Genomic DNA, 72,089 nt, shown 5'->3' on the forward strand with positions numbered 1-72,089 from the left:
AAGCTGTATTCTCAGCAGGTGATAGTCAAGGTACCTCTTCTACAACAAGGGAAGGGGTATTATTCCACTCTTTTTGTGGTACCGAAGCCGGATGGCTCGGTAAGGCCTATTCTAAATCTGAAGTCCTTGAACCTGTACATAAAGAAGTTCAAGTTCAAGATGGAGTCACTCAGAGCAGTGATAGCGAACCTGGAAGAAGGGGACTTTATGGTATCCTTGGACATCAAGGATGCGTATCTCCACGTTCAAATTACCCCTCACACCAGGGGTACCTCAGGTTCGTTGTACAAAACTGTCACTATCAGTTTCAGACGCTGCCGTTTGGTTTGTCCACGGCACCTCGGGTCTTTACAAAGGTAATGGCCGAGATAATATTTCTTCTTCGAAGAAAAGGCGTATTAATTATCCCATACTTGGACGATCTCCTAATAAGGGCAAGGTCCAGAGAACAGCTAGAGATGGGTTTAGCACTATCTCAAGAGGTGCTAAAGCAGCACGGATGGATTCTGAATATTCCAAAATCCCAATTAATGCCGACAACTCGTCTGCTGTTCCTGGGGATGATTCTGGACACAGTTCAGAAAAAGGTTTTTCTTCCCGAAGAAAAAGCCAAGGAGTTATCTGACCTGGTCAGGAACCTCCTAAAACCAGGAAAGGTGTCTGTACATCAATGCACAAGAGTCCTGGGAAAAAATGGTAGCTTCTTACGAAGCAATCCCTTTCGGCAGATTCCATGCAAAGGGATCTGTTGGACAAATGGTCAGGGTCGCATCTTCAGATGCACCTGCGGATAACCCTGTCGCCAAGGACAAGGGTATCCCTTCTGTGGTGGTTGCAGGAGGCTCATCTATTGGAGGGCCGCAGATTCGGCATGCAGGATTGGATCCTGGTGACCACGGATGCCAGCCTGAGAGGCTGGGGAGCAGTCACACAGGGAAGAAATTTCCAGGGAGTGTGGTCGAGCCTGAAAAAGTCTCTTCACATAAGCATTCTGGAACTAAGAGCAATCTACAATGCTCTAAGCCAGGCGGAACCTCTGCTTCAAGGAAGACCGGTGTTGATCCAGTCGGACAACATCACGGCAGTCGCCCATGTAAACAGACAGGGCGGCACAAGAAGCAGGAGGGCAATGGCAGAAGCTGCCAGGATCCTTCGCTGGGCGGAGAATCACGTGATAGCACTGTCAGCAGTATTCATCCCGGGCGTGGACAACTGGAAAGCAGACTTCCTCAGCAGACACGACCTTCACCCGGGAGAGTGGGTACTTCATCCAGAAGTTTTCCACATGCTATTAAACCGTTGGGTAAAACCAATGGTGGACATGATGGCGTCTCGCCTCAACAAAACACTGGACAGGTATTGCGCCAGGTCAAGAGATCCGCAGGCAATAGCTGTGGACGCGCTGGTAACACCTTGGGTGTACCAGTCGGTATATGTGTTTCCTCCTCTGCCTCTCATACCAAAGGTATTGAGGATTATACGGCAAAGAGGAGTAAGACTAGTGGCTCCGGATTGGCCAAGAAGGACTTGGTACCCGGAACTTCAAGAGATGGTCACGGACGATCCGTGGCCTCTACTTCTGAGAAGGGACCTGCTTCAGCAGGGTCCTTGTCTTTTTCAAGACTTGCCGCGGCTGCGTTTGACGGCATGGCGTTTGAATGCCAGATCCTAAAAGGAAAAGGCATTCCAGAAGAAGTCATTCCTACCTTGATAAAGGCAAGGAAGGAAGTCACCGCGAAGCATTATCGCCGTATTTGGCGAAAATATGTTGCGTGGTGCGAGCAGCGGAGTGCTCCGATGGAGGAATTTCAACTGGGTCGTTTTCCTACATTTCCTGCAATCAGGATTGTCTATGGGTCTCAAATTGGGATCTATTAAGGTTCAAATTTCGGCCCTATCAATATTCTTCCAAAAAGAATTGGCCTCAGTCCCTGAGGTCCAGATTTTTATCAAAGGAGTACTGCATATACAGCCTCCTGTGGTGCCTAAGGTGGCACCGTGGGATCTAAATGTAGTTTTAGATTTCCTCAAATCCAATTGGTTTGAACCACTAAAGAATGTGGATTTGAAATATCTCACATGGAAAGTGACTATGTTACTGGCCCTGGCTTCGGCCGGGAGAGTATCTGAACTGGCGGCTTTGTTTTATAAAAGCCCTTATTTAATTTTCCATTCGACATAGGGCAGAGCTGCGGACGCGTCCGCATTTTCTCCCTAAGGTGGTATCAGCGTTTCACCTGAACCAGCCTATTGTAGTGCCTGCGGCTACAGACGACTTGAAGGACTCCAAGTTGTTGGACGTTGTCAGAGCCTTAAAAATATACATTTAAAGGACGGCTGGAGTCAGAAAATCTGACTCGCTGTTTATACTGTATGCACCCAACAAGTTGGGTGCACCTGCTTCTAAGCAGTCGATTGCTCGTTGGATTTGTAACAAAATTCAACTTGTACATTCTGTGGCAGGCCTGCCACAGCCTAAATCTGTTAAGGCCCATTCCGCAAGGAAGGTGGGCTCATCTTGGGCGGCTGCCCGAGGGGTCTCGGCATTACAACTCTGCCGAGCAGCTACGTGGTCAGGGGAGAACACGTTTGTAAATTTTTACAAATTTGATACCCTGGCATAGGAGGACCTGGAGTTCTCTCATTCGGTGCTGCAGAGTCATCCGCACTCTCCCGCCCGTTTGGGAGCTTTGGTATAATCCCCATGGTCCTTTCAGGAACCCCAGCATCCACTTAGGACGATAGAGAAAATAAGAATTTACTTACCGATAATTCTATTTCTCGGAGTCCGTAGTGGATGCTGGGCGCCCATCCCAAGTGCGGATTATCTGCAATACTTGTACATAGTTATTGTTAACTAATTCGGGTTATTGTTTAGGAAGCCATCTTTCAGAGGCTCCTCTGTTATCATACTGTTAACTGGGTTTAGATCACAAGTTGTACGGTGTGATTGGTGTGGCTGGTATGAGTCTTACCCGGGATTCAAAATCCTCCCTTATTGTGTACGCTCGTCCGGGCACAGTACCTAACTGGAGTCTGGAGGAGGGTCATGGGGGGAGGAGCCAGTACACACCACCTGACCTGTAAAAGCTTTACTTTTGTGCCCTGTCTCCTGCGGAGCCGCTATTCCCCATGGTCCTTTCAGGAACCCCAGCATCCACTACGGACTCCGAGAAATAGAATTATCGGTAAGTAAATTCTTATTTTAAATAGCTTTTTTTTCTGTTTACCTTACGAGTTCTACCAGCATCCCTACAAACCATAGAGCAGACGTCATCTAATCAGCAAATAAGTAGGGTTTCTCAGTGCATCCACCGACCAAGAAAAGGATACGTAGGATACCTGTCCACCCTTTTGCTGATAGGTTAAGTCTGCTGTGACCTGTTAGGCTGTGGATATGTGGAAAACCGGACGATGCCCCCAATTGATAATGTCGATTATATACAGGAATGAAAAGCTATACCTTCTATACACTCTAAACACACTTTAAACCTTTAGCTGCTGCGGCCGCTATACTTGGTACACACGCTACGTACTTTTTACGCTATTAGCGTACAGAGGGGGTCATTCCGAGTTGTTCGCTCGCAAGCTGCTTTTAGCAGCTTTGCACACGCTAAGCCGCCGCCTACTGGGAGTGAATCTTAGCTTATCAAAATTGCGAACGAAAGATTAGCAGAATTGCGAATAGACACTTCTTAGCAGTTTCTGAGTAGCTCCACACTTACTCGGCATCTGCGATCAGTTCAGTCAGTGTCGTTCCTGGTTTGACGTCACAAACACACCCAGCGTTCGCCCAGACACTCCTCCATTTCTCCAGCCACTCCCGCGTTTTTCCCAGAAACGGTAGCGTTTTTTCGCACACACCCATAAAACGGCCAGTTTCCGCCCAGAAACACCCACTTCCTGTCAATCACATTACGATCACCAGAACGAAGAAAAAACCTCGTAATGCCGCTGAACAACCCTATAGCATGGGAACGATACAATTATCAGCCAATGGTCACTTACTCACAGATACAACCATCACTCCTTATATTACAGCCTGTCCAGGATAGACTAGTGCTAGTGCCCACCAGGGGTTATATTTACTAAAGGTCGATTTTGTTTGTTTTTGTCTGATGTTAGATCGATTTTAATCAATGTTGGGCTTCCAGGGTTAAAACACATTTACTAGATGATGACTTTTTTATATTCATTTTTAAATGACAGTAAATGTGTGTTTTAATCCTGGGACCCCAACATCGATTAAAATCGATATACCATCGAACAAAACTATTATTATTTTTTTTAAATCGACTTTTAATAAATATACCCCCGGTCATGTTTGCTCTTTCAGTCTGAATATTCTCTGCCCCATATCTGTCAGATTTCCTGAGACCTGATAAAAGGGGGTCATAGTTATCCCACCCACAGCAGTTTGGTTCCGGTATGAATGGTCGACCATGTTATGGTCGACAGTCATTAGGTCGACATTGGCAAATGGTCGACACATGAAAGGTCGACACATGAAAAGGTCGACATGAGGTTTTTTTGTATCGTTTTCTGCGTAAAGTGACGGGGAACCCCAATTAGTGCACCGCGGCTCGGCACAGATTACCGTTCCCAATCGTAGTCCACGTGGATCGTAAAGTATGGAAAAGTTCCCCAAAAGAATTTTTTTAGAAAAACTCATGTCGACCTTTCATGTGTCCATGTCGACCAATAGTGGTCGACCTAATGACTGTCGACCATAACATGGTCCACCATCCAAACGGATACAGGGTACATGGAGTTTAGGTACAGACACCTCTGGATCTCCTCTCTGGCTATACAGGTAGCCGCACTGGAAAGCGGTCACACCCAATAAATGGCACCCAGCGTTCTGATTGGTGCATAGTGCCAACTATACACTACCTGGGTCTACACTGTAAGGCCACCAGATATTGGAGGGGGTGGGGTCAGCAGCAATGACCACCACCAAAGATTTGGGACCTGAAACAGTTTAAAAGAATATTGTTTGCTTTCTATACAAGCCATATATCAGACTCCTTCTGAATATTTCTATAGGTTAAACAGTGTTCCCAAATGATAAATCAGCTAATATTATATACTGTTCTTGACAGCATCTTTTAGTGATACAACTATGTGTATCTTAGGCGTTAACGTACCGTGTTATTATACTGATTTTAAATACATATATTCATTAAGATTTTTTATTTGCATTCAAACTATCTTTGAGCGCTTTAAATATTTTTGTGTTGCATATGATACTTCCAGGTGGTACAATTACCTGAAAAAGCAGCTGCAGGCCAAATACAAGATAAAAATCAATCTGCGAAGGGTTAATTTTTATTTAATTCTGTGGGTGACAAAGTTATTACAACCAATAATCACACTTTCTGTGTTACGGATAAATGAAATAAAAGTTAGTTCTAGGAAATCCATTATTAGTTTAGAGGATATTTATTACTTTTAATCGATACACGTTTTATAGAGAAGTTTATGAGCGACTCAGCGCAGTTTTTTGCTTGGTAAGGTTAATCAGTAGCGTACAGTTTGGGCCAAGCACTAGCTCATGTCAATAAATGCAAATGACATTTTATATAACTTTACAGAAATAGTAATATTTTATGATTGGGAGAAAGCGTTATTGGAATTCCTCTACCCTAGTGGTTCACATACTGTGTGCCGTGGCTCCGGCGGTGCCTCAGGACACTTGCAGGCGTGCCCTGGGTTGGTGGTCCAGGACCAATTCAAATTATTTATGGTCAATGTAATAGGCAAAACCAGAGCTGGTGGCTGCCAGTCATAAAATATGTGGCCAAACAGAAGCAAATCCTGTCCCTCACCGCACAGCTGACCCTAAGGATGACATATAAACGCAATTTACTACTTCTTTCTCAATTTTTCATTAAGAAACTTTTAGCCATAGGGATGCCGTGAAAAGAATTCGGATTCTCTATGGCGCCGTGATTCAAAAAAAGTTTGGAAACCCCTGCTCTACCTCATAAAACAAAACATTGCCTAAAATATTCCGTGTATTCTGAAATATTACAGATACACATTTGTTCTTACATAAAGTAACTAATATTTTATTTGTGGCTAAAACACAAAGCATAAAAGATATGTAATAAGCAAAACCCAGAGTGATGAGAAGCTGGACTACAGCCTAGGGGAAATACCAGACACAAGGAGCGCAACCATATTGCCATAAGAAGGGTACAATTTACTCTTTATTTTATAGGCAGGTAGTAGAGACATACTGGGAAGCTTTATCGTAACATTGCGTCTCCAGACTGTACGCCTGTCTGTGTACATAGGGCAGCATGGCTTTGCCAAGAATTGCACCTCCCAACTAGATCTGTCAAGTCTACATGAGGCCCTGTACCAAAACATAAACCAGGGAAGACAGACAGGGTCTAGAAGCAGAAATTAAAGTGTACAACAAATCACTTTATTATTGGACGTGACTGACTTATTTCAGCAATAAAGAATGTCTAAAAATCTGGAATGCAATATATTAGTATATACAAAAATTATTATTTTTACATTTAACGGTCAATAAATAAATTGCGCTTTTAACAGCAAAGCAAGAGACAGTGTTCATCCTAGAGGTTTGGAAGTCGGGTAGAGTTAGCTATTAATAGATGTCCTTTAGAAAGTAGGAGACGTTCTAGTTTGTCTTTTTATTGGTGATTTCGCCATGTCCCTCAGCGACGCTTCCACTTATGGTTCCGTTACTCTGCGGCTGCAAACAGAAAAAGACATGAATCAGACAGAGTCATCCTGGTACACAAATAAGCAGAAACTAGCTGATGTGCCCGATTTCAACAAGGCAAAGGTTTTCTGGGCGCAACATTTTACCCCTTTTCACCTTCTTAGGAATTGTATTTAGAAAAATCCCTGCTTAGCAAGTGGCTGCAAACAACTGTCACAGTTTCCAGACCACCCGGCCGGTCACATGTTCCAGGTTACCCAACAGGTGCACAGAGAGAGTTCACCAACTGTCACATTTTCCGGAGCACAATGGTGATGTATTGTAAATGGCAGGAGGACCTTTTACCACATAACTTCGAAACGAATTGACCAATAAAAACGTTAATATTTTTCAGCAAATCTACAGACCAACAGCTTTAATTTGGTGAGCCCTGCTCAGACAAGAGGTGTATGTGGCGGACAATGTATAGATATCACGCTCTGATATAATATCAGGGTGGGAAATCCTGTGATGTCACTAGGACACGGCCTCAGTGACTGGGCGCCTCGGTGAGAGCAGAAGACCTGCATCAGGATCCCTTTTCCAGTCTGCGCTAAAAGATGCAGGCACTGATATCAGATGCCATCAGATACACTTAGCATTGGAAAAAATAAGAATTTACTTACCGATAATTCTATTTCTCATAGTCCGTAGTGGATGCTGGGACTTCCGTAAGGACCATGGGGGAATAGCGGCTCCGCAGGAGACTGGGCACAAAAAGTAAAAGCTTTAGACTAGCTGGTGTGCACTGGCTCCTCCCCCTATGACCCTCCTCCAAGCCTCAGTTAGGATACTATGCCCGGACGAGCGTACATAATAAGGAAGGATTTTGAATCCCGGGTAAGACTCATACTAGCCACACCAATCACACTGTACAACCTGTGATCTGAACCCAGTTAACAGTATGATAAACGTAGGAGCCTCTGAAAAGATGGCTCACAACAATAAACAACCCGATTTTTTTGTAACAATAACTATATACAAGTATTGCAGACAATCCGCACTTGGGATGGGCGCCCAGCATCCACTACGGACTATGAGAAATAGAATTATCGGTAAGTAAATTCTTATTTTCTCTGACGTCCTAGTGGATGCTGGGACTTCCGTAAGGACCATGGGGATTATACCAAAGCTCCCAAACGGGCGGGAGAGTGCGGATGACTCTGCAGCACCGAATGAGAGAACTCCAGGTCCTCCTCAGCCAGGGTATCGAATTTGTAAAATTTTGCAAACGTGTTTGCCCCTGACCAAGTAGCTGCTCGGCAAAGTTGTAAAGCCGAGACCCCTCGGGCAGCCGCCCAAGATGAGCCCACTTTTCTTGTGGAATGGGCTTTAACAGATTTTGGCTGTGGCAGTCCTGCCACAGAATGTGCAAGCTGAATTGTACTACAAATCCAACGAGCAATCGTCTGCTTAGAAGCAGGAGCACCCAGCTTGTTGGGTGCATACAGGATAAACAGCGAGTCAGATTTTCTGACTCCAGCCGTCCTGGAAACATATATTTTCAGGGCCCTGACTACGTCCAACAACTTGGAGTCCTCCAAGTCCCTAGTAGCCGTAGGCACCACAATAGGTTGGTTCATGTGAAACGCTGAAACCACCTTAGGGAGAAATTGAGGACGAGTCCTCAATTCTGCCCTGTCTGAATGAAAAATTAGGTAAGGGCTTTTATATGACAAAGCCGCCATTTCTGAGACACGCCTGGCTGACGCCAGAGCTAACAGCATGACCACCTTCCATGTGAGATATTTTAATTCCACAGTGGTGAGTGGTTCAAACCAATGTGATTTTAGGAACCCTAAAACTCCATTGAGATCCCAAGGTGCCACTGGTGGCACAAAAGGAGGTTGTATATGCAGTACCCCCTTGACAAACGTCTGAACTTCAGGCAATGAAGCCAGTTCTTTCTGGAAGAAGATCGACAGGGCCGAAATTTGAACCTTAATGGATCCTAATTTTAGGCCCATAGACAGTCCTGCTTGCAGGAAATGCAGGAAACGACCCAGTTGAAATTCCTCTGTGGGGGCCTTCTTAGCCTCACACCAGGAAACATATTTTCGCCAAATGCGGTGATAATGTTTCGCAGTTACATCCTTCCTGGCTTTGATCAGGGTAGGGATGACTTCATCTGGAATGCCTTTTTCCATCAGGATCCGGCGTTCAACCGCCATGCCGTCAAACGCAGCCGCGGTAAGTCTTGGAACAGACAAGGTCCCTGCTGGAGCAGGTCCTTTCTTAGAGGTAGAGGCCACGGGTCCTCCGTGAGCATCTCTTGCAGTTCCGGGTACCAAGTTCTTCTTGGCCAATCCGGAGCCACGAGTATAGTCTTCACTCCTCTCCTTCTTATGATTCTCAGTACTTTTGGAATGAGAGGCAGAGGAGGGAACACATACACCGACTGGTACACCCACGGTGTTACCAGAGCGTCCACCGCTATTGCCTGAGGGTCCCTTGACCTGGCGCAATATCTGTCCAGTTTTTTGTTGAGACGGGACGCCATCATGTCCACCTTTGGTTTTTCCCAACGGTTTACAATCACTTGAAAGACTTCTGGGTGAAGTCCCCACTCCCCCGGGTGGAGGTCGTGTCTGCTGAGGAAGTCTGCTTCCCAGTTGTCCACTCCCGGAATGAACACTGCTGACAGTGCCACCACATGATTTTCCGCCCAGCGAAGAATCCTTGCAGCTTCTGCCATTGCCCTCCTGCTTCTTGTGCCGCCCTGTCTGTTGACGTGGGCGACTGCCGTGATGTTGTCCGATTGGATCAATACCGACTGACCCTGAAGCAGAGGCCTTGCTTGACTTAGGGCATTGTAAATGGCCCTTAGTTCCAGGATATTTATGTGAAGAGACGTTTCCATGCTTGACCACAAGCCCTGGAAATTTCTTCCCTGTGTGACTGCTCCCCAGCCTCTCAGGCTGGCATCGGTGGTCACCAGCATCCAATCCTGAATGCCGAATCTGCGGCCCTCTAGAAGATGAGCACTCTGTAACCACCACAGGAGAGACAACCTTGTCCTTGGAGATAGGGTTATCCGCTGATGCATCTGAAGATGCGATCCGGACCATTTGTCCAGCAGATCCCACTGAAAAGTTCTTGCATGGAATCTTCCGAATGGAATCGCTTCGTAAGAAGCCACCATTTTTCCCAGGACTCTCGTGCATTGATGCACTGACACTTGGCCTGGTTTTAGGAGTTTCCTGACTAGCTCGGATAACTCCCTGGCCTTCTCCTCCGGGAGAAACACCTTTTTCTGGACTGTGTCCAGAATCATCCCCAGGAACAGTAGACGTGTTGTTGGAATCAGCTGTGATTTTGGGATATTTAGGATCCACCCGTGCTGACGTAGCACTACCTGAGATAGTGCTACTCCGACCTCTAACTGTTCCCTGGACCTTGCCCTTTATCAGGAGATCGTCCAAGTAAGGGATAATTAAGACGCCTTTTCTTCGAAGAAGAATCATCATTTCGGCCATTACCTTGGTAAAGACCCGTGGTGCCGTGGACAATCCAAACGGCAGCGTCTGAAACTGATAATGACAGTTTTGTACCACAAACCTGAGGTACCCTTGGTGAGAAGGGTAGATTGGGACATGGAGATAAGCATCTTTGATGTCCAGAGACACCATATAGTCCCCTTCTTCCAGGTTCGCTATCACTGCTCTGAGTGACTCCATCTTGAATTTGAACCTTTTTATGTAAGTGTTCAAGGATTTTAGATTTAAAATTGGTCTCACCGAGCCGTCCGGCTTCGGTACCACAAACAGCGTGGAATAATACCCCTTTCCCTGTTGTAGGAGGGGTACCTTGATTATCACCTGCTGGGAATACAGCTTGTGAATAGCTTCCACTACCGCCTCCCTGTCGGAGGGAGACGTTGGTAGAGCAGACTTCAGGAACCGGCGAGGGGGAGACGTCTCGAATTCCAATTTGTACCCCTGTGATACTACCTGCAGGATCCAGGGGTCCACTTGCGAGTGAGCCCACTGCGCGCTGAAATTCTTGAGACGGCCCCCCACCGTGCCTGAGTCCGCTTGTAAGGCCCCAGCGTCATGCTGAAGACTTGGCAGAAGCGGGGGAGGGCTTCTGCTCCTGGGAAGAGGCTGCCTGGTGCAGTCTTTTTCCCCTTCCTCTGCCCCGGGGCAGAAATGAGTGGCCTTTTGCCCGCTTGCCCTTATGGGAACGAAAGGACTGAGTTTGAAAAGACGGTGTCTTTTTCTGCTGAGAGGTGACCTGGGGTAAAAAGGTGGATTTTCCAGCCGTTGCTGTGGCCACCAGGTCCGATAGACCGACCCCAAATAACTCCTCCCCTTTATACGGCAATACTTCCATATGTCGTTTGGAATCCGCATCACCTGACCACTGTCGCGTCCATAACGCTCTTCTGGCAGAAATGGACATCGCACTCACTCTAGATGCCAGGGTGCAAATATCCCTCTGTGCATCTCGCATATATAGTAATGCATCCTTTAAATGCTCTATAGTTAATAATATACTGTCCCTATCCAGGGTATCAATATTTTCAGTCAGGGAATCCGACCAAGCCACCCCAGCACTGCACATCCAGGCTGATGCGATTGCTGGTCGCAGTATAACACCAGTATGTGTGTATATACCTTTTAGGATATTTTCCAACCTTCTATCAGCTGGTTCCTTAAGGGCGGCCGTATCGGGAGACGGTAACGCCACTTGTTTTGATAAGCGTGTGAGCGCCTTATCTACCCTAGGGGGTGTTTCCCAATGCGCCCTAACCTCTGGCGGGAAAGGGTATAGTGCCAATAATTTATTAGAAATCAGCAGTTTTTTATCGGGGGAAAACCACGCTTTATCACACACCTCATTTAATTCATCTGATTCAGGAAAAACTACTGGTAGTTTTTTCACACCCCACATAATACCCTTTTTTGTGGTACTTGTAGTGTCAGAAAATAAGAATTTACTTACCGATAATTCTATTTCTCGGAGTCCGTAGTGGATGCTGGGGTTCCTGAAAGGACCATGGGGAATAGCGGCTCCGCAGGAGACAGGGCACAAAAAGTAAAGCTTTAGGATCAGGTGGTGTGCACTGGCTCCTCCCCCTATGACCCTCCTCCAAGCCTCAGTTAGGATACTGTGCCCGGACGAGCGTACACAATAAGGAAGGATTTATGAATCCCGGGTAAGACTCATACCAGCCACACCAATCACACTGTACAACCTGTGATCTGAACCCAGTTAACAGTATGATAACAGCGGAGCCTCTGAAAGATGGCTCACAACAATAATAACCCGATTTTTGTAACTATGTACAAGTATTGCAGATAATCCGCACTTGGGATGGGCGCCCAGCATCCACTACGGACTCCGAGAAATAGAATTATCGGTAAGTAAATTCTTATTTTCTCTATCGTCCTAGTGGATGCTGGGGTTCCTGAAAGGACCATGGGGATTATACCAAAGCTCCCAAACGGGCGGGAGAGTGCGGATGACTCTGCAGCACCGAATGAGAGAACTCCAGGTCCTCCTTAGCCAGGTTATCAAATTTGTAGGATTTTACAAACGTGTTTGCCCCTGACTAAATAGCCGCTCGGCAAAGTTGTAAAGCCGAGACCCCTCGGGCAGCCGCCCAAGATGAGCCCACCTTCCTTGTGGAATGGGCATTTACATATTTTGGCTGTGGCAGGCCTGCCACAGAATGTGCAAGCTGAATTGTATTACACATCCAACTAGCAAAAGTCTGCTTAGAAGCAAGAGCACCCAGTTTGTTGGGTGCATACAGGATAACAGCAAGTCAGTTTTCCTGACTCCAGCCGTCCTGGAACCTATATTTTCAGGGCCCTGACCACATCTAGCAACTTGGAGTCCTCCAAGTCCCTAGTAGGCGCAAGACACCACAATAAGCTGGTTCAGGTGAAACACTGACACCACCTTAGGGAGAGAACTGGGGACGAGTCCGCAGCTCTGCCCTGTCCGAATGGACAAACAGATATGGGCTTTTTTGAGAAAAAAACCACCAATTTGACACTCGCCTGGTCCAGGCCAGGTCCAAGAGCATGTTCACTTTTCATGTGAGATGCTTCAAATCCACAGATTTGACTGGTTTTAAACCAATGTGTTTTGAGGAATCCCAGAACTACGTTGAGATCCCACAGTGCCACTGGAGGCACAAAAGGGGGTTGTATATGCAATACTCCCTTGACAAACTTCTGGACTTCAGGAACTGAAGCCAATTCTTTCTGGAAGAAAAATCGACAGGGCCGAAATTTGAACCTTAATGGACCCCAATTTGAGGCCCATAGACACTCCTGTTTGCAGGAAATGCAGGAATCGACCGAGTTGAAATTTCTTCGTGGGGCCTTCCTGGCCTCACACCACGCAACATATTTTCGCCACATGTGGTGATAATGTTGTGCGGTCACCTCCTTTCTGGCTTTGACCAGGGTAGGAATGACCTCTTCCTGAATGCCTTTTCCCTTAGGATCCGGCGTTCCACCGCCATGCCGTCAAACGCAGCTGCGGTAAGTCTTGGAACAGACATGGTACTTGCTGAAACAAGTCCCTTCTTAGCGGCAGAGGCCATAAGTCCTCTGTGAGCATCTCTTGAAGTTCCGGGTACCAAGTCCTTCTTGGCCAATCCGGAGCCATGAGTATAGTTCTTACTCCTCTACGTCTTATAATTCTCAGTACCTTAGGTATGAAAAGCAGAGGATGGGACACATACACCGACTGGTACACCCACGGTGTTACCAGAACGTCCACAGCTATTGCCTGAGGGTCTCTTAACCTGGCGCAATACCTGTCCCGTTTTTTGTTCAGACGGGACGCCATCATGTCCACCTTTGGTAATTCCCAACGGTTTACAATCATGTGGAAAACTTCCCCATGAAGTTCCCACTCTGCCGGGTGGAGGTCGTGCCTACTGAGGAAGTCTGCTTCCCAGTTTCCATTCCCGGAATGAAACACTGCTGACAGTGCTATCACATGATTTTCCGCCCAGCGAAAAGTCCTTGCAGTTTTTGCCACTGCCCTCCTGCTTCTTGTGCCGCCCTGTCTATTTACGTGGGCGACTGCCGTGATGTTTTATCCCACTGGATCAATACCGGCTGACCTTGAAGCAGAGGTCTTGCTAAGCTTAGAGCATTATAAATTTACCCTTAGCTATATTTATGTGGAGAAAAGTCTCCAGACTTGATCACACTCCCTGGAAATTTTTTCCTTGTGTGACTGCTCCCCAGCCTCTCGGGCTGGCCTCCGTGGTCACCAACATCCAAAACTGAATGCCGAATCTGCTGCCCTCTAGAAGATGAGCACTCTGTAACCACCACAGGAGAGACACCCTTGTCCTTGGATATAGGGTTATCCGCTGATGCATCTGAAGATGCGATCCGGACCATTTGTCCAGCAGATCCCACTGAAAAGTTCTTGCATGAAATCTGCCGACTGGAATTGCTTCGAAGGAAGTCACCATTTTTTTTACCATGGCCCTTGTGCAATGATGCACTGATTTTAGGAGGTTCCTGACTAGCTCGGATAACTCCCTGGCTTTCTCTTCCGGGAGAAACACCTTTTTCTGGACTGTGTCCAGAATCATCCCTAAGCACAGGAGACTTGTTGTCGGGATCAGCTGCGATTTTGGAATATTTAGAATCCACCCCTGCTGTTGTAACAGTATCCGAGATAGTGCTACTCCGACCTCCAACTGTTCCCTGGACTTTGCCCTTATCAGGAGATCGTCCAAGTAAGGGATAATTAAGACGCCTTTTCTTCGAAGAAGAACCATCATTTCGGCCATTACCTTGGTAAAGACCCGGGGTGCCGTGGACAATCCAAACGGCAGCGTCTGAAACTGATAGTGACAGTTCTGTACCACGAACCTGAGGTACCCTTAGTGATAAGGGCAAATTTGGGACATGGAGGTAAGCATCCCTGATGTCTCGGGACACCATATAGTCCCTTTCTTCCCGGTTCGTTATCACTGCTCTGAGTGACTCCATCTTGATTTGAACCTTTGTAAGTGTTCAAATTTTTTTAGATTTAGAATAGGTCTCACCTAGCCTTCTGGCTTCAGTACCACAATATCGTGTGGAATAATACCCCTTTTCTTGTTGTAGGAGGGGTAATTTAATTATCACCTGCTGGGAATACAGCTCGTGAATTGTTTCCCATACTGCCTCCTTGTCGGAGGGAGACCTTGGTAAAGCAGACTTCAGGAGCCTGCGCAGGGGAAACGTCTCGACATTTCAATCTGTACCCCTGGGATACTACTTGTAGGATCCAGGGGTCCTGTACGGTCTCAGCGTCATGCTGAGAGCTTGTCAGAAGCGGTGGAACGCTTCTGTTCCTGGGAATGGGCTGCCTGCTGCAGTCTTCTTCCCTTTCCTCTATCCCTGGGCAGATATGACTCTTATAGGGACGAAAGGACTGAAGCTGAAAAGACGGTGTCTTTTTCTGCAGAGATGTGACTTAGGGTAAAAACGGTGGATTTTCCAGCAGTTGCCGTGGCCACCAGGTCCGATGGACCGACCCCAAATAACTCCTCTTCCTTTATACGGCAATACACCTTTGTGCCGTTTGGAATCTGCATCACCTGACCACTGTCGTGTCCATAAACATCTTCTGGCAGATATGGACATCGCACTTACTCTTGATGCCAGAGTGCAAATATCCCTCTGTGCATCTCGCATATATAGAAATGCATCCTTTAAATGCTCTATAGTCAATAAAATACTGTCCCTGTCAAGGGTATCAATATTTTTAGTCAGGGAATCCGACCAAGCCACCCCAGCTCTGCACATCCAGGCTGAGGCGATCGCTGGTCGCAGTATAACACCAGTATGTGTGTATATACTTTTTATGATATTTTCCAGCCTCCTGTCAGCTGGCTCCTTGAGGACGGCCCTATCTATAGACGGTACCGCCACTTGTTCTGATAAGCGTGTGAGCGCCTTATCCACCCTAAGGGGTGTTTCCCAACGCGCCCTAACTTCTGGCGGGAAAGGGTATACCGCCCATATTTTCTATCGGGGGGAACCCACGCATCATCACACACTTCATTTAATTTATCTGATTCAGGAAAAACTACGGTAGTTTTTTCACATCCCACATAATACCCTCTTTTGTGGTACTTGTAGTATCAGAAATATGTAACACCTCCTTCATTGCCCTTAACGTGTGGCCCTAATAAGGAATACGTTTGTTTATTCACCGTCGACACTGGATTCAGTGTCCCTGTCTGTGTCTGTGTCGACCGACTAAAGTAAACGGGCGTTTTAAAACCCCTGACGGTGTTTTTGAGACGTCTGGACCGGTACTAATTGTTTGTCGGCCGTCTCATGTCGTCAACCGACCTTGCCGCGTGTTGACATTATCACGTAATTCCCTAAATAAGCCATCCATTCCGGTGTCGACTCCCTAGAGAGTGACATCACCATTACAGGCAATTGCTCCGCCTCCTCACCAACATCGTCCTCATACATGTCGACACACACGTACCGACACACAGCACACACACAGGGAATGCTCTGATAGAGGACAGGACCTACTAGCCCTTTGGAGAGACAGAGGGAGAGTTTGCCAGCACACACCAAAAACGCTATAATTATATAGGGACAACCTTATATAAGTGTTTTCCCTTATAGCATCTTTTTTATATATCTTTAACGCCAAATTAGTGCCCCCCCTCTCTGTTTTAACCCTGTTTCTGTAGTGCAGTGCAGGGGAGAGCCTGGGAGCCTTCCCTCCAGCCTTTCTGTGAGGGAAAATGGCGCTGTGTGCTGAGGAGATAGGCCCCGCCCCTTTTTCGGCGGCCTCGTCTCCCGCTCTTAACGGATTCTGGCAGGGGTTAAATATCTCCATATAGCCCCCGGAGGCTATATGTGAGGTATTTTTAGCCAAAAATAGGTTTTCATTGCCTCCCAGGGCGCCCCCCTCCCAGCGCCCTGCACCCTCAGTGACTGCCGTGTGAAGTGTGCTGAGAGGAAATGGCGCACAGCTGCAGTGCTGTGCGCTACCTTAAGAAGACTGAGGAGTCTTCATGCCGCCGATTCTGGACCTTCTTCTTGTTTCAGCATCTGCAAGGGGGCCGGCGGCGAGGCTCCGGTGACCATCCAGGCTGTACCTGTGATCGTCCCTCTGGAGCTAATGTCCAGTAGCCAAAGAAGCCAATCCATCCTGCACGCAGGTGAGTTCACTTCTTCTCCCCTAAGTCCCTCGTTGCAGTGATCCTGTTGCCAGCAGGACTCACTGTAAAATAAAAAACCTAAGCTAAACTTTTCTAAGCAGCTCTTTAGGAGAGCCACCTAGATTGCACCCTTCTCGGCCGGGCACAAAAATCTAACTGAGGCTTGGAGGAGGGTCATAGGGGGAGGAGCCAGTGCACACCACCTGATCCTAAAGCTTTACTTTTTGTGCCCTGTCTCCTGCGGAGCCGCTATTCCCCATGGTCCTTTCAGGAACCCCAGCATCCACTAGGACGATAGAGAAATATTCAATGCCTCCTTCATTGCCGTGATCATGTAACGTGTGGCCCTACTGGACATTACGTTTGTCTCCTCACCGTCGACACTGGATTCAGTATCCGTGTCTGGGTCTGTGTCGACCATCTGAGGTAACGGGCGTTTTAGCGCCCCCGACGGTGTCTGAGACGCCTGAACAGGCACTAATTGATTTGCCGGCTGTCTCATGTCGTCAACAGTTTTTTGCAAAGTGCTGACACTGTCACGTAATTCTTTAAATACGACCATCCAGTCAGGTGTCGACTCCCTAGGGGGTGACATCACTAACACAGGCAATTGCTCTGCTTCCACATCATTTTCCTCCTCATACATGACGACACAATCGTACCGACACCCAGCACACACACAGGGAATGCTCTGAAAGAGGACAGGACCCCACGAGCCCTTTGGGGAGACAGAGGGAGAGTTTGCCAGCACACACCAGAGCGCTCTATATATATATATATATATATATATATATATATATATATACACACAGGGATAACCTTATGTAAGTGTTACTCCCTTTATAGCTGCTGTTTTATATTAGCTGCCAATAGTGCCCCCCCTCTCTTGTTTTACCCTGATTCTGTAGCAGGACTGCAGAAGAGAGTCTGGGAGCCTTCCTTCCAGCGGAACTGTGAGGGAAAATGGCGCTTGTGTGCTGAGGAGATAGGCTCCGCCCCCTTCACGGCGGCCTTTTCTCCCGCTTTTTTTAGGAAAACTGGCAGGGGTGAAATGCATCCATATAGCCCAGGAGCTATATGTGATGTATTTCTTTAGCCATATAAGGTTTAAACATGTTTTATTGCGTCTCAGGGCGCTCCCCCCCAGCGCCCTGCACCCTCAGTGACCGGAGTGTGAAGTGTGCTGAGAGCAATGGCGCACAGCTGCAGTGCTGTGCGCTACCTTATCTGAAGACAGGAACGTCTTCTGCCGCCGATTTCTCCGGACCTCTTCGCTCTTCTGGCTCTGTAAGGGGGCCGGCGGCGCGGCTCCGGGACCCATCCAGGCTGAACCTGTGATCGTCCCTCTGGAGCCAATGTCCAGTAGCCAAGAAGCCCAATCCACTCTGCACGCAGGTGAGTTCGCTTCTTCTCCCCTTAGTCCCACGATGCAGTGAGCCTGTTGCCAGCAGGACTCACTGAAAATAAAAAACCTATTTAAACTTTTACTTCTAAGCAGCTCAGGAGAGCCACCTAGCATGCACCCTTCTCGTTCGGGCACAAAAATCTAACTGAGGCTTGGAGGAGGGTCATAGGGGGAGGAGCCAGTGCACACCAGCTAGTCTAAAGCTTTTACTTTTTGTGCCCAGTCTCCTGCGGAGCTGCTATTCCCCCATGGTCCTTACGGAAGTCCCAGCATCCACTAGGACGTCAGAGAAAATAAGAATTTACTCACCGGTAATTCTATTTCTCGTAGTCCGTAGTGGATGCTGGGAACTCCGTAAGGACCATGGGGAATAGCGGGCTCCGAAGGAGGCTGGGCACTCTAGAAAGATCTTAGACTACCTGGTGTGCACTGGCTCCTCCCACTATGACCCTCCTCCAAGCCTCAGTTAGGTACCGTGCCTGGACGAGCGTACACAATAAGGAAGGATTTTGAATCCCGGGTAAGACTCATACCAGCCACACCAATCACACCGTACAACTCGTGATATGAAACACAGTTAACAGTATGAAACAATAGAGCCTCTCAACAGATGGCTCAACAATAACCCGATTTAGTTAACCATAACTATGTACAAGTATTGCAGATAAACCGCACTTGGGATGGGCGCCCAGCATCCACTACGGACTACGAGAAATAGAATTACCGGTGAGTAAATTCTTATTTTCTCTAACGTCCTAGTGGATGCTGGGAACTCCGTAAGGACCATGGGGATTATACCAATGCTCCCAAACGGGCGGGAGAGTGCGGATGACTCTGCAGCACTGAATGAGAGAACTCCAGGTCCTCCTCAGCCAGGGTATCAAATTTGTAGAATTTTTGCAAACGTGTTTGCCCCTGACCAAGTAGCTGCTCGGCAAAGTTGTAAAGCCGAGACCTCTCGGGCAGCCGCCCAAGATGAGCCCACCTTCCTTGTGGAATGGGCATTGACAGATTTTGGCTGTGGCAGGCCTGCCACAGTATGTGCAAGCTGAATTGTACTACAAATCCAACGAGCAATAGTCTGCTTAGAAGCAGGAGCACCCAGCTTGTTAGGTGCATATAGGATAAACAGCGAGTCAGATTTTCTGACTCTAGCCGTTCTGGAAACATATATTTTCAGTGCCCTGACAACGTCTAGCAACTTGGAGTCCTCCAAGTCCCTAGTAGCCTAGGCACCACAATAGGCTGGTTCAGGTGAAACGCTGACACCACCTTTGGGAGAAACTGGGGACGAGTCCTCAATTCTGCCCTATCCATATGGAAAATCAAATAAGGGCTTTTACAAGACAAAGCCGCCAACTTTGATACTCGCCTGGCAGAAGCCAAGGCCAATAACATAACCACCTTCCACGTGAGATATTTCAGATCCACGGTTTTTAGTGGTTCAAACCAATGTGATTTTAAGAAACTCAACACCACGTTGAGATCCCAAGGTGCCACAGGAGGCACAAACGGGGGCTGACTCTGCAGCACTCCTTTTATAAATGTCTGAACTTCAGGTACTGAAGCTAGTTCTTTTTGAAAGAAAATCGACAGAGCCGAGATCTGTACCTTAATGGAACCCAATTTAAGGCCCATAGTCACTCCTGCTTGCAGGAAATGCAGAAATCGACCTAGTTGAAATTCCTCTGTTGGGGCCCTTTCGGCCTCCCACCATGCAACATATTTTCACCATATGCGGTGATAATGAGTTGCTGTAACCTCTTTCCTGGCTTTAGTAAGCGTAGGAATGACTTCCTCCGGAATGCCCTTTTCCTTCAGGATCCGGCGTTCAACCGCCATGCCGACAAACGCAGCTGCGGTAAGTCTTGGAACAGACAGGGCCCCTGCTGCCGCAGGTCCTGTCTGAGTGGCAGAGGCCATGGGTCCTCTGATATAAATTCTTGAAGTTCTGGGTACCAAGCTCTTCTTGGCCATCCACGAGTATCGTTCTTACTCCTCGCCTTCTTATTATTCTCAGTACCTTTGGTATGAGAGGCAGAGGGGAGAACACATAAACCTACTGGTACACCCACGGTGTTACCAGAGCGTCCATAGCTATCGCCTGAGGGTCCCTTGACCCGGTGCAATATCTTTTATAGCTTTTTGTTGAGGCGGGACGCCATCATGTCCACCTGTGGCCTTTCCCAATGGTGTACAATCCTATTGGAAGACTTCTGGAGGAAGTCCCCATTCTCCCGGGTGGAGGTCGTGTCTGTTGAGAAGATCTGCTTCCCAGTTGTCCACTCCGGGAATGAACACTGCTGACAGTGCTAACACATGATTTTCCGCCTATCGGAGAATCCTTGTGGCTTCTGCCATCGCCATCCTGCTTCTTGTGCCGCCCTGTTGGTTTACATGGGCGACTGCCGTGATGCTGTCTGATTGGATCAGTACCGGCTGGTTTTGAAGCAGAGGCCTTGCCGGCCTCAGGGCATTGTAAATGGCCCTCAGGTCCAGAATATTTATGTGTAGGGAAATAACCTGACTTGACCAAAGTCCCTGGAAATTTCTTCCCTGTGTGACTGCCTCCCAGCCTCAAAGGCTGGAATCCATGGTCACTAGGACCTAGTCCTGTATGCCGAACCTGCGGCCCTCTTGAAGATGGGCACTCTGCAGCCACCACAGTAGAGATACCCTGGTCCTTGGAGACAGGGTTATCAGCCTATGCATCGGAAGATGCGATCCGGACCACTTGTCCAACAGGTCCCTCTGAAAAGTTCTTGTATGGAACCTGCCTAATGGGATTGCTTCGTAGGAAGCTACCATTTTTCCCAGGACTCACGTGCAATGATGCACCGCTACCTATTTTGGCTTCAGGAGGTCTCTGACTAGATGACAACTCCTTGGCTTTCTCCTCCGGGAGAAACACTATTTCTGGTTTATGTCCAGAACCATCCCCAGGAACAGTAGACGTGTCATAGGAACCAGCTGTGACTTTGGACTGTTTAGAATCCAACCATGCTGTTGTAGCACTTTCCAAAATAGTGCTACCCCGACTACCAACTGCTCCTTGGACTTCGCCCTTATAACGAGATTGTCCAAGTACGGGATAATTACAACTCCCTTTTTTTTGAAGGAGTATCAACATTTCGGCCATTACCTTGATAAAACACCCTCGGTGCCATGTACAGTCCAAACGGCAGTGTCTGGACTTGGTAATGGTAATCCTGTACCACAAATCTGAGGTACTCCTGGCGAGGATGGTAAATGGGGACATGCAGGTAAGCATCCTTGATGTCCCAGGATACCATGTAATCCCCCTCGTCCAGGCTTGGAATAACCGCCCTGAGCGATTCCATCTTGAACTTGAATTTTTGTGTTCAAGGATTTTAAATATAAAATGGGTCACACCGAACCATGCGGTTTCGGTACCCCAACCCGTGTGGAATAGTAACCCCATCCTTGTTGAAGTAGGGGCACCTTGAGTATTACCTGCTGGGAATACCGCTTATTAATTGCCTCTAGCACAGCCTCCCTGCCTGAGGGAGTTGTCAGCAAGGCATATTTTAGGAAACGGCTGGGGGGAGACATCTCGAATTCCAGCTTGTACCCCTGAAATACTACTTGAAAGAAACAGGGATCCACCTGTGAGCGAGCCCACTAATTGCTGAAATTTTTGAGACGGCCCCCCACCGTACCTGGCTACACCTGTGGAGCACCCGCGTCATGGTGTGGCCTCACAGGAGGCGGGGGAAGAATCTTGATTCTGGGAACAGGCTGACTGGTGCAGCTTTTTTCCCTCTACCCTTGTCTCTGTACAGAAAGGAAGCGCCATTTGACCCGCTTGCTTTTCTGAAGCCGAAAGGACTGTACCTTTGTCTGTGAGGAAACCTGAGGTAAAATTATTTCTTCCCAGCAGTTGCTGTGGATACGAGGTCCCAGAGACCATCCCCAAATAATTCCTCACCCTTATAAGGCTCTCTATGCGCTTTTTAAGTCAGCATCACCTGTCCAGTGACAGGTCTCTAATACCCTCCTGACAGAATGGACATTACATTTATTTTGGATGCCAGCCGGCAAAATATCCCTCTGTGCATCCCCCATATATAAGACGACGTCTTTAATATGTTTTTATGTTTGCCAACTAGTATCCCTGTTTGACAGGGTCACCGACCACGCTGCAGCAGCACTATCTGCAGGTCTCAGTCTAGTACCCGAGTGTGTAAATACAGACTTCAGGATAGCCTCCTGTTTTTTATCAACAGGTACCTATTAAAGTGGCCGTATCCTAAGACGGCAGTGCCACCTTTCTTGACAAACGTGTGAGCGCCTTATCCACCCTAGGGGATATCTCCCAGCGTAACTTATCCACCTGGCGGGAAAGGGTACGCCATCAGTAACTTTTTATAAATTACCAGTTTCTTAACGGGGGAACCCACGCTTTCACACACTTCATTTATTCATCTGATGGGGGAACAAAACACTGCCTGTTTTTTCTCCCCAAACCTAAAACCCATTTTTAGAGGTGCTTGGGTTAAAGTCAGAAATGTATAACACATTTTTTATTGCCGGGATCACGTCACGGATGTTCCTAGTGGATTGTGTATATGTCTCCACCTTGTCGACACTGGAGTCAGACTCCGTGTCGACATCTGTGTCTGCCATCTGAGAGAGCGGGCGTTTTTGAGCCCCTGATGGCCTTTGAGACGCCTGGGCAGGCGCGGGCTGCGAAGCCGGCTGTCCCACAGCTGTTACGTCATCCACCCTTTTATGTAAGGAGTTGACACTGTCGGTTAATACCTTTCACCTATCCATCCACTCTGGTGTCGGCCCCACAGGGGGCGACATCACATATATCGGCCTCTGTTCTGTCACCATATAAGCCTCCTCATTCAACATGTCGACACAGCCGTACCGACACACCGCAGACACACAGGGAATGCTCTAAACGAGGACAGGACCCACAAAAGCCCTTTGGGGGGACAGAGTAAGAGTATGCCAGCACACACCAGAGCGCTATATATATACAGGGACTAACTGAGTTATGTCCCTAATAGCTTTTATATAATATACTGTATACAGTGCCAATTTTAATGCCCCCCCTCTCTTTTCCCTCTTACTGTACTGTAGAATTGCAGGGAAGAGCCAGGGAGCTTCCCTCCAGCCGAGCTGTGAGGGAAAAATGGCGCCAGTGTGCTGAGGAGATAGGCTCCGCCCCTTTTTCGCGGCCTATTCTCCCGTTTTTTTATGGAATTCTGGCAGGGGTATTTACCTCATATATAGCCCCTGGGGCCATATATTGAGGTATTTTAGCCAGCCAAGGTGTTTTTATTGCTGCCTCAGGGCGCCCCCCCCAGCGCCCTGCACCCTCAGTGACCGGAGTGTGAAGTGTGTGAGAGGAGCAATGGCGCACAGCTGCAGTGCTGTGCGCTACCTTGGTGAAGACAGAGTCTTCATGCCGCCGATTTTCCGGACCATCTTCTTGCTTCTGGCTCTGTAAGGGGGACGGCGGCGCGGCTCCGGGACCGAACATCAAGGCTGGGCCTGCGGTCGATCCCTCTGGAGCTAATGGTGTCCAGTAGCCTAAGAAGCCCAATCCGGCTGCAAGCAGGCGAGTTCGCTTCTTCTCCCCTTAGTCCCTCGCTGCAGTGAGCCTGTTGCCAGCAGGTCTCACTGAAAATAACAAATTCTAAGACTATAACTTTCTAAGAGCTCAGGAGAGCCCCTAGTGTGCATCCAACCTCGGCCGGGCACGAAATCTAACTGAGGCTTGGAGGAGGGTCATAGTGGGAGGAGCCAGTGCACACCAGGTAGTCTAAGATCTTTCTAGAGTGCCCAGCCTCCTTCGGAGCCCGCTATTCCCCATGGTCCTTACGGAGTTCCCAGCATCCACTAGGACGTTAGAGAAATAAGAATTTACTCACCGGTAATTCTATTTCTCGTAGTCCGTAGTGGATGCTGGGAACTCCGAAAGGTCCAAGGGGAATAGCGGGCTCCGAAGGAGGCTGGGCACTCTAGAAAGATTTAGGACTACCTGGTGTGCACTGGCTCCTCCCACTATGACCCTCCTCCAAGCCTCAGTTAGGACACTGTGCCCGGACGAGCGTACACAATAAGGAAGGATTTTGAATCCCGGGTAATACTCATACCAGCCACACCGTACAACTCGTGATATGAAACCCAGTTAACAGTATGAAACAACTGAGCCTCTCAACAGATGGCTCAACAATAACCCGATTTAGTTAACAATAACTATGTACAAGTATTGCAGATAAACCACACTTGGGATGGGCGCCCAGCATCCACTACGGACTACGAGAAATAGAATTACCGGTGAGTAAATTCTTATTTTCTCTGACGTCCTAGTGGATGCTGGGAACTCCGAAAGGACCATGGGGATTATACCAAAGCTCCCAAACGGGCGGGAGAGTGCGGATGACTCTGCAGCACCGAATGAGAGAACTCCAGGTCCTCCTCAGCCAGGATATCAAATTTGTAGAATTTTGCAAACGTGTTTGCCCCTGACCAAGTAGCTGCTCGGCAAAGTTGTAAAGCCGAGACCTCTCGGGCAGCCGCCCAAGATGAGCCCACCTTCCTTGTGGAATGGGCATTTACAGATTTTGGCTGTGGCAGGCCTGCCACAGAATGAGCAAGCTGAATTGTACTACAAATCCAGCGAGCAATAGTCTGCTTAGAAGCAGGAGCACTCAGCTTGTTGGGTGCATACAGGATAAACAGCGAGTCAGATTTTCTGACTCCAGCCGTCCTGGAAACATATATTTTCAGGGCCCTGACAACGTCTAGCAACTTGGAGTCCTCCAAGTCCCTAGTAGCCGCAGGCACCACAATAGGCTGGTTCAGGTGAAACGCTGACACCACCTTAGGGAGAAACTGGGGACGAGTCCTCAATTCTGCCCTATCCATACGGAAAATCAGATAAGGGCTTTTACAAGACAAAGCCGCCAATTCTGATACTCGCCTGGCAGAAGCCAAGGCCAATAACATGACCACCTTCCACGTGAGATATTTCAGATCCACGGTTTTTAGTGGCTCAAACCAATGTGATTTTAAGAAACTCAACACCATGTTGAGATCCCAAGGTGCCACAGGGGGCACCAACGGGGGCTGAATATGCAGCACTCCTTTAACAAATGTCTGAACTTCAGGTACTGAAGCTAGTTCTTTTTGAAAGAAAATCGACAGAGCCGAGATCTGTACCTTAATGGAGCCCAGTTTTAGGCCCATATTAACTCCTGCTTGCAGGAAATGCAGAAATCGACCTAGTTGAAATTCCTCTGTTGGGGCCTTTTCGGCCTCACACCATGCAACATACTTCCGCCATATGCGGTGATAATGATTTGCTGTAACCTCTTTCCTAGCTTTAATAAGCGTAGGAATGACTTCCTCCGGAATGCCCTTTTCCTTCAGGATCCGGCGTTCAACCGCCATGCCGTCAAACGCAGCCGCGGTAAGTCTTGGAACAGACAGGGCCCATGCTGTAGCAGGTCTTGTCTGAGCGGCAGAGACCACGGGTCCTCTGAGATCATCTCTTGAAGTTCCGGGTACCACGCTCTTCTTGGCCAATCCGGAACCACGAGAATTGTGTTTACTCCTCGCTTTCTTATTATTCTCAATACCTTCGGTATGAGAGGTAGAGGAGGGAACACATAAACTGACTGGTACACCCACGGTGTCACTAGAGCGTCCACAGCTATCGCCTGAGGGTCTCTTGACCTGGCGCAATACCTCTCTAGTTTTTTGTTTAGGCGGGACGCCATCATGTCCACCTGTGGACGACCCCACTGATTTACAATCATTTGGAAGACTTCTGGATGAAGTCCCCACTCTCCCGGGTGGAGGTCGTGCCTGCTGAGAAAGTCTGCTTCCCGGTTGTCCACTCCCGGGATGAACACTGCTAACAGTGCTAGTACATGATTTTCCGCCCATCGGAGAATTCTTGTGGCTTCTGCCATTGCCATCCTGCTTCTTGTGCCGCCCTGTCGATTCACATGGGCGACTGCCGTGATGTTGTCTGACTGGATCAGCACCGGCTGGTGTAGGAGCAGGGATTTTGCTTGACTTAGGGCATTGTAAATGGCCCTTAGTTCCAGAATATTTATGTGAAGGGAAGTCTCCTGACTTGACCATAGTCCTTGGAAGTTTCTTCCCTTTGTGACTGCCCCCCAGCCTCGTAGGCTGGCATCCGTGGTCACCAGGACCCAGTCCTGTATGGCGAATCTGTGGCCCTCCAGAAGATGAGCACTCTGCAGCCACCACAGAAGAGACACCCTGGTTCTTGGGGACAGGGTTATCAAGCGATGCATCTGAAGATGCGATCCGGACCACTTGTCCAACAGGTCCCACTGAAAAATTCTGGCATGGAACCTGCCGAATGGAATTAAGCTACCATCTTTCCCAGGACCCGCGTGCAGTGATGCACCGATACCTGTTTTGGTTTTAGGAGGTCTCTGACTAGAGAAGACAACTCCTTGGCTTTCTCCTCCGGGAGAAACACTTTTTTCTGGACTGTGTCCAGAATCATTCCCAGGAACATTAGACGTGTCGTCGGGACCAGCTGTGACTTTGGGATATTCAGAATCCAGCCGTGCTAGCGCAGCACTTCCTGAGATAGTGCTACTCCCACTAACAACTGTTCCTTGGATCGTGCCTTTATTAGGAGATCGTCCAAGTATGGGATAATTAAAACTCCCTTTTTTCGAAGGAGTATCATCATTTCCGCCATAACCTTGGTAAATACCCTCGGTGCCGTGGAGAGTCCAAACGGCAGCGTCTGGAATTGGTAATGGCAATCCTGTACCACAAATCTGAGGTACTCCTGGTGAGGATGGTAAATGGGGACATGCAGGTAAGCATCCTTGATGTCCAGGGATACCATGTAATCCCCCTCCTCCAGGCTTGCAATAACCGCCCTGAGCGATTCCATCTTGAACTTGAATTTTTTTATGTATGTGTTCAAGGATTTCAAATTTAAAATGGGTCTCACCGAACCGTCCGGTTTCGGCACCACAAATAGTGTGGAATAGTAACCCCGGCCTTGTTGAAGTAGGGGTACCTTGATCATCACCTGCTGGGAATACAGCTTGTGAATCGCTGTTAGCACCGCCTCCCTGTCTGAGGGAGCAATCCGCAAGGCAGATTTTAGGAACCGGTGGGGTGGAGCCGCCTCGAATTCCAGCTTGTACCCCTGAGATACTATTTGAAGGATCCAGGGATCCACCTGTGAGCGAGCCCACTGATCGCTGAACTTCATGAGGCGGGCCCCCACCGTACCTGATCCGCCTGTGGAGCCCCACCGTCATGCGGCGGACTTGGAAGAGGAAGCGGGGGAGGACTTTTGCTCCTGGGAACCTGCTGTTTGTTGCAGCCTTTTTCCCCTACCTCTGCCTCTAGACAGAAAAGACCCTCCTTTTCCCCGCTTGTTTTTCTGGGTTCGAAAGGACTGAACCTGATAAAATGGCGCCTTCTTAGGCTGAGAGGGGACATGGGGTAAAAATGCTGACTTCCCAGACGTTGCTGTGGAAACTAGGTCGGAGAGACCATCCCCAAATAATTCCTCCCCCTTATAAGGCAAAACTTCCATGTGCCTTTTGGAATCTGCATCTCCAGTCCACTGGCGAGTCCATAAGCATCTCCTAGCAGAGATGGACAATGCACTTACTTTAGATGCCAGCCGGCAGATTTCCCGCTGTGCATCTCTCATATATAAGACTGAGTCTTTGATATGGTCAATTGTTAGCAGAATCGTGTCTCTGTCTAGTGTGTCAATATTTTCTGACAGTTTATCCGACCACGCAGCGGCAGCACTGCACATCCATGCTGACGCAATAGCTGGTCTAGGTATAATGCCTGAGTGTGTATATACAGACTTCAGGATCGCCTCCTGCTTTCTATCAGCAGGTTCCTTAAGGGCGGCCGTATCCTGAGACGGTAGTGCCCCTTTTTAGACAAACGTGTGAGCGCTTTATCCACCCTAGGAGGCGTTTCCCAACGTAACCTATCCTCTGGCGGGAAAGGGAACGCCATTTGTACCTTCTTAGGAATTACCAATTTCTTATCAGGGGAAGCCCACGCTTCTTCACACACTTCATTTAATTCATCTGACAGGGGAAAAACTACAGGTAGTTTTTTCTCCCCAAACATAATACCCTTTTTTCTGGTACCTGGATGTAAATCAGAAATATTTAACACCTCTTTCATTGCCTCAATCATGCAGTGAATGGCCTTAATGGGCATTAAATGTGACTCATCGTCGTCGACACTGGTGTCAGTATCCGTGTCGACATCTACTTGTGCCATCTGAGATAGCGGGCGTTTCAGAGCCCCTGATGACTTTTGAGACACCTGGACAGGCACGAGCTGAGAACTCGGCTGTCCCACAGTCGGCATGTCGTCAAATTTCTTATGTAATGAGTCTATACGTGCACTCATTTCTTTCCATAAGCTCATCCACTCAGGTGTCTGCCCCCCAGGGGGTGACACCCCTTCTAAAGGCATCTGCTCCGCCTCCACCTCATTATCCTCATCAAACATGTCGACACAGCCGTACCGACACACTCCACACACACAGGGAATGCTCTATATAGAGGACAGGACCCACAAAAGCCCTTTGGGGGGACAGAGTAAGAGTATGCCAGCACACACCAGAGCGCTATATAAAAGGCAGGGACTAACTGAGTTATGTCCCTTATAGCTGCTTTTTAATATAAACTATATACTGCGCCAAATTAAATGCCCCCCCTCTCTCTTTTTTACACTTTTCTGTAGTGTAGTCTGCAGGGGAGAGCCAGGGAGCTTCCTTTCAGCGGAGCTGTGAGGGAAAAATGGCGCCAGTGTGCTGAGGGAGATAGCTCCGCCCCTTTTCCGCAGCCTATTCTCCCGCTTTTTTTATGGAATCTGGCAGGGGTATTTACCTCATATATAGCCCCTGGGGCTATATATTGAGGTATTTTTGCCAGCCAAGGTGTTTTTATTGCTGCCTCAGGGCGCCCCCCCCCCCCAGCGCCCTGCACCCTCAGTGACCGGAGTGTGAAGTGTGAGAGGAGCAATAACGCACAGCTGCAGTGCTGTGCGCTACCTTGGTGAAGACTGATGTCTTCATGCCGCCGATTTTCCGGACCATCTTCTTGCTTCTGGCTCTGTAAGGGGGACGGCGGCGCGGCTCCGGGACCGAACATCAAGGCTGGGCCTGCGGTCGATCCCTCTGGAGCTAATGGTGTCCAGTAGCCTAAGAAGCCCAATCCGGCTGCAAGCAGGCGAGTTCGCTTCTTCTCCCCTTAGTCCCTCGCCAGCAGGTCTCACTGAAAATAAAAAACCTAAGACTATCTTTCTTTTAAGAACTCAGGAGAGCCCCTAGTGTGCATCCAACCTCGGCCGGGCACAAAATCTAACTGAGGCTTGGAGGAGGGTCATAGTGGGAGGAGCCAGTGCACACCAGGTAGTCCTAAATCTTTCTAGAGTGCCCAGCCTCCTTCGGAGCCCGCTATTCCCCTTGGACCTTTCGGAGTTCCCAGCATCCACTAGGACGTCAGAGAAATAAATGTATGACGGAAAAATAAGTTAAAAATAAGAATTTACTTACCGATAATTCTATTTCTCATAGTCCGTAGTGGATGCTGAGGACTCCGTAAGGACCATGGGGAATAGCGGCTCCGCAGGAGACTAGGCACATCTAAAGAAAGCTTTAGGACTATCTGGTGTGCACTGGCTCCTCCCCCTATGACCCTCCTCCAAGCCTCAGTTAGGATACTGTGCCCGGACGAGCGTACACAATAAGGAAGGATTTTGAATCCCGGGTAAGACTCATACCAGCCACACCAATCACACCGTATAACCTGTGATCTGAACCCAGTTAACAGCATGATAACAGAGGAGCCTCTGAAAGATGGCTCACAACAATAATAACCCGATTTTTGTAACAATAACTATGTACAAGTATTGCAGACAATCCGCACTTGGGATGGGCGCCCAGCATCCACTACGGACTATGAGAAATAGAATTATCGGTAAGTAAATTCTTATTTTCTCTAACGTCCTAAGTGGATGCTGGGGACTCCGTAAGGACCATGGGGATTATACCAAAGCTCCCAAACGGGCGGGAGAGTGCGGATGACTCTGCAGCACCAAATGAGAGAACTCCAGGTCCTCCTCAGCCAGGATATCAATTTTGTAGAATTTTACAAACGTATTTGCTCCTGACCAAGTAGCTGCTCGGCAAAGTTGTAAAGCCGAGACCCCTCGGGCAGCCGCCCAAGATGAGCCCACCTTCCTTGTGGAGTGGGCATTTACAGATTTTTGGCTGTGGCAGGCCTGCCACAGAATGTGCAAGCTGAATTGTACTACAAATCCAACGAGCAATAGTCTGCTTAGAAGCAGGAGCACCCAGCTTGTTGGGTGCACACAGGATAAACAGCGAGTCAGATTTCCTGACTCCAGCCGTCCTGGAAACATATATTTTCAGGGCACTGACAACGTCTAGCAACTTGGAGGCCTCCAAGTCCCTAGTAGCCGCAGGCACCACCAATAGGTTGGTTCAGGTGAGACGCTGAAACCACCTTGGGGAGAAACTGAGGACGAGTCCTCAATTCCGCCCTGTCCGAATGGAAAATCAGATAAGGGCTTTTTCAGGATAAAGCCGCCAATTCTGACACACGCCTGGCCCAGGCCAGGGCCAACAGCATGACCACTTTCCATGTGAGATATTTTAACTCCACAGATTTAAGTGGTTCAAACCAATGTGACTTTTGGAACCCAAAACTACATTGAGATCCCAAAGTGCCACTGGAGGCACAAAAGGAGGCTGTATATGCAGTACCCCTTTTACAAACGTCTGAACTTCAGGGACTGAAGCTAGTTCTTTTTGGAAGAAAATTGACAGGGCCGAAATTTGAACCTTAATGGACCCCAATTTCAGGCCCATAGACACTCCTGTTTGCAGGAAATGTAGGAATCGACCCAGTTGAAATTCTTCTGCCAATTGCGGTGATAATGTTTTTGCGGTTACATCCTTCCTGGCTTTGATCAGGATAGGGATGACTTCATCCGGAATGCCTTTTTTCCTTCAGGATCCGGCGTTCAACCGCCATGCCGTCAAACGCAGCCGCGGTAAGTCTTGGAACAGACAGGGTCCTTGCTGGAGCAGGTCCCTTCTTAGAGGTAGAGGCCACGGATCCTCCGTGAGCATCTCTTGAAGTTCCGGTTACCAAGTCCTTCTTGGCCAATCCGGAACCACGAATATAGTGCTTACTCCTCTCCATCTTATCAATCTCAGTACCTTGGGTATGAGAGGCAGAGGAGGGAACACATACCCTGACTGGTACACCCACGGTGTTACCAGAGCGTCTACAGCTTATTGCCTGAGGGTCCCTGGACCTGGCGCAATACCTGTCGAGTTTTTAATCATGTGGAAGACTTCTGGGTGAAGTCCCCACTCTCCCGGGTGGAGGTCGTGCTGAGGAAGTCTGCTTCCCAGTTGTCCACTCCCGGAATGAATACTGCTGACAGTGCTATCACATGATTTTCCGCCCAGCGAAGAATCCTTGCAGCTTCTGCCATTGCCCTCCTGCTTCTTGTGCCACCCTGTCTGTTTACGTGGGTGACTGCCGTAATGTTGTCCGACTGGATCAACACCGGCTGACCTTGAAGCAGAGGTCTTGCTAAGCTTAGAGCATTGTAAATGTCCCTTAGCTTCAGGATATTTATGTGAAGTGATGTCTCCAGGCTTGACCATAAGCCCTGGATATTCCTTCCCTGTGTGACTGCTCCCCAGCCTTGCAGGCTGGCATCAGTGGTCACCAGGACCCAGTCCTGAATGCCTAATCTGCGGCCCTCTAGAAGATGAGCACTCTGCAACCACCACAGGATGGACACCCTTGTCCTTGGTGACAGGGTTATCCGCTGATGCATCTGAAGATGCGATCCGGACCATTTGTCCCGCAGGTCCCACTGGAAGGTTCTTGCGTGGAATCTGCCGAATGGGATTGCTTCGTAGGAAGCCACCATTTTACCCAGAACCCTTGTGCATTGATGCACTGAGACTTGGCTCGGTTTTAGGAGGTTCCTGACTAGCTCTGATAACTCCCTGGCTTTCTCCTCCGGGAGAAACACCTTTTTCTGGACTGTGTCCAGGATCATCCCTAGGAACAGAAGACACGTCGTCGGAACCAGGTGCGATTTTGGAATATTGAGAATCCAATCGTGCTGCCGCAACACTACCTGAGATAGTGCTACACCGACCTCCAACTGTTCCCTGGATCTTACCCTTATCAGGGAATTGTCCAAGGAAGGGATAACTAAAATTCACTTCCTTCGAAGGAATATCATCATTTCGGCCATTACCTTGGTAAAGACCCGGGGTGCCGTGTACCATCCATACGGCAGCGTCTGAACTGATAGTGACAGTTCTGTACCCTAAACCTGAGGTACCCTTGGTGAGAAGGGTAAATTTTGACATGAAGGTAAGCATCCTTGATGTCCCGAGACATCATGTAGTCCCCTTCTTCCAGGTTCGCAATCACTGCTCTGAGTGACTCAATCTTGAATTTGAACCTCTGTACGTAAGTGTTCAAAGATTTTAGATTTAGAATCGGTCTCACCGAGCCGTCCGGCTTCGGTACCACAACAGTGTGGAATAATACCCCGTTCCCTGTTGCAGGAGGGGTATCTTGATTATCACCTGCTGGGAATACAGCTTGTGAATGGCTTCCAAAACTGTCTCCCTGTCAGAAGGAGACATCGGTAAAGCCGACTTTAGGAAACGGCGAGGGGGAGACGTCTCGAATTCTAATTTGTACCCCTGAGATATCACCTGAAGGATCCAGGGGTCTACTTGCGAGTGAGCCCACTGCACGCTGAAATTCATTGAGACGGGCCCCCCACCGTGCCTGATTCTGCTTGTAAAGCCCCAGCGTATACTGAGGGCTTGGCAGAGGCGGGAGAGGGTTTCTGTTCCTGGGAACTGGCTGATTTCTGCAGCCTTTTTCCTCTCCCTCTGTCACGGGGCAGAAATGAGGAACCTTTTGCCCGCTTGTCCACGAAAAGACTGCGCCTGATAATATGGCGTCTTCTCATGTTGAGAGGCGACCTGGGGTACAAACGTGGAATTCCCAGCTGTTGCCGTGGCCACCAGGTCTGAAAGACCGACCCCAAATAACTCCTCCCTTAATAAAGCAATACTTCCAAATGCCGTTTGGAATACGCATCACCTGACCACTGACGTGTCCATAACCCTCTACTGGTAGAAATGGACAACGCGCTTAGACTTGATGCCAGTCGGCAAATATTCCGCTGTGCATCACGCATATATAAAAATGCATCTTTTAAATGCTCTATAGGCAAAAATATACTGTCCCTATCTAGGGTATCAATATTTTCAGTCAGGGAATCCGACCACGCCAACCCAGCACTGCACATCCAGGCTGAGGCGATTGCTGGTCGCAGTATAACACCAGTATGTGCGTAAATACCTTTTAGGATACCCTCCTGCTTTCTATCAGCAGGATCCTTAAGGGCGGCCATCTCGGGCGAAGGTAGAGCCCTTACAAGCGTGTGAGCGCTTTATCCCCCCTAGGGGGTGTTTCCCAACGCACCCTAACCTCTGGCGGGAAAGGATATAATGCCAATAACATTTTAGAAATTATCCGTTGTTATCGGGGGAAACCCACGCATCATCACACACCTCATTTAATTTCTCAGATTCAGGAAAACTACAGGTAGTTTTTCCTCACCGAACATAATACCCCTTTTTTGGTGGTACTCGTATTATCAGAAATGTGTAAAACATTTTTCATTGCCTCAATCATGTAACGTGTGGCCCTACTGGAAGTCACATTAGTCTCTTCACCGTCGACACTGGAGTCAGTATCCGTGTCGGCGTCTATATCTGCCATCTGAGGTAACGGGCGCTTTAGAGCCCCTGACGGCCTATGAGACGTCTGGACAGGCACAAGCTGAGTAGCCGGCTGTCTCATGTCAACCACTGTCTTTTATACAGAGCTGACACTGTCACGTAATTCCTTCCAACAGTTCATCCACTCAGGTGTCGACCCCCTAGGGGGTGACATCACTATTACAGGCAATCTGCTCCGTCTCCACATCATTTTTCTCCTCATACATGTCGACACAAAAGTACCGACATACAGCACACACACAGGGAATGCTCTGATAGAGGACAGGACCCCACTAGCCCTTTGGGGAGACAGAGGGAGAGTTTGCCAGCACACACCAGAGCGCTATATATATATATATATACAGGGATAACCTTATATAAAAGTGTTTTTCCCCTTATAGCTGCTGTATAGTTAATACTGCGCCTAATTAGTGCCCCCCTCTCTTTTTTTAACCCTTTCTGTAGTGTAGTGACTGCAGGGGAGAGACAGGGAGCTTCCCTCCAACGGAGCTGTGAGGGAAAATGGCGCCAGTGTGCTGAGGAGATAGGCTCCGCCCCTTTTTCGCGGACTTTTCTCCTGCTTTTTTATAGATTCTGGCAGGGGTTAAATGCATCCATATAGCCCAGGAGCTATATGTGATGCATTTTTTTTGCCATCCAAGGTGTTTTTATTGCGTCTCAGGGCGCCCTCCCCAGCGCCCTGCACCCTCAGTGACCGAAGTGTGAAGTGTGCTGAGAGCAATGGCGCACAGCTGCAGTGCTGTGCGCTACCTTATTGAAGACAGGACGTCTTCTGCCGCCGATTTTCCGGACCTCTTCTGCCTTCTGGCTCTGTAAGGGGGCCGGCGGCGCGGCTCTGGGACCCATCCAAGCTGGGCCTGTGATCGTCCCTCTGGAGCTAATGTCCAGTAGCCTAAGAAGCCCAATCCACTCTGCACGCAGGTGAGTTCGCTTCTTCTCCCCTTAGTCCCTCGATGCAGTGAGCCTGTTGTCAGCAGGTCTCACTGAAAATAAAAAACCTAATCTAAAACTTTCACTAAGAAGCTCAGGAGAGCCCCTAGTGTGCACCCTTCTCGTTCGGGCACAGAGATCTAACTGAGGCTTGGAGGAGGCTCATAGGGGGAGGAGCCAGTGCACACCAGATAGTCCTAAAGCTTTCTTTAGATGTGCCCAGTCTCCTGCGGAGCCGCTATTCCCCATGGTCCTTACGGAGTCCCCAGCATCCACTTAGGACGTTAGAGAAACAATATATAATACATGCGGTGGATTTAGTGGAAGCCGGGGAAGACTTTTGTTCATGGGAACTAGCTGTATGGTGCAGCTTTTTTCCTCTACCCCTGCCTCTGGCAAGAAAGGACGCAACTCTGACCTTCTTGCTCCTCTGAGAACGAAAGGACTGCATTTGGTAATACGGTGCTTTCTTAGGCTGTGGAGGGACATAAGGCAAGAAATTTGACTTCGTAGCTGTGGAAACTAGGTCCGAGAGACCGTCCCCAAACAATTCCTCACCCTTATAAGGTAAAACCTCCATGTGTTTTTTAGAGTCGGTATCCCCTGTCCATTGCAGAGTCCATAAGACCCTTCTGGCAGAAATGGACATTGCGTTTACTCTAGAGCCCAGCAGGCAAATGTCCCTCTGGGCATCCCGCATATATAGGACAGCGTCCTTGATATGTGCCAGGGTCAGTAGAACAGTGTCCCTGTCCAGGGTATCTATCTCCTCAGACAGAGTATCTGTCCATGCTGCTACAGCACTACACATGCAGGCCGAAGCAATTGCTGGCCTCAGCAGTGTGCCAGAATGTGTGTAAACAGACTTCAGGATAGCTTCCTGCTTTCTATCCGCAGGATCCTTTAGGGCGGCCGTATCCTGAGACGGCAGGGCCACCTTCTTAGACAAGCGTGTCAACGCCTTGTCTACCCTAGGGGAGGATTCCCAGCGTAACCTGTCCGTTGGCGGGAAAGGATACGCCATCAGCAATCTCTTGGAAACTATCACCTTCCTGTCAGGGGAATCCCACGCTTTTTCACATAATTAATTTAATTCATGTGAAGGGGGAAAAGTCACTTCATGCTTTTTCTCCCCATACATATAAATCCTCTTGTCAGGGACAGGATTTTCCTCAGAAATGTGTAATACATCCTTCATTGCTACAATCATGTAGCGGATGGCTTTAGTCATTTTAGGCTGCAACTTTGCCTCATCGTCATCGACACTGGAGTCCGATTCCGTGTCGACATCTGTGTCAACTATCTGTGATAGTGTGCGCTTTTGAGACCCTGACGGCCTCTGCGCTGTAGGATCAGGCATGGGTTGAGACCCTGACTGTCCCATGGTTACAGTTTTATCCAATCTGTTATGCAAGGAGTTTACATTATCATTTAACACCTTCCACATATCCATCCAATCAGGTGTCGGCACCGTCGGCGGCGACACCACACTCAGCTGCACTTGTTCTGCCTCCACGTATCCTTTCTCATAAAACATGTCGACACAGGCGTACCGACACACAGCACACACACAGGGAATGCTCTGACTGAGGACAGGACCCCACAAAGGCTTTTGGGGAGACAGAGAGAGAGTATGCCAGCACACACCCCAGCGCTATATAACCCAGGGATTACACTGTACCTTAGTGTTTACCCTGTAGCTGCTGTTAAATATATTTCTGCGCCTAAATTTATGTGCCCCCCCTCTCTTTTTACCCTCTATTGCACCTGTATACCGCAGGGGAGAGCCTGGGGACCGTCCTTCAAACATATTTATGCTTGGATGTTTACTAATTTTGTTGGCATGTCCTCAGTGTAACAAAGGGTTTATCTTTGCCTTATCAAACGATAAAAACCCATTCTTAATGATGTTGCACAGCACAAAAAGCAACATACAGGCGGTTCCTGTTGGCAAAACTCATTGACCATATGATTTAAACCTCCGTATACCTATACATTTGGGGTACAATTTGGTGCAATGACGGTCAAACATATGTTTCTCTATTAAGAGATCATCTGCCCATCATAACAACCAGGCTTATGGTGTACCTAATAGCTGCATACCAGCTGCAGGGTTTTGCCTTATCAACCTTAAATCTACTACCATACCACACCGCACATGCCCAATCTCGTCTGATCTTGGAAGCAACACGGTGTTGGGCCTGGTCAGTACTTAGGTGGTTGACCACTAAGGAATACCAGGTGTTGTAGGTTTTTCTGATGGCAATACATCGGCTATTGCACTAACCTTAGAAATCAATACCTGGAGGGCTTGGTATTTTTTTGCCTTATTTATTCATCTATATATTCACAGTCTTAGTTTCAAACCGATGGTTTACATTGTTTAACCATATTTTTAAACACAGTAAGAAATTCTGGTGTACTCTTATTTTACTTTAATATAATTAAAGGTTACGTTTTAATTTTCTCATATTCACATTATTACGCATAAATTAAACTAACATTGTTTCCAAGAGTGAGTGCTCCCAACAAAGGTCACTTTTTCTTTACTTTTCTTCCCTTTATTACCTAATACATCTGCCCCTCAGTGACACGGGCCACCACAGATGTTGAGAGATCAGGGGGTATATTTACTGAAGTGCAAGTTTTCCGATGTACCGATGTTGCCCATAGCAACCAAGCAGATTCTATTTAAGATTTAATTAGCACTTTCTAGAAGATAGTAGCTAGAATATGATTTGGTTGCCATGGGCAACACCTCCACTTCTGAAAAGCTGCACTTTAGTAAATATACCCCCGGGAGAGGTTAGGTAGTTTTAGGTATCAACCACATGAGATGATAAAGAAACTACAAGAGCCGGTGAGTTCTCCAGGAGAGGTGGTGTAGATAGAGAAAAGCAGAGGTCCTAAGACTGAGCCTTGCGGTCTCTAATTGATAGGGGAAGCGAAGAGGAAGTGGATACAGAGAAACACTGACCGAGCGATGTGATAAGAAGGAGAAGAACCAGGAAAGGAAAATGTCCTGAAGACCTGGGGAGTGTAGTGTTCATATAAGGAGAGAGATCCAGTAGAATAAGAAGTAATGGGCATTGGACTCAGCAGTAACCAGATCATTCACCACCTTAATTAGTGCTCTCTGTGGAGTGTTTGGAGCAAACGCCGGATTCAAGTGGGTCTAGTAGGTAGTGTGAGGCGACCGCAGGAAAGTCTCCAGTAACTATGGGGTCAATTCTATTCGGCAACTAAAGAATAGCGCCGGGAATTAGCTCCCGACGCTATTCAATTCAGCTAAAGTTAAGTCGGCGATGTCCCGTTCTCGCCGACTTAACAGGTAGTTTTGTCGGGAGAACGGGCATTCTCCGACTTAACTACCCGGCGCGAGGCTGATTCCCGACAGAATCAGCCTCGCGCCGGCCGCGAGGCAGCACTTTTGTCGGGTTTATTCTCTCATCCCCCGGGGATGAGAGAAGAATTCCCGACAATTGCGGGCAACTAGTAGCAGAATTGAATAGCGTCGGGAGCTAATTCCCGGCGCTATTCTTTAGTTGCCGAATAGAATTGACCCCTTAGAGGGGGATGGAAGCCGAGCACTGGGGCTGTAATTAGAGAGAACGTTTGGCTCATAATTTTTCTCTTGGAATAAGGGAGAGATGTATCAACGGCCTTCTGCCTATCATTAATGGAACATACTTGATAATGCTAGCCAGAAACAGACGGGTTGCTATGGGCAACCTCTTTAATCCCTCTCACTGTTGGTTGAGTTTGGGATTAGTACAGCAGACAGGTCTCAGCTGATGTGTGAGGGTATAAGAGGAGAGATATGAGACTAGAAGCAGGATAGAGAGGTACTGGTACACTCTGTAACTAGTACACACAGCATATACATACCTCACTGCTGCCATTACACTCTGCCTTCTCCTTGCTGGCGGAGGCCGGAGCGCTCTGTACACATTTCTTTGGCCAGATTCGGTTGATAAATGGAGATATGAAAGGGTACACGATGGGCTCCAAGAACTTCTTGTAGACCCACAGGAGGACTGGAATGACAATGCAGGGGATACACACCATGGCTGCTGGTCTGCAGGGAAAAGCACATTGTAAAAACTAATCTTGACAGCCAACTGGGGACATTTACAAAAACAGCTGGATTTGTTTGTGGCATCACCTTTTAGTAGAAGGGGGGGAAAAAAACACAGGATAAGAGTTTGGGGTTTGTTTTCTTCACCGAAAATGTATAAATGATTGGAGAAAAATGTACTAATAGACCCTACACACTGGGCGATATGAGTGAAAGATATGAACGATCTTGTTCATTAATGAACGAGATACCGTTCATATCGTTCAGTGTGGAGGCACCAATGATGAACGATGCGCGGCCCGCACTCATTTATCGCTGGTGCCCCGTTGCTTGTGCGTGTAGGCCAATATGGACGATCTCGTCCATATTTGCCTGCACTGCTATGGAGCCGGGTGACGGGGGAGTGAAGAAACTTCACTCTTCCCCCCGTCACCTCCCCCCCGCCGCCGGGTCGCCCATCGGCGGATCACGCAATGTGTAGGGTCCTTAACACTGCTACAATTTTTTAGTAAGTTCAATAATAAAGAGTGAAGGAACGGATCAGCAAATCCCGTGTATAGTAATAGACACTCTATAGTCAGAGTATTTTTTGTACTGTTTATAGGTTACATCACATGTTCATTTACGTAACCTGTTTTCCTTAGTAACTCCCCATGTCTGTGGACGGAAGAGAAAATAAGATTTTACTTACCGATAAATCTATTTCTCGGAGTCCGTAGTGGATGCTGGGGTTCCTGAAAGGACCATGGGGAATAGCGGCTCCGCAGGAGACAGGGCACAAAAAGTAAAGCTTTTCCAGATCAGGTGGTGTGCACTGGCTCCTCCCCCTATGACCCTCCTCCAGACTCCAGTTAGGTACTGTGCCCGGACGAGCGTACACAATAAGGGAGGATTTTGAATCCCGGGTAAGACTCATACCAGCCACACCAATCACACCGTACAACTTGTGATCTAAACCCAGTTAACAGTATGATAACAGCGGAGCCTCTGAAAGATGGCTTCCTTCAACAATAACCCGAATTTGTTAACAATAACTATGTACAATTATTGCAGATAATCCGCACTTGGGATGGGCGCCCAGCATCCACTACGGACTCCGAGAAATAGATTTATCGGTAAGTAAAATCTTATTTTCTCTATCGTCCTAGTGGATGCTGGGGTTCCTGAAAGGACCATGGGGATTATACCAAAGCTCCCAAACGGGCGGGAGAGTGCGGATGACTCTGCAGCACCGAATGAGAGAACTCCAGGTCCTCCTTAGCCAGAGTATCAAATTTGTAAAATTTTACAAACGTGTTCTCCCCTGACCACGTAGCTGCTCGGCAAAGTTGTAATGCCGAGACCCCTCCTTCCTTGTGGAGTGGGCCTTTACAGATTTAGGCTGTGGCAGGCCTGCCACAGAATGTGCAAGTTGGATTGTGCTACAGATCCAACGAGCAATCGTCTGCTTAGACGCAGGAGCACCCATCTTGTTGGGTGCATACAATATAAACAACGAGTCAGATTTTCTGACTCCAGCTGTCCTTGCAATATATATTTTTAATGCTCTGACAACGTCCAGTAACTTGGAGTCCTCCAAGTCACTTGTAGCCGCAGGCACTACAATAGGCTGGTTCAGATGAAATGCTGACACCACCTTAGGGAGAAAATGCGGACGAGTCCGCAGTTCTGCCCTGTCCGAATGGAAAATCAGATATGGGCTTTTGTAAGATAAAGCTGCCAGTTCTGACACTCTCCTGGCCGAAGCCAGGGCTAGAAGCATGGTCACTTTCCATGTGAGATATTTCAAATCCACCTTTTTTAGTGGTTCAAACCAATGAGATTTTAGAAAGTCCAAAACCACATTGAGATCCCACGGTGCCACTGGAGGCACCACAGGAGGCTGTATATGCAGCACTCCCTTAACAAAGGTCTGGACTTCAGGGACTGAAGCCAATTCTTTTTGAAAGAAAATCGACAGGGCCGAAATTTGAACCTTAATAGATCCCAATTTGAGACCCATAGACAATCCTGATTGCAGGAAATGTAGGAATCGACCCAGTTGAAATTCCTCCGTCGGAGCACTCCGATCTTCGCACCACGCAACATATTTTCGCCAAATTCGGTGATAATGTTGCACGGTTACTTCCTTCCTTGCTTTAATCAAAGTATGAATGACTTCTTCCGGCATGCCTTTTTCCTTTAGGATCCGGCGTTCAACCGCCATGCCGTCAAACGCAGCCGCGGTAAGTCTTGAAACAGACAGGGACCCTGCTGAAGCAAGTCCCTCCTTAGAGGTAGAGGCCACGGATCTTCCGTGATCATCTCTTGAAGTTCCGGGTACCAAGTCCTTCTTGGCCAATCCGGAACCACTAGTATCGTTCTTACGCCTCTTTGCCGTATAATTCTCAATACTTTTGGTATGAGAGGCAGAGGAGGAAACACATACACCGACTGGTACACCCAAGGCGTTACCAGCGCGTCCACAGCTATTGCCTGCGGATCTCTTGACCTGGCGCAATACCTGTCCAGTTTTTTGTTGAGGCGAGACGCCATCATGTCCACCATTGGTCTTTCCCAACGGGTTACCAGCATGTGGAAGACTTCTGGATGAAGTCCCCACTCTCCCGGGTGAAGATCGTGTCTGCTGAGGAAGTCTGCTTCCCAGTTGTCCACTCCCGGGATGAACACTGCTGACAGTGCTATCACATGATTCTCTGCCCAGCGAAGAATCCTTGCAGCTTCTGCCATTGCACTCCTGCTTCTTGTGCCGCCCTGTCTGTTCACATGGGCGACTGCCGTGATGTTGTCCGACTGGATCAACACCGGTTTTCCCTGAAGCAGAGGTTCTGCCTGGCTTAGAGCATTGTAGATTGCTCTTAGTTCCAGAATGTTTATGTGAAGAGACGTTTCCAGGCTCGTCCATACTCCCTGGAAGTTTCTTCCTTGTGTGACTGCTCCCCAGCCTCTCAGGCTGGCGTCCGTGGTCACCAGGATCCAATCCTGTATGCCGAATCTGCGGCCCTCCAATAGATGAGCACTCTGCAACCACCACAGAAGAGACACCCTTGTCCTTGGAGACAGGGTTATCCGCAGGTGCATCTGAAGATGCGACCCTGACCATTTGTCCAACAGATCCCTTTGGAAAATTCTTGCGTGGAATCTGCCGAATGGAATTGCTTCATAAGAAGCCACCATTTTTCCCAGGACTCTTGTGCATTGATGTACAGACACCTTTCCTGGTTTTAGGAGGTTCCTGACAAGCTCGGATAACTCCTTGGCTTTTTCCTCCGGGAGAAAAACCTTTTTCTGAACCGTGTCCAGAATCATCCCTAGGAACAGCAGACGAGTTGTCGGCATTAACTGGGATTTTGGAATATTCAGAATCCACCCGTGCTGTTTTAGCACTTCTTGAGACAGTGCTAATCCCATCTCTAGCTGTTCTCTGGACCTTGCTCTTATTAGGAGATCGTCCAAGTATGGGATAATTAATATGCCTTTTCTTCGAAGAAGAATCATCATCTCGGCCATTACCTTTGTAAAGACCTGAGGTGCCGTGGACAATCCGAACGGCAGCGTCTGAAACTGATAGTGACAGTTTTGTACAACGAACCTGAGGTACCCCTGGTGTGAGGGGTAAATTGGAACGTGGAGATACGCATCCTTGATGTCCAAGGATACCATAAAATCCCCCTCTTCCAGGTTCGCTATCACTGCTCTGAGTGACTCCATTTTGAACTTGAACTTCTTTATGTACAGGTTCAAGGACTTCAGATTTAGAATAGGCCTTACCGAGCCATCCGGCTTCGGTACCACAAAAAGAGTGGAATAATACCCCTTCCCTTGTTGTAGAAGAGGTACCTTGACTATCACCTGCTGAGAGTACAGCTTGTGAATGGCTTCCAAAACCGTCTCCCTTTCGGAGGGGGACGTTGGTAAAGCAGACTTCAGGAAACGGCGAGGTGGATCTGTCTCTAATTCCAACCTGTACCCCTGAGATATTATCTGCAGGATCCAGGGATCTACTTGCGAGTGAGCCCACTGCGCGCTGTAATTTTTGAGACGACCGCCCACCGTCCCCGAGTCCGCTTGAGAAGCCCCAGCGTCATGCTGAGGCTTTTGTAGAAGCCGGGGAGGGCTTCTGTTCCTGGGAAGGAGCTGCCTGTTGCTGTCTCTTCCCTCGACCTCTGCCTCGTGGCAGATATGAATAGCCCTTTGCTCTCTTATTTTTAAAGGAACGAAAGGGCTGCGGTTGAAAAGTCGGTGCCTTTTTCTGTTGGGGAGTGACTTGAGGTAGAAAGGTGGATTTCCCGGCTGTAGCCGTGGCCACCAAATCTGATAGACCGACTCCAAATAACTCCTCCCCTTTATACGGCAAAACTTCCATATGCCGTTTTGAATCCGCATCGCCTGTCCACTGTCGCGTCCATAAAGCTCTTCTGGCCGAAATGGACATAGCACTTACCCGTGATGCCAGTGTGCAGATATCCCTCTGTGCATCACGCATATAAAGAAATGCATCCTTTATTTGTTCTAACGACAGTAAAATATTGTCCCTGTCCAGGGTATCAATATTTTCAATCAGGGACTCTGACCAAACTACCCCAGCACTGCACATCCAGGCAGTCGCTATAGCTGGTCGTAGTATAACACCTGCATGTGTGTATATACTTTTTTGGATATTTTCCATCCTCCTATCTGATGGATCTTTAAGTGCGGCCGTCTCAGGAGAGGGTAACGCCACTTGTTTAGATAAGCGTGTTAGCGCCTTGTCCACCCTAGGAGATGTTTCCCAGCGCTCCCTAACCTCTGGCGGGAAAGGGTATAATGCCAATAATTTCTTTGAAATTATCAGCTTTTTATCAGGAGCAACCCACGCTTCATTACACACGTCATTTAATTCTTCTGATTCAGGAAAAACTATAGGTAGTTTTTTCACACCCCACATAATACCCTGTTTAGTGGTACCTGTAGTATCAGCTAAATGTAACGCCTCCTTCATTGCCAAAATCATATAACGTGTGGCCCTACTGGAAAATACGGTTGATTCGTCACCGTCACCACTGGAGTCAGTGCCTGTGTCTGGGTCTGTGTCGACCGACTGAGGCAAAGGGCGTTTTACAGCCCCTGACGGTGTTTGAGTCGCCTGGACAGGCACTAATTGATTGTCCGGCCGTCTCATGTCGTCAAACGACTGCTTTAGCGTGTTGACACTATCCCGTAGTTCCATAAATAAAGGCATCCATTCTGGTGTCGACTCCCTAGGGGATGACATCCTCATATTTGGCAATTGCTCCGCCTCCACACCAATATCGTCCTCATACATGTCGACACACACGTACCGACACACAGCAGACACACAGGGAATGCTCCTAACGAAGACAGGACCCACTAGCCCTTTGGGGAGACAGAGGGAGAGTTTGCCAGCACACACCAAAAGCGCTATATATAACAGGGATAGCCTTATAATAAGTGCTCCCTTATAGCTGCTTTATATATATATAAAAATATCGCCATAAATTTGCCCCCCCTCTCTGTTTTACCCTGCTTCTGTAGTGCAGTGCAGGGGAGAGACCTGGGAGCCGTCCTGACCAGCGGAGCTGTGAGAGGAAATGTCGCCGTGTGCTGAGGAGATAGGCCCCGCCCCTTTTTTGGCGGGCTCGTCTCCCGCTATTTAGTGAATCCAGGCAGGGGTTAAATATCTCCATATAGCCTCTGGGGGCTATATGTGAGGTATTTTTAGCCTTTATATAGGTTACATTTGCCTCCCAGGGCGCCCCCCCCAGCGCCCTGCACCCTCAGTGACTGCGTGTGAAGTGTGCTGAGAGGAAAATGGCGCACAGCTGCAGTGCTGTGCGCTACCTTTAGAAGACTGCAGGAGTCTTCAGCCGCCGATTTTGGACCTCTTCTGACTTCAGCATCTGCAAGGGGGCCGGCGGCGCGGCTCCGGTGACCATCCAGGCTGTACCTGTGATCGTCCCTCTGGAGCTGATGTCCAGTAGCCAAGAAGCCAATCCATCCTGCACGCAGGTGAGTTCACTTCTTCTCCCCTCAGTCCCTCGTTGCAGTGATCCTGTTGCCAGCAGGACTCACTGTAAAATAAAAAACCTAAGCTAAACTTTTTCTAAGCAGCTCTTTAGGAGAGCCACCTAGATTGCACCCTTCTCGGCCGGGCACAAAAATCTAACTGGAGTCTGGAGGAGGGTCATAGGGGGAGGAGCCAGTGCACACCACCTGATCTGGAAAAGCTTTACTTTTTGTGCCCTGTCTCCTGCGGAGCCGCTATTCCCCATGGTCCTTTCAGGAACCCCAGCATCCACTAGGACGATAGAGAAACTGCAGTGATACGGATTCCACACTAGATGGCATCACTACCCTTAAACACACTGAACCAGAGCCAGGGCAACAAATACAGACCCCACTGTGACAGCTTAGCCGGAAACACAGCTGATCGGTACCAGAAAAACACTGCAATTCTTAAAACACCCTCAAAGCACAGTGAAACCCTATGGAACTCCAGGTCAGACCCCATACTGCCTACAGACATGGAGGGTTATTCGGAGACGGACGCAGATTGCTGCATAAGCAGCCTTGGAAGAGCAACATTGATAACAGAAGGAAAACTTTAAACCCATCTTGCAATGTAAAATAAGAATTTACTTACCGATAATTCTATTTCTCGGAGTCCGTAGTGGATGCTGGGGTTCCTGAAAGGACCATGGGGAATAGCGGCTCCGCAGGAGACAGGGCACAAAAGTAAAGCTTTTACAGGTCAGGTGGTGTGCACTGGCTCCTCCCCCCATGACCCTCCTCCAGACTCCAGTTAGGTACTGTGCCCGGACGAGCGTACACAATAAGGGAGGATTTTGAATCCCGGGTAAGACTCATACCAGCCACACCAATCACACCGTACAACTTGTGATCTAAACCCAGTTAACAGTATGATAACAGAGGAGCCTCTGAAAGATGGCTTCCTAAACAATAACCCGAATTAGTTAACAATAACTATGTACAAGTATTGCAGATAATCCGCACTTGGGATGGGCGCCCAGCATCCACTACGGACTCCGAGAAATAGAATTATCGGTAAGTAAATTCTTATTTTCTCTATCGTCCTAAGTGGATGCTGGGGTTCCTGAAAGGACCATGGGGATTATACCAAAGCTCCCAAACGGGCGGGAGAGTGCGGATGACTCTGCAGCACCGAATGAGAGAACTCCAGGTCCTCCTTTGCCAGGGTATCAAATTTGCAAAAATTTACAAACGTGTTCTCCCCTGACCACGTAGCTGCTCGGCAGAGTTGTAATGCCGAGACCCCTCGGGCAGCCGCCCAAGATGAGCCCACCTTCCTTGCGGAATGGGCCTTAACAGATTTAGGCTGTGGCAGGCCTGCCACAGAATGTACAAGTTGAATTTTGTTACAAATCCAACGAGCAATCGACTGCTTAGAAGCAGGTGCACCCAACTTGTTGGGTGCATACAGTATAAACAGCGAGTCAGATTTTCTGACTCCAGCCGTCCTTTAAATGTATATTTTTAAGGCTCTGACAACGTCCAACAACTTGGAGTCCTTCAAGTCGTCTGTAGCCGCAGGCACTACAATAGGCTGGTTCAGGTGAAACGCTGATACCACCTTAGGGAGAAAATGCGGACGCGTCCGCAGCTCTGCCCTATGTCGAATGGAAAATTAAATAAGTGCTTTTATAAAACAAAGCCGCCAGTTCAGATACTCTCCCGGCCGAAGCCAGGGCCAGTAACATAGTCACTTTCCATGTGAGATATTTCAAATCCACATTCTTTAGTGGTTCAAACCAATTGGATTTGAGGAAATCTAAAACTACATTTAGATCCCACGGTGCCACCTTAGGCACCACAGGAGGCTGTATATGCAGTACTCCTTTGATAAAAATCTGGACCTCAGGGACCGAGGCCAATTCTTTTTGGAAGAATATTGATAGGGCCGAAATTTGAACCTTAATAGATCCCAATTTGAGACCCAAAGACAATCCTGATTGCAGGAAATGTAGGAAAACGACCCAGTTGAAATTCCTCCATCGGAGCACTCCGCTGCTCGCACCACGCAACATATTTTCGCCCAATACGGCGATAAAGCTTCGCGGTGACTTCCTACCTTGCCTTTATCAAGGTAGGAATGACTTCTTCTGGAATGCCTTTTCCTTTTAGGATCTGGCATTCAAACGCCATGCCGTCAAACGCAGCCGCGGTAAGTCTTGAAAAAGACAAGGACCCTGCTGAAGCAGGTCCCTTCTCAGAAGTAGAGGCCACGGATCGTCCGTGATCATCTCTTGAAGTTCCGGGTACCAAGTCCTTCTTGGCCAATCCGGAGCCACTAGTCTTACTCCTCTTTGCCGTATAATCCTCAATACCTTTGGTATGAGAGGCAGAGGAGGAAACACATATACCGACTGGTACACCCAAGGTGTTACCAGCGCGTCCACAGCTATTGCCTGCGGATCTCTTGACCTGGCGCAATACCTGTCCAGTGTTTTGTTGAGGCGAGACGCCATCATGTCCACCATTGGTTTTACCCAACGGTTTAATAGCATGTGGAAAACTTCTGGATGAAGTCCCCACTCTCCCGGGTGAAGGTCGTGTCTGCTGAGGAAGTCTGCTTCCCAGTTGTCCACGCCCGGGATGAATACTGCTGACAGTGCTATCACGTGATTCTCCGCCCAGCGAAGGATCCTGGCAGCTTCTGCCATTGCCCTCCTGCTTCTTGTGCCGCCCTGTCTGTTTACATGGGCGACTGCCGTGATGTTGTCCGACTGGATCAACACCGGTCTTCCTTGAAGCAGAGGTTCCGCCTGGCTTAGAGCATTGTAGATTGCTCTTAGTTCCAGAATGCTTATGTGAAGAGACTTTTTCAGGCTCGACCACACTCCCTGGAAATTTTTTCCCTGTGTGACTGCTCCCCAGCCTCTCAGGCTGGCATCCGTGGTCACCAGGATCCAATCCTGCATGCCGAATCTGCGGCCCTCCAATAGATGAGCCTCCTGCAACCACCACAGAAGGGATACCCTTGTCCTCGGCGACAGGGTTATCCGCAGGTGCATCTGAAGATGCGACCCTGACCATTTGTCCAGCAGCTCCCTTTGCATGGAATCTGCCGAAAGGGATTGCTTCGTAAGAAGCTACCATTTTTTCCCAGGACTCTTGTGCATTGATGTACAGACACCTTTCCTGGTTTTAGGAGGTTCCTGACCAGGTCAGATAACTCCTTGGCTTTTTCTTCGGGAAGAAAAACCTTTTTCTGAACTGTGTCCAGAATCATCCCCAGGAACAGCAGACGAGTTGTCGGCATTAATTGGGATTTTGGAATATTCAGAATCCATCCGTGCTGCTTTAGCACCTCTTGAGATAGTGCTAAACCCATCTCTAGCTGTTCTCTGGACCTTGCCCTTATTAGGAGATCGTCCAAGTATGGGATAATTAATACGCCTTTTCTTCGAAGAAGAAATATTATCTCGGCCATTACCTTTGTAAAGACCCGAGGTGCCGTGGACAAACCAAACGGCAGCGTCTGAAACTGATAGTGACAGTTTTGTACAACGAACCTGAGGTACCCCTGGTGTGAGGGGTAATTGGAACGTGGAGATACGCATCCTTGATGTCCAAGGATACCATAAAGTCCCCTTCTTCCAGGTTCGCTATCACTGCTCTGAGTGACTCCATCTTGAACTTGAACTTCTTTATGTACAGGTTCAAGGACTTCAGATTTAGAATAGGCCTTACCGAGCCATCCGGCTTCGGTACCACAAAAAGAGTGGAATAATACCCCTTCCCTTGTTGTAGAAGAGGTACCTTGACTATCACCTGCTGAGAATACAGCTTGTGAATGGCTTCCAAAACCGTCTCCCTTTCTGAGGGGGACGTTGGTAAAGCAGACTTCAGGAAACGGCGAGGTGGCTCTGTCTCTAATTTCAACCTGTACCCCTGAGATATTATCTGCAGGATCCAGGGATTTACCTGCGAGTGAGCCCACTGCGCGCTGTAATTTTTGAGACGACCGCCTACCGCCCCCGAGTCCGCTTGCGAAGCCCCAGCGTCATGCTGAGGCTTTTGTAGAAGCCGGGGAGGGCTTCTGTTCCTGGGAAGGAGCTGCCTGTTGCTGTCTCTTCCCTCGTCCTCTGCCTCGTGGCAGATATGAATAGCCCTTTGCTCTCTTATTTTTAAAGGAACGAAAGGGCTGCGGTTGAAAGGTCGGTGCCTTTTTCTGTTGGAGAGTGACTTGAGGTAGAAAGGTGGATTTCCCGGCCGTAGCCGTGGCCACCAAATCCGATAGACCGACCCCAAATAACTCCTCTACGCATCGCCTGTCCACTGTCGTGTCCATAAAGCTCTTCTGTCCGAAATGGACATAGCACTTACCCGTGATGCCAGTGTGCAGATATCTCTCTGTGCATCACGCATATAAAGAAATGCATCCTTTATTTGTTCTAACGACAGTAAAATATTGTCCCTGTCCAGGGTATCAATATTTTCGATCAGGGACTCTGACCAAACTACCCCAGCACTGCACATCCAGGCAGTCGCAATAGCTGGTCGTAGTATAACACCTGCATGTGTGTATATACCTTTTTGGATATTTTCCATCCTCCTATCTGATGGATCTTTAAGTGCGGCCGTCTCAGGAGAGGGTAACGCCACTTGTTTTGATAAGCGTGTTAGCGCTTTGTCCACCCTAGGAGGTGTTTCCCAGCGCTCCCTAACCTCTGGCGGGAAAGGGTATAAAGCCAATAACTTCTTTGAAATTAGCAGTTTTTTATCGGGGCACCCCACGCTTCATCACACACGTCATTTAATTCTTCTGATTCGGTAAAAACTACTGGTAGTTTTTTCACACCCCACATAATACCCTGTTTAGTGGTACCTGTAGTATCAGCTAAATGTAACATCTCCTTTATTGCCAAAATCATATAACGTGTGGCCCTACTGGAAAATACGGTTGATTCGTCACCTTCACCACCGGAATCAGTGCCTGTGTCTGGGTCTGTGTCGACCGACTGAGGCAAGGGGCGTTTTACAGCCCCTGACGGTGTTTGAGGCGCCTGGACAGGCACTAATTGAGTGTCCGGCCGCCTCATGTCGGCAAACGACTGCTTAAGCGAGTTGACGCTATCCCGTAATTCCACAAATAAAGGCATCCATTCTGGTGTCGACCCCCTAGGAGGTGACATCCTCATATTTGGCAATTGCTCCGCCTCCACACCAATAACGTCCTCATACATGTCGACACACACGTACCGACACACAGCAGACACACAGGGAATGCTCTATACGAAGACAGGACCCACTAGCCCTTTGGGGAGACAGAGGGAGAGTCTGCCAGCACACACCAAAAAGCGCTATATATGACAGGGATAGCCTTATGATTAAGTGCTCCCTTATAGCTGCTTTTATATTAATATATATATAGCCATTTATTTTGCCCCCCCTCTCTGTTATACCCTGTTTCTGTAGTGCAGTGCAGGGGAGAGACCTGGGAGCCTTCCTGACCAGCGGAGCTGTGACAGAAAATGGCGCCGTGTGCTGAGGAGATAGGCCCCGCCCCTTTTCCGGCGGGCTCGTCTCCCGCTATTTAGTACATTTAGGCAGGGGTAAATATCTCCATATAGCCTCTGGGGCTATATGTGAGGTATTTTTAGCCTTTTTAAAGGTTTTCATTTGCCTCCCAGGGCGCTCCCCCCCCAGCGCCCTGCACCCTCAGTGACTGCCGTGTGAAGTGTGCTGAGAGGAAAATGGCGCACAGCTGCAGTGCTGTGCGCTACCTTAAGAAGACTGCAGGAGTCTTCAGCCGCCGATTCTGGACCTCTTCTTGCTTCAGCATCTGTGAGGGGGCCGGCGGCGTGGCTCCGGTGACCATCCAGGCTGTACCTGTGATCGTCCCTCTGGAGCTTCATGTCCAGTAGCCAAGAAGCCAATCCATCCTGCACGCAGGTGAGTTCACTTCTTCTCCCCTCTGTCCCTCGTTGCAGTGATCCTGTTGCCAGCAGGAATCACTGTAAAATAAAAAACCTAAGCTAAACTCTCTAAGCAGCTCTTTATGAGAGCCACCTAGAATTGCACCCTTCTCGGCCGGGCACAAAAATCTAACTGGAGTCTGGAGGAGGGTCATGGGGGGAGGAGCCAGTGCACACCACCTGACCTGTAAAAGCTTTACTTTTGTGCCCTGTCTCCTGCGGAGCCGCTATTCCCCATGGTCCTTTCAGGAACCCCAGCATCCACTTAGGACGATAGAGAAAAGTGATTATAAAACTGAGCGGAAGGCTGGGGATCAGGGTTACTGCCAACACCCCGAAACAGAAAAAGACACCAGGCAGCCACCTCCTGGGTGTGTTGGAAGAGCTGCTAATTCATTTTTCAAATGTTGACAGTGATATCCAACTCAATATCTCTATGTGCTGCCAAACGCTGCCGCCCCGCATCTGCACGTCCTGACATACACTGCCGCCCCGCATCTGCACGTCCTGCCAAACGCTGCCGCCCCGCATCTGCACGTCCTGCCATACGCTGCCGCCCCACATCCTGCCATATGCTGCCGCCCCGCATCTGCACGTCCTGCCATACGCTGCCGCCTCGTACCTGCACGTCCTGCCATACGCTGCCGCCTCGCATCTGCACGTCCTGCTATACGCTACTGCCCCGCATCTGCACGTCCTGCCATATGCTGCAGACCCGGATCTCCACGTCCTGCCATACACTGCCACCCGCATCTCCACGTCCTGCCATATGCTGCCTCCCCACATCTCCACGTCCTGCCATACGCTGCCTCCCCACATCTCCACGTCCTGCCATACGCTGCAGCCCAGCATCTCCACGCCCTGCCATATGCTGCAATCTCCACGTCCTGTCATACACTGCCACCCCGCATCTCCACGTTCCTGCCATATGCTGCCACCCCACATCTCCACGCCCTGCCATATGCTGCCACCCCACATCTCCACGCCCTGCCATATGCTGCCACCCCACATCTCCATGTCCTGCCATACACTGCCACCCCACATCTCCACGTCCTGCCATATGCTGCCACCCCACATCTCCATGTCCTGCCATACACTGCCACCCCACATCTCCACGCCATGCCATATGCTGCCACCCCACATCTCCACGTCCTGCCATATGCTCATACCCCACATCCTGCCATACGCTGCCTCCCCGCATCTCCACGTCCTGATATACGCTGCCGCCACCCCACATCTCCATGTCCTACCATACGCTGATGCCTCGCATCTCCACGTCCTACCATACGCTGCCGCCTCGCATCTCCACGTCCTGCCATACGCTGCCACCCCACATCTCCACGTCCTGACATACGCTGCCGCCCCGCATCTGCACGTCCTGGCATACGCTGCCGCCACCCCACATCTCCATGTCCTGTCATACGCTGCTGCCGCCCCACATCATGCCATACGCTGCCACCCCGCAACTCCACATCCTGCCATACACTGCCCAAATACCCCTGGTTGGTTCTAAATCGGAGTGGGGTAATGGACCTTTGACGTCACCAGGTGGCGGAGCCACATCTCCAGGTACGCTCGCCACCCTTTGGGCTCGGTGGCTCGCTCGCTCACCACCGGGTTACTAAAGGTAATAGTTGGTGGCGTGGATAGTAGAATAAATATCCCGCTGGCCTACTCCCTCCCCCTGGTGACGTGGCTCCTCCCCTGACGTCATAGGTCCCTTTGGCCACTTGGATCTAGCATCTACCAAATCCCCCTACTCTTCAATACACTGCAATGTATACTCCTGTCCTGCCATACACTGCACTGCAGCCTCCTGCCCTGTCACACGCCGCCCCGCAACCAGCATTCTCCCGGCCCTGACACCGCCCCATATACAATGTATAACGCAGCGCAGCAGGTGACATGTTACTGTGCTATCCCCCATATAACGCACAGACACGGTACCTTCTTCCGCTCCGTCTCCTCTCACCGTCCGGAACTAGTGACTGTCACTTCCGCATCATCATCATCATCATAGAGGCCGGAGCTGCGCGGCCTGCGAGGCTAGGGTGTGACAGCGCTCCTAGCGGTGACCATACATACTGCATATACAACGTCAGAGGCGGAGGTATGACTGCGCCCCTAGCGGTGATCTCTCATACTACACATACAGCGTCTGAGGCGGAATCGCCATGCAGTCTGGTGACAACCAGGGTGTGGAGAGTACTGGGATGGGATCCTATGGATCACTCTCCAGGACCTTTTGTGGTATGTAGACCAGTGGTTACTGCGACTAATACTATCTGGAGATCCCGGGAACAAGAGCCGGAATACTTTGTAAATCCCCATGGACACAGTTGTGCGATACTTAATGTTTGCACTTTATTTTTATTTTTTATAAAGCACAAGGTGCGTGGCTTCTACACTTCGTGCTGGGGGCATGGAACTTCCCAAACCTTCAGAGCCAAAAGAGCCAATGAGGGGAAAAGAGGATTTTCAGATCCTCCCTTGCCGAAGCTCGGAGGAACCCCTTGAAACCCTGAACCCTGGAGCCAAAAGACTCCTTAGGGGACAAGGGTCTTCAGGCTTCCCACCGTCTCACACTTTGGGGTCGCCCATTTCTCCCCAGGGTTGGCCAAAGCCTGCCCCTTAGAAAAGGTATCTTTGACTCTCCCCAGATGGAGAGAGCCTCTGGAGACTAGGGGAGAGGGCATCCCATAAGGGTCTCACCCAAAACCCTCACAAAACGTGACACACAAGAAAACTCAAAAAGGTGAGGTGAAAGGTGCATATCGGTTTAAAAATTTGAGAGACTGTAATGCGGCCCAGCACACTCTGCAGGGGGAGTGGGGGGGGGGGGGGGGAGGGGGCGGGGGGTGTTCAGATCCAGGCGGACAGGGGAGGCATGAGGGAACATTGCATTTTGCTTTCTCTTCGGCCAGTGTCATCTTCCCAGTGATATTTGGAAAAATGGCGCATGTGCATTAGAGGGGTGGTCTTCAGTCGAGTGCCACCTCTGAAGCTACAGATGGCCTATTTTGATAAAACACCAGGATGAAGGGGGGAATACTACGCTCCACCTGTGGGACTGATGGAGGTTCTGACCACCTTGAAACGTTATATGAGCCCAGAGCACTTCATGAGGGGAGTGAGACTGTGACACAAGGGGGTACCACGGTACTTAGCTCTTGGTCCTGCCCACTACTGTGCTGGAGCTGGTGGCATCCCAAGTGTCATGATCTGGAGTGTTAGAACATCTTATTTACCTTTGCGGTGCCTCTCCAGGCTCACGGTGTCCTCATGCTGCTTGCAGATAGTGCTGGGATCTGTATGTGAGCGCCACTCCCAGCGGGCGCTGAGGTCTGTTCACTCTGCCGCTGCCCAGTACTTCTCTCAGTGTCATGTTGTCTCCAGGGATCACTCTCCGCAGCACTCTGCATCTCCTCCACTGCTCTGGAGCCCAGGCCTACTTCCTCCAAAGTATGATAAGCATGATAAGAATGCTGGAGGAACTAGACACTGATAGTGAAAGAGATCCACACATGCTACAACCCTTTGACGCATCCAAAATTAAAAAGAAATCTACTTTCTTTCCGGATTGCAAGATCTGTCCTCCAGTCCAGGTCTATCTGGATCTAGTATCCAGGCATCTGGACACTCTTTTTAATGAACATCATTTTCATCAATTGTGTAACGATAATTTGTCTAAGGGGGAAAGATCTGCCCTAAAAGATATCTCAAGAAAAAAGAAAAGTGACTGATTGGGCTATTTCTCCAGGTGCGTATATGAATAAAAACACGTGTTTTTCACTTCTCTGGTGTTTATTTTAGTACAAACGTTATATCTCATACAACAATATAATAAAAAATTAAGTATGCATACTCATTAGGGGCACATTCTAAAAAATTATTTTATAATAATAAAAATGATGATATTTCTCTGTTTTAGACATCCAGTGCTCAAATCTATCAGAGACAATTAATAGTTACACTCCTGGATTAAAATGCAACATAATTTATGTATCCACAACGTTTAAACGGTGATTTTCCAAGGTGAAAACTCAGTTCTCTGTTTAAAGACACAGTTTCCACAACATTGAATATTGCTTATCTTCGTTGTATTAGAACTCAGTCTTTAGCATAGGACCACAGTTCTCATTCATATAATTGCAAAGTCCATAGACTGACAGTTTCTAAATAGAGCCGCTTACCACCGTGTCCGTGGATGCAGACGTGATGGGGAGATCCTCGCCGTGCACAGCGATGCTGGTTTGCTTTCCTTCTCCCCGTCCGTCCTCCGTGGTGGTAGCGGTGCTGGATGGTTTCTAACCCTCAACGTGAGTGGGGCTGCTTGTATGTGGACAATTTTCAGAATAGACTCTCCACCTTGCTAGCCGCGTCTCCTTTGATTGCAGTTCAGCTGGAGCGGCAGGTGTGTAGGAGGTCTCGTTGGTTGTCCTTAGCTCCCAATCCGGCAGGGTTGATCCCAAACAATGTCGCTGATCACTTGGCAGGGTGAAAGGCAATTCTCTAACGCGTTTCGCACACAGGTGTCTCCTTCCTTTGAGGAAGCACCTGTGTGCGAAACGCGTTAGAGAATTGCCTTTCACCCTGCCAAGTGATCAGCGACATTGTTTGGGATCAACCCTGCCGGATTGGGAGCTAAGGACAACCAACGAGACCTCCTACACACCTGCCGCTCCAGCTGAACTGCAATCAAAGGAGACGCGGCTAGCAAGGTGGAGAGTCTATTCTGAAAATTGTCCACATACAAGCAGCCCCACTCACGTTGAGGGTTAGAAACCATCCAGCACCGCTACCACCACGGAGGACGGACGGGGAGAAGGAAAGCAAACCAGCATCGCTGTGCACGGCGAGGATCTCCCCATCACGTCTGCATCCACGGACACGGTGGTAAGCGGCTCTATTTAGAAACTGTCAGTCTATGGACTTTGCAATTATATGAATGAGAACTGTGGTCCTATGCTAAAGACTGAGTTCTAATACAACGAAGATAAGCAATATTCAATGTTGTGGAAACTGTGTCTTTAAACAGAGAACTGAGTTTTCACCTTGGAAAATCACCGTTTAAACGTTGTGGATACATAAATTATGTTGCATTTTAATCCAGGAGTGTAACTATTAATTGTCTCTGATAGATTTGAGCACTGGATGTCTAAAACAGAGAAATATCATCATTTTTATTATTATAAAATAATTTTTTAGAATGTGCCCCTAATGAGTATGCATACTTAATTTTTTATTATATTGTTGTATGAGATATAGCGTTTGTACTAAAATAAACACCAGAGAAGTGAAAAACACGTGTTTTTATTCATATACGCACCTGGAGAAATAGCGCAATCAGTCACTTTTCTTTTTTCTTGTGTAGCTTCTTGATCAGTGTTTTGATCAAGTTTTAGCTGTACGTACACAAGTACAGCTGGACAAAGATTGCAGCTCTAAATTTATAAATCTCAAATTAAGAGTAAATAATACAATTAACAAATTAGCGCCTGGATCAGGGTTGTTTTTTCTGCTAAAAGATATCTCCCAATGGCAAGATACCATTATCAAGCCCTCAGATAAAGGGGGCAATGTAGTTTTATGGCCGAGGACCATGTATATCAAAGAATTGAATAAACAATTGAGAGACCGGTCATGTTATAAACCTTTGACCTTTAACCCGACCTCAAGTTTTAAAACACAATACCACAATATCATCTCACAAGCATTGGCTCAAGGTACTATTTCCAAAAAGGACATCGATTTTTTAAAGAATGACAAACCCGTGACACCAACATTATACTTACTCTCAAAAGTTCATAAAAATGAGACCATACCACCAGGAAGACCGTTAGTCTCTGGCGTGGGAAGCCTTACTGAGAAAGCAAGCATATACGTTGACCAGTATTTACGACACTTTGTAATATCATTACCTTCCTACGTCAGAGACACAATGGATGTCTTAACAAGACTGCAAAACATCACAGTAACACCAGGTACATGGCTAGCAATTTATGACGTTGAGAGCTTGTACACTAGTATTGATCATACTAAAGGAATAGAGGCGTTCAAATTCTTTTTGGATATGAGCATACAGCATGATTTCAACACCTTTCTCCTCTCCCTTTTGGAGTTTATACTCACCAAAAATTACTTCACATGTAACGAGCGATACTGTCTCCAAGTTTAGAAGCACAGCTATGGGGACAGCCTGTGCCCCCACGTATGCTGGCCTCTACCTGGGATGGTGGGAGAGGGAGATGATTTTCCAGGAAAGCCATGAGAAATATACCGATCACATTATAATTTATCTGAGGTATATTGATGATGTCCTCATCCTTTGGGATGGGGATCAAAGCCTTTTGGAGGAATTCATAACTGCTCTTAATAAGAACGATTTGAACTTGAAACTCACGGGTGATATGAGTCAGAAGATGATCAATTTCTTAGATCTTACTATAAGTATTGAAGAAGATGGGTCAATCTCAACGGATATATTCAGGAAGAAAACTGCCACTAATAACATCTTGCATTCAACTAGTTCACATCTACCGGCAACTATCAAGGGCATACCCAAGGGTGAATTGCTGCGTACAAAGAGAAATTGCTCAGATCCAACCAATTTTTCTGTGCGAGAACAACAACTGGTAAATAGGCTGAAGCAAAGAGGATACAGCAATAGAGTCATTAAATCAGCGAAACTAGATATTAAAACCTATCCCAGAGAATCTTTACTTGTCCCTAAAATTTAAGGGGCCCTCTAACTGAACAACAAAGCTGAAACTAAAGTATGCACAGATTTCCGCCAGGGAAAAGAACAACAAAATACTCCACTTGTCCACTCTCCTACACGGCACCGCCGAGTACCGGAGAGGACTGTGGAAGCGGATACCTCCGCTACTTCCGGAGGGAGGAGATGTATGCGGCCCAGCAACAACAGGAAGCGGATATGACACTGCGCCCATGTGACTGTGATAATTCCCCGCCGCTCTGTGTAAAACGCATGCGTGGGCCGCATTTCCTCTACTTCCGGAAGGAGGAGATGCATGCGGCCCAGCAACAACAGGAAGCAGATACGACACTGCGCCCATGTGACTTCCGGTTGACGTAAACGGAAGCCGATAGGTGGCGGAGTTTTGGCCCCCTTTTTTGGACATTTCTTAAATAGAATGAAGTGATGTTATTAGACAATGTGGTAACTTACTACATATGAACAGAGAAAAGTACCTTTATGGAAGGAACATTTTGTAAAACTGTACTGGAACACAAATATGTCACTTCCGTTTTGGAAAAACAGGAAGTGACATCATAACTAATTAATCAATTAAGTAGCTCATTTATCAGGTATAAAAGACACTACAGGATAGGAATCCTCATCCAATTCTTGAGAAAGGTTCTGTGGAACCGAAACGCGTTGTTTTTGGACTGAGGAGAAGCACATGTGAACTGGAAGTGAATCCATGCTGATAAATCTTCTGCGGTGGTGCTAGGCTAACTCAGACCAGGACCACACCAGCTTATTTTATAAAGCTAGCCCACCGCACCACAGTAAAAGGGTGAGAGTACTTTTTGTGGTTTATAAAGAAAAACAGCACAAGTCACTTTCTTGGATTGTCCATGGTCACCATGCACTTTCAGTATTCACGTATTGTATGTTTTTAACAATAAATATTTACATGTGTTTTTATATCCATTGTTATTGAGTTACTATTTATTATCGGAAGGATTAAGTCTCCATTTAAGGATACAGAACCCCGTTATTGGGGTCTCTCACACATCCATACGGATTTAGCGCCAGTGACACTTTGTTCACCATTTTTCTCTCTATGCTACATTGGGAATTGGTGTTTTTTCCCCAACTGAACAGTGTGTCTGGGCAGCTATTTTTGTTTTACTGCGCAATTCTGGTATTGTATTAAATTTCTTTTGTTGAACGGTAATCATGTGATGTAAGAATCTTGAGTTTACTTTTATGAATTCCCGTATTAGAGTGAGAGGTTAGGAGAGGATTGCATCTCCTTCTTATGGGAGCAATCAAGTGGGGAAACCCTTGGTCCTATATATTAATAGATTAGAAAAGAACTTGAAATTGTCAGGAAAGTTGGACGGTAGTTCTTCCTCCACCTCCTGAACCCAGGCCGTAATGGCCTGAGCAGCCCATGAGGTCGCAATAGTGGGTCTATGCACTGCTCCTGCCAGAGTATAAATAGACTTCAAGCAGCCCTCAACACGTTTATCCATCGGTTCCTTCAGAGAAGTGACGGTAATGACCGGCAGAGCAGAGGATACCACCATCCTTGCGACATGTGAGTCCACTGGAGGCGGTGTTTCCCAATTTTTAGTCAGCTCTGCATAGAGAGGATAGCGAGCAAGCATCTTCTTATAAAGGTGTAAACTTTTTCCCTGGCTTTTCCCAGGATTCCTGACGTGTGTCCACTAGGTGGTCAGAATGAGGCAAAACCAGTCTGGTCACCTTCTGATGCTTGAACCAGTCATGATTCTTAGAAGCATCCTGAGGATCGGTATAGTCAGTGATCTGAAGAATCAGCTTGATGGCCTCCAGGAGATCAGGCACATCCACTTGAGAAACCGATTCCCCATCAGAAACATCTGTATTAGTGTCTGCGGGATCAGTATATGCGCCATCTTTGTCAGAAGATGTATCCAGCACAGGAGTGGATTGAGAAGACACAAGGGTCCGCTTAGAGGGCCCCTTGGCCTTAGGCAGGCGAGGGTCAGTTTTCTGTTTTGCCATAGTCTGCTGAAATTGCTGTAACTGAGAGGACAGAGCATCTGCCCATGGTGGGTTAACGGTAGGGACAAAATGTGGCTGCAGAGGCACAGGTGGTCGCATAGGGGGCGTGCTATTAGCCACCAGCTTACTCAGCAAGGCAGAGAAAGTAGCCCAAGGTGGGTCCTGATGGGCCCCTGTTGATACAATCTGACTGGGGGGCAAGGAACTCCCAGCACTGGACCCCTCGGCTGCAATATTATCCTCTAATGGGTCCGTGACATCACCCTGCGTAGCCGACATGATGTGGAGGCTATGGGGGTAATTCTGAGTTGATTGCAGCAGGAACTTTGTTAGCAGTTGGGCAAAACCATGTGCACTGCAGGGGAGGCAGATAAAACATGTGCAGAGAGAGTTAGATTTGGGTGGGGTGTGTTCAATCTGCAATCTACATTGCAGTGTAAAAGCAGCCAGTATTTACCCTGCACAGAAACAAAACAACCCACCCAAATCTAACTCTGCAAATGTTATATCTGCCCCCCCTGCAGTGTACATGGTTTTGCCCAACTGCTAACAAGGGCCCTCATTCCGAGTTGTTCGCTCGCAAGCTGCTTTTAGCAGCTTTGCACACGCTAAGCCGCCGCCTACTGGGAGTGAATCTTAGCTTATCAAAATTGTGAACGAAAGATTAGCAATATTGCGATTAGACCTCTCTTAGCAGTTTCTGAGTAGCTCCAGACTTACTCGGCATCTGCGATCAGTTCAGTGCTTGTCGTTCCTGGTTTGACGTCACAAACACACCCAGCGTTCGCCCAGACACTCCTCCGTTTCTCCAGCCACTCCCGCGTTTTTCCCAGAAACTGTAGGGTTTTTTCGCACACACCCATAAAACGGCCAGTTTCCGCCCAGAAACACCCACTTCCTGTCAATCACATTACGATCACCAGAACGAAGAAAAAACCATGAGTAAAATTCCTAACTGCATAGCAAATTTACTTGGCGCAGTCGCACTGCGGACATTGCGCATGCGCATTAGCGACTAATCGCTCCATTGCGAAAGAAAAATAACGAGCGAACAACTCGGAATGACCACCAAAGTTCCTGCTGCGATCAACTCAGAATTATCCCCTATACCCTGAGCAACACAGTACAAGAAATGCAGAAAGAAAAACCCACCAAGATTCCCTGTGCAATGTAGAACACAAACAAAGGATCCAAGGGATATGCGGTGACTGGAACACACAGGGAAAAAATACTATGTCAGTAATTCCTTTGAAACGCCTATATTACACTAAAAACCCTGACCCACTTAGCCCCCCAGGGCATAGAATATAGGGATAGCAGTAGGAGTGGGATACACGGAATAGATAAATCACACAGCAGCTATATGCACACACATGCAGTCACATGTACAATGCAGAAATAATGGGTCTGGGACTCCAGGTCGACAACAAAAAGGTCGACATGCCTTAGGTCGATGCCAATTGGTCAACACACCTTAGGTCGACATGGACAAAAGGTCGGCATGAACAAGGTCGACATGGGAAAAGGTCGACATGAGTTTTTTTTATGTTCTGTGGGTGTCGTTTTCTTCGTAGAGTGACCGGGAACCCCAATTAGTGCACCACGTTCGCTCGCCATGCTTCGGGCATGGTTCCTTCGCTCCGTTCCGCTCGGCACAGATTACCGTTCCAATCGTAGTCCACGTGGATCGTTAAGTATGGCAAGGTTCCAAAAAATAAAAAAATTGTGAAAAACTCATGTCAACCTTGCTCCTGTCGACATTTTGCCCATGTCGACATTTTGTCCACGTCGACCCAAGGTGCGTCGACCAATTGGCATCGACCTAAGGTGTGTCGACCTTTTTGTTGTCGACCTGGAGTCCGGATACCTAAATAATGACAAGCAATAAACTGCACTGGACTTGCAATACTAAATAATAACCAGTAAAGCTATATATGTCTAGAGATATAACAATGCACAGTAAAGACTGGATGTATATCACAGGGGAACTTGTAGAAAATAACCCTGACACAATGCACTATTTCTTACCGAACACTGTCAAAATGCATGTAGAATACTTAAGTGTCCTGTAAATGCACAGCGCTGAAGAACAGGCGGCTTTACAGAGGAGGATTTGCCCATGCAGTCCCAGAACAGCTTCAGCATGTATTTATGGCGCCAAGCTGCAGCAGGGAGTGAGGGAGAGTGTATGCAGCTCCAGAGCGGGAACACTTATGTAAAATGGCACCTGGAGCTGGGAGAGGCGCTACAGGCCGGAGCACATTCCCCTTGCTGGCCTTCCACCACCAGGTACTGCGGGCCACATAAAACGGGTTAATACCCGACCTGTGTCCTGCCCTGGTGGTCTAGTGGGGTCCCTGTACTAACACAGTGTCCATGCCAGTGCACGCGGCCCGCCTCCTACGGACAGCGCCGGATCGCGGTTTGCGGCGGGTCCCTCCGGGGGGACCCTCCTACCTTCTACCTGTACGTGGCCACGCGATCCTGGAAAGCTGCGGCGAAGTGTGTGTGTGCCTGACAGAAACCGGAGCCTCCGCCAAAAGTACCAGGCAACCAGGGGGTAGTAGTATGCGGTGCTGCTGGGGGAGGTGATGGAACAGTAGCCAGCAATGTCAAACTGACATCCAACACTGGCTGCTACCCTTGAAGTCTCCTTTTTTCAAAGATAAAGCTCTTTTCAGGGCTGCCAGGAGGAGCCCTGCTGTTGAGATGCCTGCTAGTGCAGACACCAATTACAAACTGAGCTCCTGTGCACGTAGGTGGGGTTATAGAGGAGGCAGCGCTATGCATCCTGGGAAGGTGGTCAAAGCTTTAGCTGTTGGTGCCCCCGGATCAAGATCCTACTCTACACCCCGATGTTATTCCATGTGGAATACAGTGTACCCCGTTGAAGAAATAGGTTGGAGTCATACGCGCACGCAGGGGGGGTTTCCGAGTACCTAGAAACCCCCCCTGGCCGCCGATCCATCAGTGCTGCTGTCCGTTTTTTTGATCATTTATTTTTAATTAGCAGCAGCAGCTCCCTCCTCCTTACACTGTCCGAGTGACAGTGAGAACATGGCTGCTGCTGGCTGCCTGTAGGGGGAGCTGCAGCCGAAGCGCACGGGACAGCTCTTCTCTCTGCTGTCTTCGGCTCCCACTGTGTGTGTGACTCTGCAGAAGCAAGGTGCGTGTCTCACATACTGTATGTGTGTGGGATGGAGGGGTAGTTTATAATAAATTGTACTGCAGCAGTTTGTGAGTAGCCATGTATGTGTATAAGGTGCCGGGGTGAGGAGGGGGGGTGTTGTGTTTACTGTTAATCGGGGTGTGTACATGGATACTGTGTGAGTAACTAAGTATGTATGCTCTGTGCATGTAGTGTGTGTGTGTGTGTGTGTGTGTGTGTGTGTGTATATGAATGAATGCTGTGTGCATTTATTCTGTGTGTGTTTTTATGTATGCTGTATGCATGCCTGTGTACTGTGTGTGCATGTATACTGTGTGTGTGTGTGTGTGTGTGTGTGTGTGTGTGTGTGTGTGTGTGTGTGTATGCTGTGTGCATCTATTTTGTGTATGTAAGTATGCCTGTGTGCATGTATACTATGTATGTATGTATGCATGTATGCTGTGAGTATGTATGCATGCATGCATGTGTACTGTGTGTGTATGCTGTGTCCATTTATACTGTGTGTGTATGTATGCTGTGTGCATGTATACTGTGTGTATGTATGCTGTGTGCAGGTATAGTGTGTGTGTACGTACGTATGTATCCTGTGTGCATGTATACTGTGTGTGTAAGTATGCTGTGTGCATGTATACTGTGTGTGCATGTATGCTGTGTACGTATGTATGCTGTGTTTGTAAGTATGCTACTGTACAGTATGTGTGTGTATGTACAGTATGCCTATGTACAGATGTGCGGTATGTAATATATATATATATATATATATATATATATATATAATGTAAACAGGTTGAGCAGTGTGCTGGCTTCTCAATTACACACACACGTACGGAAACCTCCCTGTGAAAATCCTGCGTTTGCCACTGGGAGTAAAAACCCTGTCCTTGCTGTGCATGGGGAACGGGAATAATTGAAGCAATTTACTGAACTGCTTCTTGCAAAGCCCTGGCCTTCGCCTCGACCCGAGACGGGCTGGTACAGAAAAACCTTTGAGGAGGATGCTTCTTGAAGGGAAAAGCATAACCTAGAGACACCACTTCCTGCACCCAGGCATCTGTTGTAGACTGTTGCCAAATCTGTGTAAACTGAAGAAGTCGGCCCCCTACCCTGGGGTCAGGGGTGTTTCTAGGGGTCCGAGCACCCCTGGCAAAGTAAGGGGCTGGCACCCCCCCACCCCCTACACACATTTGAAATAAGGTGTGAGTATTGGAAATGGGGCATGGTCTTGTGGGAGAAGGGCGTGCACACAATAATATCCCTAATTCAAATTATGCCACACAGTAGTGTCCCTCATTCACATTACACCGCACAGTAGTGTCTCGTATTCACGTTACACCATCCCTATCCCTAACCCACCTTTCCCACAGCCTGACTCAAACCTGCCCCCCTCCAGCCTCTTCAGTGGTGCCTAACCCTAACCCACCCTTCCTAATCTCCCTCCCTGCAGCCTAACCCTAACCCTCCTACCCTCGCAGCCTAACCCTAACCCTCCCACGCAGCTTGGCAGTGGAGACTTTGGCACCAACTCGATTCGAATTTTGGCATTCTGCATCGCTTTCTATGTTGGGATGCCAGCATCAGCATTCCGAGCAGTTTCGGGATGCTGGCGTCAGCTTTCCGACTGCCGGGATGCCAAACGCCAGCATCTTGACTGCATCTCAAATGCTGTGAGATGAGCCTCAAATGGACCCAGAAATTAACCAAACACCATTAGTTGGATGGTAGAAGTACTTCCTGTTAGAAAAAACATTAGGGTGCCATCACTTCCAAGATAAAATAATCAATTATGCAATTAACTGATATACATTTCCTTGAACTTGGCCTTGAAATAGGTAACATATGTATTTTCTTTATTACACTTAACAAGTTAAAGTTTTCGCTTACTTACTACTTACTTACTTACACCTAACATGCATGAAAATCATGTAGTTTTCCAGGTACCACAGTCCCTTCTCCCAAACACTGACACTTTTTTTATAATCTTCAACAACAAATAAATCTATAGCACTGTGCTATATAACAATTGCTGTGTACCTGGTGACAGTCTGTTACTGCCGGTGCGACTCCCTTGCTGTCGGGAGCTCCCAGCAACAAGGGCTGATGGGAGCTGTTGTTTATTTTGAGTCTGATTACAAGTGCGGTGCTGCCGGACAACGGCGCCGCTCCAGCAGTAACAGACTCTCACCAGGTACAGTCTGACAGTACTACTTTTCTATCCTCTGGCCGTGGGTGGCACCGCCAGGCGGCGCCCCCTCCTTGCCTGGCGCCCCTGGCGAGTGCCATCCTGGCCAATGGGTAGATACGCCCCTGCCTGGGGTCCGCCAGGTGGAGACCCGCACCATCAGGCTGATGGCTTATCCTCTGATTTGGAAGCCGGGCTTCTGGTAGCCCAATGTTTTAAGTCTTGCCAGACTTGTATTGGGGCTTGCGATCACTTTTTCCCTTACCCTTTCTTTGAGACCGAAAGGGCCGAAAAACCGGAACCTTAGGTTTGTATTTGAATGTGGAAGGGAACTTTACCTTTTTGGAGTCTGCTTCTGACTCCAAAATATCTGTCAATTCTTTACCAAAAAGAATATTTCCAGAAAAAGACAAAGATTCCAAAACTTTTTTAGACTCTGAATCAGCTTTCCATATACATAACCCGACAGCTCTTCGAGCAGCTATTGTTGAAGCTGAAGCCCTGGAGGCAATAGTACCCATATCTAATGCTGCTTCTTCCAAGAATATTGCAGCCTGTTTTATATGTGATACATGGGATTTTTGCTCTCTAGAGGGTACTGGAAAATCCCCTTCCTGTGTGTTAGCCCAGGCAGCCACTGCCTTTGCCATCCAAGCAGAAGTCATGCCACTGACTTCTGCCCCAGACAGGAAAAAAAATGTTTTTTAGAAACCCATCCACTCTCCTATCCGTTATATCATTTAATGATGTTGTAGGCAAAGGTAAAATAGATTTCCACACTAATTGAAGCACATGCGTATCTAGTTTAGGAGCTACAGTACCTCCCTTTTTAAACAATCCCCAGCTGGAAGAGGATAATTGGAATCCCATTTCTTTGGAATTCTAAACCTCTTATTGGGCATTGCCCAAGCCTCTTCCATGATTTCCGTCAGTTGATCTGACCCTGGAAACTCAGTCTTAACTGTTTTAGGACGCTGAAACACAGGTGCCTTAGTCTTTAACACAGGCTCTGCTGAATCCTCTAAAGAAAGAATGGCTTTCTGTGGGTATATGCCAGGGGATTTTAAAGGAATAGGCACAGAACCTGACCAAACTGCCATAGACTTCTTTAAAACCTGAGTTTCAGTCTCAATATGAGCTACTCTAGTAGAGATCTGAGAGATCATTCCCTTAATAGAATACAGGCTCAGTAATAGGGATCTGAGACAATACATTACATTCCTGGGTACATGGAATGGACTCTACAGAAGAAATATCCTCTGCAGCATATGACAGAGTCCCTAGACATGGCTATGTGAGAAAACAAACACCCACACAGGAAAATGTCAGACACAGTTTCCCTCCCAAGAATGCCACAGAGAAGCACAGAGCTTGGAGCTAGCACACACACAGCATTACCCTAGGTAGATATAATACAACTACCTGGCGCTGACTGTGTAACTTAATAGACTACACAGTCATTTCACAGCCTCCCTGCACCCCCCTTCTACAACCCCCTGGTACCACACAGGATAGCTGGAGTTGCGTGGGGCTACAGCTCTCCACTGGCGTGCGCAGCACATTTTATTAGGGGGTGCACCGTCGGAGGGGTGTGTCTAGAACCGCCTTATGGGCGTGATTAGCACCATCTATTGATGGTCAACGCATATAAAATATCCACCTTTGTACCAATCCTAATAAAGCAGATACATTGTCAGATATTGTGGTGTGCACCAAACAAACACCCCTGATGGCACTCACTGCAATTACACTGCTTCTCCTCAGCCTGGTCTGGCTCCCCCTCTCTTTCCCCTGCAAGCTGCAGCAGCTTACTTACAAGTCAGTCACTCACTGAGTTACTGCTGCTGCTGGAAAAACTAGTGACGTGTCAATGCTGCTGCCAACCGCCTGCCAGTATTGAATTTGTCTTCCTAAGTGGAACGCTGGCTGCATGCTGCTCCTCATCAGTGGCTGGTATTGGCATAGCATAGAAGGAGAGGTATGTATGTGGCGGATGTGACGGGTGGGCATGCGAGTAGCATGATGTAATCACGTCACATCACACTGTTTGTGATGGTGGAGCTAGTATTTGAAAGCCGGTGGCAGTGGCACCCTTGATTAACCCAGGCGTCCGTTCAGTAATGCAGTCCTGCAGGGTGCAGCGCAGAGGGGACAGTAATCAGCCTGCTCAGCAATCGCTGCATCAGGCATGTGAGATCGGGGTGCCAGACATTAAGGGGTGCCTGTGCGCACCAGGCACCCCCCCTGCGCACACCTATGCAGCTCTCCCTGTCAGAGTCTCTGTACTAGATCTGCAGACAGGAAAATGGCACTGAACGCTGCTGGGTCCGCTCTGAGAAGCTCCGCCCCTTGAACATGGCACTGCTTCCTGCTCTTCACTTCTTTTTATTGGCCTGAGGAATTATGCTGGTAGCATTAGCGAGGTCCCTGACAGCCTTGGTGACCAGTGTCGGGTATAGGCGCTGGCTCAGGGCGCCCCTCATAGCGCCGCACTGTGTACCGCTGAGTCTCCGGCGTGCAGTTAGTACTGTGCTCCCACCCTGTTGCCATCTTCACACCGGCTTCCCGCTTGCTGTGGGGGCCGGTGACTCACTCGCCACCGGATTTTTCTGGCTGTTAGGGGGTGGCAGCATACTGCGGGAGTGAGTGGTCGCCTGGGGCGGCTAACGACCATCACCCTCAGGAGCTCAGTGTCCTGTCAGCGGAGATAATGGCCATTAACCTCTCAGGGTTGGACACTACTCCTCCTCCCCAAGTCCCTCGAAGCAGGGAGGCTGTTGCCAGCAGCCGCCCTGTGCCTAAACTCTAATAAAAAAAATAAAAACTAGAAATACTCCTATCGAGCTCCCCTAGCTGTGACCGGCTCCTCCAGGCACATTTTCTAAACAGAGTCTGGTAGGAGGGGCATAAAGGGAGGAGCATAGAGAGAGGAGCCAGCCCACACTATTAAACTCTTAAAGTGTCAGTGGCTCCTAGTGGACCCATCTATACCCCATGGTACTAAGGTGGACTCCAGCATCCTCTAGGACGTAAGAGAAAGTGTATTTACCCAGCAGACATTAAAATAACTGAGACCCCCATAATTAACACAGGCTTAATAGCCTGAGAGCTGCTTGCTGCATTAAAATGCAGCTTAGTTATGGGGCCTCCCGCTGCTATGTGGGCACAATCCTCCCCTCTGCCCCGCAATCTCCCCCTTCGCTGGCAGACCGCGGTAGCAGGGACAGCTGTCCGTGGTCAGCCTCCCCCTCCCGGACTGAAGACAGAGCCGCGGCAGCCACCGTTTACAGCTCCAGAGCTCTGGAGGGTAGCGGTTAGCAGAAGCAAACTGTGGGAGGGAGAGGCAGCCGGCAGGGAGCGGCCGCAGCTGCTGGGCAGGACAGCAGGGACACACACAAAATATACAGTCCCCACATGGCAGGCGGCAGCGTGAGCCAACTGCCCCTCACCCCCAGCAAAACAAAGCAAGGGAGCAGCGGCAGTGTGAGCTGCCTGCCCGCTCTGTACCTGAGATTAGTGGAGGCTATGACGGGGCTCATCTTCACAAGCTCTGTCCAGCTCCTTCTGCAGCCCCATGCTGCAATCAGCTCAGCTGAGTTTGGTCTATGGTCGTGCTCCTCTCTGGAGTGCCAACAAGCCAATTGCTACAGACAGCAGCACCAACAATCCCGGACCCAAGCTTCTTAATAAGCTGGGAAGGGATTGAGTGTACAAATGAAAATCTTTAAAAAATAAATAAAAAAAACAACAACAAAAAAATGAAGAAACTTGGAGAATCCTCCACGTGTGCCGTTCCCTGTGAGGCACAAAAACCACTGGGGTACCTTTGGGAGTATGGAGGGTTGCCAATTTAAATATATTGAAATGAGCCTGTCCCTGCTAACGCCCCAACCATATCCCCAAGAGTACTCCAGTGACCCCTAATGGATGAAAAAGAAAAAGGCACCCTGCTGCACGGTGAGTTAAATAAGTCAGTTGAGCGAGTATGTTTTTGGCAGTGTTCTGCTGGGGAACCCTGGGTCCAGCTAGTCATCTGTCTGCAGGGTAATGTATCCTGCTACATTGCACGGATTGAGAAGGGTTTGAGGAGAGAAGATCAAGGTGGTTTCCTGGCCTCCAAATTTCCCAGATACTAATACACTGGAACAGTGTCTGACCCGAAAGCACTCCACCTCACAAGCTACAGCTGTAACACTACAAAGGCCATATCCACAGGTCTTGCAGGATCCATTCCTCAGCAGGACAGAGCTGTTTTGGCAGAACATGGAGAAACAGCAGCACAGAGTCAACAGGTGTTCATAATGTTTGGGCTCAGCGATGTACATAGTCCATAAAATCATGAGCATAGGTGGGACTGCACTGACCACGGCGGCAGCCTAGAATTAAATATTCATTTAAAGTTTTGACAACTATAGGAAATAGACAACCACTGACAAAATGCAGGATCTTAGTACGGAGTAAATGGATTCTTTCCCTTTATCATCTCCAAGTTTTGAGTGCTGATGAGTAACCGTAAAAATAGGATTTTAATACCTACCGGTAAATACTTGTCTCTTAATCCGTAGAGGAAGCTGGGGTCACATCAAGAACCATGGGGTATAGACGGGATCCGCAGGAGACATGGGCACTTTAAGACTTTTAAAGGGTGTGAACTGGCTCCTCCCTCTGTGCCCCTTCTCCAGACTCCAGTTATAGGAACTGTGCCCAGGGAGACGGACATTTCGAGGAAAAGGATTTATTGTTAAACTAAGGTGAGATACATACCAGCTCACACCGCACAACATGGCATTCAACATAACGCAAGTCAACGGCATGAACAACGTCAGCAACTGGCTGACTAAAAACGTAACACAACATGTGTTGAAATGTAACAAAAAACTGCAGATACAGTACGCACTGGGACGGGCGCCCAGCATCATCTACGGACTAAGAGAAAAGGATTTACAGGTAGGTATTAAAATCCTATTTTCTCATACGTCCTAGAGGATGCTGGGGTCACATCAAGAACCATGGGGTTATACCAAAGCTCTAAAACGGGCGGGAGAGTGCGGATGACTCTGCAGCACCGATTGACCAAACATGAGGTCCTCATCAGCCAGGGTATCAAACTTGTAGAACTTCGCAAAGGTGTTTGATCCCAACCACGTAGCCGCTCGGCAAAGTTGCAATGCCGAGACCCCCCGGGCAGCCGCCCAGGATGAGCCCACCTTTCTGGTAGAATGGGCCTTCACCGATTTCGGTAACGGAAATCCAGCCGTAGAATGAGCCTGCAGAATCGTTTGACAGATCCAGCGCGCAATAGTCTGCCTGGAAGCAGGAGCCCCAATCTTGTTGTGAGCATACAGGACAAACAGAGCCTCCGTTTTCCTAAACTGAGCCGTTCTGGCCACATAAATTTTCAAAGCTCTGACTACATCGAGAAACTAAGATTCCAGCAAAGCGTCAGTAGCCACTGGCACCACAATAGGTTGGTTCAAGTGGAACGACGAAATCACTTTCGCCAGAAATTGCTGACGAGTCCTCAACTCTGCTATATGTTCATGGAAGATCAAATAAGGGCTCTTGTGAGACTAGGCCACTATTTCAGACACCCGCCTTGCGGATGCCAAGGCCAACAGCATGACCACTTTCCAAGTGCGGAATTTCAACTCTACCTTCTCTAAAGGTTCAAACCAATAAGATTGAAGGAATTGCAACACCCAGTTAAGATCCCACGGTGCCACTGGGGGCACAAAGGGAGGTTGGATGTGCAACACGCCTTTCACGAAAGTCTGAACTTCTGGAAGTGAGGCCAATTGTTTTTGTAAGAAAACCGATAAGGCTGAAATTTGTACTTTAATTGAGCCCAACTTTAGGCCCGCATCCACACCAGCTTGTAGAAAATGGAGAAAATGTCCTAACTGAAATTCTTCCGTAGGAGCCTTCTTGGATTCACACCAAGACATGTATTTTCTCCAAATACGGTGGTAATGTTTAGACGTTACTCCTTTTCTGGCCTGAATAAGAGTGGGGATGACTTCCTTGGGAATACCCTTACGGGCTAGGATCCGGCGTTCAACCGCCAAACGAAGTCGCGGTAAGTCTTGGAACACGCACGGCCCCTGCTGTAACAGATCCTCCCTCATCGGAAGAGGCCAGGGATCTCCTATGAGTAATTCCTTTAGATCTGGATACCAAGCCCTCCTTGGCCAGTCTGGAACGATGAGGATCGCTTGAACCTTTGTTCTTCTTATGATCGTTATCACTTTTGGAACGAGTGGATGCGGAGGAAACACATACACCGACTGAAACACCCATGGTGTCACTAGGGCGTCCACTGCTATCGCTTGAGGATCTCTTAACCTGGAACAATATCGCTGAAGTTTCTTGATGAGGCGAGACGCCATCATGTCTATTTGAGGGATTCCCCAAAGACTTGTCACTTCTGCAAAGACCTCTTGATGAAGACCCCACTCTCCTGGATGGAGATTGTGTCTGCTGAGGAAGTCTGCTTCCCAGTTGTCTACTCCTGAAATGAAGAACGCTGACAGAGCGCTTGTATGCCTTTCCGCCCAGCTAAGAACCTTTGTGGCCTCTGTCATTGCCGCTCTGCTCTTTGTTCCGCCCTGGCGGTTTATGTACGCTACTGCTGATATGTTGTCCAACTAAATCAAGACAGGCCGATTGTGAAGATGATGTTCCACTTGTAGAAGGCCGTTGTAAATGGCCTTTAACTCTAGAACGTTTATGTGTAGACAAATTTCCTGGCTTGACCATCTTCCCTGGAAGCTTTCCCCCTCTGTGACTGCTCCCCAGCCTCGGAGACTCGCATCCGTGGTCACTA

The 72,089-nt window shown here is 48.4% G+C and overlaps 1 protein-coding gene and 1 pseudogene across 2 annotated transcripts; one reads left to right on the forward strand and one right to left on the reverse strand.

Annotated features, from left to right (window-relative positions):
• Positions 1–5,312: 5,312 nt before the first annotated feature.
• Positions 5,313–53,228, reverse strand: C1H18orf32 (chromosome 1 C18orf32 homolog). Of its 2 annotated transcripts, none has more exons than XM_063959160.1 (3): positions 53,123–53,228; positions 39,026–39,215; positions 5,313–6,727 (listed from the first exon to the last, which is right to left on the reverse strand). In XM_063959160.1, exons 2-3 carry the CDS (start codon positions 39,203–39,205, stop codon positions 6,653–6,655), a joined length of 255 nt encoding a protein of 84 aa, XP_063815230.1. In that variant the 5' UTR covers positions 39,206–39,215; positions 53,123–53,228; the 3' UTR covers positions 5,313–6,652. The 2 variants fall into 2 exon arrangements, with proteins under 2 accessions (XP_063815230.1, XP_063815241.1); XM_063959171.1 differs by lacking the exon at positions 53,123–53,228 and adding an exon at positions 52,709–52,776.
• Positions 37,272–37,390, forward strand: LOC134937098 (5S ribosomal RNA; annotated as a pseudogene).
• Positions 53,229–72,089: the final 18,861 nt, after the last annotated feature.

This window comes from Pseudophryne corroboree, chromosome 1, assembly GCF_028390025.1.
Source record: "Pseudophryne corroboree isolate aPseCor3 chromosome 1, aPseCor3.hap2, whole genome shotgun sequence".
NCBI lineage: Eukaryota > Metazoa > Chordata > Amphibia > Anura > Myobatrachidae > Pseudophryne > Pseudophryne corroboree.

Coding starts and splice junctions, on each gene's coding strand:
- C1H18orf32 (XM_063959160.1), bottom strand. CDS start 39,205: ATGGTGTGTATCCCCTGCATTGTCATTCCAGTCCTCCTGTGGGTCTAC. Junction 6,728..39,025: donor AGTGTAATGGCAGCAGTGAG/GTATGTATATGC, acceptor TTCTGTTTGCAG/CCGCAGAGTAACGGAACCAT.